This window comes from Telopea speciosissima, chromosome 3, assembly GCF_018873765.1.
Source record: "Telopea speciosissima isolate NSW1024214 ecotype Mountain lineage chromosome 3, Tspe_v1, whole genome shotgun sequence".
Classification (NCBI taxonomy): Eukaryota; Viridiplantae; Streptophyta; class Magnoliopsida; order Proteales; family Proteaceae; genus Telopea; species Telopea speciosissima.
Window position 1 is genome coordinate 61,368,838 of NC_057918.1, and position 65,788 is coordinate 61,434,625.

At 38.4% G+C, this 65,788-nt stretch overlaps 2 protein-coding genes across 2 annotated transcripts; both read right to left on the reverse strand.

Moving 5' to 3' along the window:
- Positions 1–13,966: 13,966 nt before the first annotated feature.
- LOC122653595 lies at positions 13,967–14,796 on the reverse strand. Its single transcript, XM_043847488.1, has one exon. The coding sequence runs from the start codon at positions 14,661–14,663 to the stop codon at positions 14,010–14,012; it is 654 nt and encodes a 217-aa protein (XP_043703423.1). The 5' UTR covers positions 14,664–14,796; the 3' UTR covers positions 13,967–14,009.
- A 24,573-nt stretch (positions 14,797–39,369) lies between these two features.
- On the reverse strand, positions 39,370–49,238 carry LOC122653660 (probable serine/threonine-protein kinase PBL11). The gene is made up of 5 exons (XM_043847577.1): positions 49,147–49,238; positions 47,430–48,103; positions 46,230–46,487; positions 40,346–40,465; positions 39,370–40,031 (listed from the first exon to the last, which is right to left on the reverse strand). The coding sequence occupies exons 2-5, from the start codon at positions 48,072–48,074 to the stop codon at positions 39,402–39,404; spliced, it is 1,653 nt and encodes a 550-aa protein (XP_043703512.1). The 5' UTR covers positions 48,075–48,103; positions 49,147–49,238; the 3' UTR covers positions 39,370–39,401.
- Positions 49,239–65,788: the final 16,550 nt, after the last annotated feature.

Here is a 65,788-nt window from a genome sequence, read left to right on the forward strand (position 1 = left end):
GGCTCCGACCATTGAAGAATTCCGGGCTTGCATGATGTCACCCCCTCGAGAAAAGTCATTCCTCCCAACTATGAAGAAAGAACAGCTCTTCAAAAATTTGGGAGATTTCTTTGCCATGAATAAGAAGGAGTTAAAGCAAGTTCTCAATTATGACAAGGTGGATGCGATGAAAGTTGTGAAGATCTTCAACAACAACGGATTTGAAGAAGAAAGACAGATTCGATGCAGAAAGTGGGCATACTTATTCTATATGATTGGGAGGTACTTGTTAGCATCTCCAGGAAACGGCATGTCGTCAATAATTGCAGAAGTGGTGAGGCAAATTGAAGAAGGATGCGACATTGCTCCTACCATTTTAGCAGAAACATTCAAAGGGTTTGATACCATGAGTCGAGTCTCGAAATACGTGCATGATTTCTTTCATGGATCTCCGTGAGTATTCCAAGTATGGTTGATGGAAAAACTAAAACTGGTCACACCAATTCCGTGTCCTCACCTCCGGCCTATGCATTATCAAATACAAAGGGAAAAGTCAAAATTCCACAAGGTCCAAGACTGGAAGAAATATTTGGAGGAGAGAGATGTCCAAGACATCCAGTGGAACTACCCTTGGATGAAGGCCGAGAGAGAAAAATCAGAAACATCAGGGAACAATTATGTGAGATTCATGGGTTTAACTCACATCAGTTTTTATATCACTTCCTTAGTATCTCCGAGGCAGGAACAACCTAAGATGGAAAATTTCAGAACCTCAGAGATGTGACACAAGAAGTGGTGATGCTATTATCCGAAAAATGTTACAAATAAGTGATATCAATTAGATGTTCCTATCTTTACTTGTTTGTCTTTCTTTTCTCAATTTCTCTGTCCTTGCTCATGTAATGGAACCATTTACCAATGGAATTTGTGCTTCTAAGGAAAGGGATGGAGTCTCATGTGCATTTCAAAGAAAGAAATATCCAATGAATTCATAGACAATTCGTTTGTGTACAAAAAAAAAAAGAGAAGAAAAGTGTACATAAAAATTGCACCAGTATCCATACCAAAGTGTATAAACAAAAAAGAGAAGGGAAGGAAAATAAATGTACATAAGTGTAAAAATATTTCCAAATAAAAAAAAATATAAAAGAAAAAAAAAAAAAGAGGAGCGGTCATGACTCAGGGGAGTAATCGTCAACATCCAAGCCTCCCCCCTCTCCGCTTTGGGACGCTATCAAGGCATCCCTCTCGACCTCAGCCCACGTAAGGTTGAACTGCAGCTGATCATTTGCAAGCCTAAGTCTCTCAATCTCTCTCCGACAATGGTCGAGCTCAACCCTCTAAAAAAGGAGAGAGAAAGAGAGAGAGAGAGAGGAAAATCAAAAGATAAGCAAGAAATAACAATAATAAAAATTGAAATAAAAAAAAAAGAAAGAAAAAAAAGAAAAGAAGAAAGGGGGGGGGGGGGAAGAGACAAAGTATTACCATACTATGGCCTGCGTCCACACGCGAGATGATCATCTCATCCATGCTCGCCATCATGCGCCTCATATCGGCGTATCGGCTCGCATCCACCTAAACATGATAACCACCCAAGATGTCAAGAGTGTGAAAAATAATGGATGAAGTTAGGAAAGTCGGATGTGCTTACCCCGTCATAAGGAAGAGGGAGGCCTAGGTCCGTATCCGCAGCCCGAGGGGGTGGTAAGATGACCTCAACCATCCCAGGCTCGTGGTGGCTAATGAACCACGAATGATACCCTGGAATGTGGTCGTCTGGACCAGTAATCCTCAGGGTTGGAACCTCTCCAAAAGGCCCAACACCTGACTCCACCTCCCCTACTCGGGAGGCGCGAGAAGAACTCCCACCACCATAGACCCCTGGAATCATGGGGCGACCTGGAAACTGTCAAGAGGAGAAACACATCAGAATAAAAGATAGATTAACAATCTAAGAAGAAGAGGGGAAAATGGAGAAGATCTTACCTGAGGACCCTCGCGGGTGAGGGGGACGGAAACTGTCTCTCGAAGAAGGAAGTCGGTGTAGTCCGTCTCGGCTAGCACCAACCCAATCGCGGGCTCACCAACCCTCCAGTGCCTGATCTCATCTCGATCCATCAAGGCTGGCTGATGGACCCGAGCAGGAGGAGGGCAGGGCACCAAGCGAGCCTCAGACCACTGCAGGGACACTCGCTCTCCCAAGTAAAAAGCAAACCCCCATGGGCCCTCAAAAAGGACCCTACGAGTGGAGAGAGCTGAGGCCCTGTCAAACATGTCCGGCTCTAAAATCACCTCCCCCAAATAAGGACGGAGAGAAGCCTGTCAAGAGAGACATCAGATCAATGCAAAAATAAAAAGGAAGAGGAGAAAAGAGAAAATAAGATAAACAATCACTTTAAATTTACCTCGGTCGGCTGTAGCTCGTTCAGGAGGCCACGAATGGACCCAAGGTCCTTATGGCGATCACTCCTAAGCAAGTGGGACTTACGCCATCGCGTAGTCCGAGGAAAGGTGGTTCCGGGGTCATCCCCAGGTCTGAAAGTAGGGACCCGAAACCGAAGGATCTCATAGCTCCACGTCTGCAATAGGCAATCATAAATGAGCTCAAAAAAGTAAGAATAAAATGAAAACAAAAAAAGAGAGGGAAAAGAGAAAAAGGCAAAGTTGAGAGAACTCACCCATAAGACATAGCAACATCCGATCAGGTTCGATGACCCCACAACCAGATAATCTAACATATCCAGGAAGTAGGCGTACGCCGAGCCCCCCCAATCGTAGCCCGCGGCCACGTCAAAATGCTCAAAGAAGTGAACATATGCGGCGTCGGCTGTCACCGTACCCGTCGTATCGCTGAAGATCACCTCCGCCAGCAAGAATAGGAGGAAGCATCGAGCCTGCTGATCCTGAAGGGCGGACGGCGACTGGTCTGTAACAACCCTCTCATCCCAGCTACCCCTCAGGACCGACGCGGGGATCTCTCTCCCTGTAATGGCAATCCCTCACTACTGCCTGTAGTACTCCAGGCGCTCTGATGGCTCTACCGAGGCTATAATCCTCTCCTCCGGAGTCAGTGTCACGGGTAATCCACCAAAGGGGAGTCCCGTGATCATGTAGAAATCTAAGGGGGTGACCGTCGCCTCACCAAAGGGAAGGTGAAATGTATGGGTGCTCGGCCACTACCTCTCTATCAGAGCTCTCATAGTCGGACTGTCCAACTCGAAAGCTAGGGACGAGGCGATGTGCCCCAGCCCAGTCCGAACAACCCGCGACTGTATCGCTGGGCAAAGTGTGCGGTACCACTCTGAAACAGCCTCCAGCCCGTAATATTTCTTGGGCGAAGGAAGGGAGCTGCCCTGCAAAGAAAAATAAGGCAAATGGTTAGCCGAGATAGTGAGGACAACAATTAAACAATTAAATAAATAAAAAAACAAAAAGAAAAAAAGAGAGAAAGAGGGAGAGGCTGTAAAAGAAGGTGTCACCTAGATTTGCATGCCAAAGGACACTTAGGGTAGTGTCTGATGGCCTCGCTTTGATTTGTGTGCCACTAGGTGCCCAGGAGGGTATCTAGAGGCGTTACCTTGATTTGCATGCCAAAGGCCACTTAAGGTGGTGTCTGATGGCCTTACTTTGATTTGCGTGCCACTAGGTGCCTAGGAGGGTATCTAAAGGCATTACCTAGATTTGCATGCTAAAAGACACAGGTGGTTAAGGTGGTGTCTCGACGTGCCTCACTTTGATTTGCTGCGTGACAGTTGGATGCCTTGGAGGGTATCTAGAGGCATTACCTAGATTTGCATGCCAAATGACACTTAAGGTGGTGTTGATGGCCTCGCTTGGATTTGTGTGCCACTAGGTGCCTAGGAGGGTATCAGAGGCGTTACCTAGATTCACGTGCCAAAGGACACTTAGAGTAGTGTCTGATGGCCTCGCTTTGATTTGTGTGCCACTAGGTGCCTAGGAGGTATCAGAGACATTACCTAGATTCGTGTGCCAAAGGATACTTAGGGCAGTGTCTGATGGCCTCGCTTTGATTTGCATGCCACCGGGTGCCTAGGAGGGTATCTAGAGGCATTACCTAGATTTACGTGCCAAAAGACACTTAGGATATTTGTCTGATGGCCTCGCTTAAATTTGTGTGCTGCTAGGTGCCTAAGATGATATCTGGGGGCATTACCTACATTTGCGTGCCATTAGGAGCATTGGGGCAGAATCTAGGGGCATTACCTCTAATCTATGCGATGAAGTATGAAGCTAATATAAATAAATGCATAAATTGAAAGGGAAAGAGTAAGAATACTGACCTGGCCCCATATGGAGCGACAACCATGGCGGGCCATGTCGGCCAAGGTGACCCCTGAAAGATACCATGCAGCCCGTGCATCGCGATCAGTGGTACCGAGTAGTGGCTCCCGGTGAGACTAGCGTCCTCGTCGGCGGAAAGACATGGTGTGAGCAAATAAACAGGGTTTGAAGTCGAAAATAAAAAACAGCAGAGCTTCGCAACAGAAATGGGAGTGAAGGAATGAGGGAGGGAACCCTCTATTTATAAATTCTCTATCGCGCCCACGGCGCCGTGGAATTCTCCACGGTCCCGTGGAACAGCGGCCCACGGGGCCGTGGAGGATTGCCCACAGAGCCGTGAAGTCTGGCATGGTGCCGTGCACACGGGGCCGTGCAAGCACGATGCCGCCCATACACAGGGTCGTGCCGACCCCCACACGGCGCCGTGGACCCAAAAAAATAAATAAATAAATAAATAAATAAAATAAAATAAAATAAAATAAAAAAAATAAAATAAAATAAAAAAAATAAAATATATATATATATATAAAATATCCCCAGTGAAATCCCTCAATACTAACTTTCGGTCGAGTGGTGCCTTATCACCCTCCAGACTTGATGGTTTCGGTCGAGTGGAACCTTATAACCATCCAAGTTTAACTTTTGGTCGAGTGGTGCCTTATCACCCTCAAATTGGATCTTCGGGCCGAGTGGTGCCTTATCTAGATTTTCGGTCGAGTGGTGCCTTATCACCCTCCAGACTTGATGGTTTCGGTCGAGTGAAACCTTATAACCATTCAAGTTTGACTTTTGGTCGAGTGGTGCCTTATCACCCTCAAATTGGATCTTCTGGCCGAGTGGTGCCTTATCTAGATCTTCGGTCGAGTGGTGCCTTATCACCCTCCAGACTTGATGGTTTCGGTCGAGTGGAACGTTATAACTATCCAAGTTTGACTTTTGGTCGAGTGGTGCCTTATCACCCTCAAATTGGATCTTCGGGCCAAGTGGTGCCTTATCTAGATCTTCGGTCGAGTGGTGCCTTATCACCCTCCAGACTTGATGGTTTCGGTCGAGTGGAATCTTATAACCATCCAAGTCTGACTTTTGGTCGAGTGGTGCCTTATCACCCTCAAATTGGATCTTCGGGTCGAGTGGTGCCCTATTTAGATCGTCGGTTAAGTGGTGCCTTATCACCCTCAAAATTCTATCCCAGTGGAGTCCCTCATATTCGATCTGGTAGGCCGAGTGGTGCCTTACCTAGGTCTTTGGTCGAGCGGTGCCTTATCACCCTCAAAAATTGTTTGAGCAATAAAGATTTGGTTCTTTCGAGTTTTTCTTTTGAGGATTATCGAAAGATTTCATCGCGATTGACTGCCTGTTTTTAGCAACTTTGCCGCCTTTGAGCAAAGCGTCAGCAGTACATGCTCTTGGTGACAAAATTAGTTGGTCTTTTGTCTTTACCCTTCGGCTGTTGGCACAGGCCTCGGCCAAAGAGGGGCAAACTGTAGACACTGATTTTTGTCACCCCCTAATTGGCGATGATGACAACGGGACATGGACGATGGACGATGCATCCCCCCCCCCTCTTTTTAGACCCAAAGATACCTGGCCCATAGGACCAAGAACCATGCTGAGCACAAAATGGCCCATTTTAGGCCCAAAAACAAGGAAAAATGGCACTGCGCGCCCACGGCGCCGTGGACGCCTTCCCACGGCACCGTGGGAAGGTGTACCGGATTTCCACGGCGCCGTGGAAAAGCCCCCCACGGTGCCGTGGAGGACTTTTCGGCCAGGAGAGAGAAAAGGTCCCTCCCTATAAATAGGAGGGTCCCCTCCCACATTTCCCAAGGAATTTTGGGTAGAGAGACCCTCCCCAAGTGATTCCTAGTATCTTTTCCCCCTTTTCACCCTCATTTCTCCTCCTCTCATGAGTGTGTGAGTATGTGAGGTTTCCCTGGGGTGGACAGATCCTTCGATTGTCCCTCTGAGTATAGAGCACTTTGGCTCCTTAGCTTTGGTATCCCGTCTGTGCACGGATAACCATCGAAACTCCCTTGTTACAGACGTTATTCTATCTATTTATTCTTTTCCAAATCACTCGAAAGAGCCGTTACTCCGTCGCGAAAGAAGCAGCATCAGTCCATTCGTCCATCTCCCCTGAGCCAGGGGCATACAACCATACAGGTATAATTATTACATTTTTGTCGATCCAATGTAGTCCTTTCATATTTTACCGCTTTAGTCTGCACTTTTCACATATATAATGTAGTTTATTGTACTTTAGTTTAATTCATAGCACCTGAATGTAGTTCATAATATCCCCCATCCCCGTAATAAGAGAGAAACAACATTCGTCCTTACGTAGCATCTAACACAGAGAGTCCGGCTTCGGCCGGGCGAGGTGGGTGCCTAACACCTTCCCACACTCGTAACCTGACCCCTTACCCGAACCTTTGGTTGGACCATATGGAGTCACGTAGCCCGATTCCGCTCACCACGGGTAGGGCTACACTTAATGGGTCCTAGGCCCTAACCCTAGGTGGCGACTTCTCATTAGGTTAACATATTTTAATGCATGATCCCAATCCCCTATTTATCATATATTGACAATGTTATCCACATCCATACACACACACATGTATCTCCCAAAACCCTATGTCACCAATACACTAGCAAGAAGGGCTGAGGAAACCTTCGTCCCGGAGGACCGCGGTACTTACACATTGTCTTTTTGGGGCTGTGTTCTTTTTAACCGTCGACTGAGATTGCTAAGAATCACTTGATACTTAGTCTGACTATCGGTGAGGGACTCACCGAAGGGCTTGTTACTTAGTCTAGTGGTTAGAGAGGAGGTGTTACCTTTCTCTTCCGTGCTGCGTAGGCACGTAGTTGAGTTTCGATAAAGTTATGCACCCACAAACCGATGGATAGAACTTTTCTATCCAAAAACTTAATTGGTATATAGTGTTGTGTCGGGTGTTGGTTTTGTAGTCTTGTGTGGGTAAAAGTATGAAAACTGAAACTGAAGGATTTAACAAAACTTTACTCAACAATGGATATGAGTGGAGTAATGGGTCACTGAATGTCCCCTCCGTTATTGGGAGCGAACAGTAGGGATTCCATCAATGTTCCAATTCATTCTAAAGTTGAGTCAGGTATTGGAGAATCAGAAGTGAAAGTCTTCAGAGTAAAAGCCTTGTAAGAAAAGTAGTACAGATCTATGCCAGTCAACACCAATTGCCTAATTCCTCTACCTTTTCGCAAAATACAACAAAGTCGGGGATTTAATCCTTAAACTACAAAGGGTAAGACTTAGAAAATTTTGTTAAAAATAGAAATATTTATACTATGACCAAATGGAATCATAAATATGAATTTTTAATGTTATTTTGTGTATTGAACATGGTACACTGTTATAACAAGTAAGAAGGGTGTAAACAGAGAGAACAAATGGAACTTGCATGTTTGGATGCTAAAATCCTAGTAAGGCATATAAATAAGACTAATCGCCCCATTTGCAAAATCTCTAAGTCCATCTGAAAAATTAATAGTAAATTTAGAGGTGAAAATCCTTGATTCACAAGTAGAGAACACTTAAAAGTTAAGGAAAATGAGATTTGTTTAGGTGATGGTCAAATGTCACCACTAACCTGAAACTATAATGCTAACATATGTTTAGGACATGGCATGCCATATAAAGGAAATAAAAATCCAACCTAGAGCATGCTAGCAACTTTAACATATGCAATAAAAAAAAAAAATCTAGTTTTGATTGGTGAAACAAGGGAGGTGTAACATATACAACTTGTATCAAGTGGTAGAGACACAATTAAAATCTTACATTAACAATCCAATCCGTATATAATAAAGGAAATTGGGAATTAAACCTTGGGTTGGGTTTTCTTTCTCAAAACCTTGTCTAGATCCTTGGTTTGGAAATTCAAAGTCCATGAAAGTAGTATTATGTAAACCTTATATAGTATTAATAGGTTGATGTTATGTTGCAAACAAATTTCTAATGGAAACAAAACCACAATAGCAGGTTTTGCCGAAGAACTTAGATTTATCAATTTCGACCCCATGCTTAAGAGCATAGCTCTAAAGACTTGGAGTCAAACAAACACTTGGACAAAGAATAATCAATGCAAACTAAAAAAAAAAATTTGCTTGAAACCCTTGGTGAGCATGCCCAAGAACATAGAGTCAATGCTATAACAACCACACATAGGACAAATGGGTCAAGATTCAATCATAAACAATGCACCAATAGGAGATAAAGCACAGCAGCAAAAAAAAATAAATTTTGCAAACTAGTGATTTTAGTTCTCAACCTCAAGTTGAGACCATAGCTTGAAATGCTTTAACATCAAATAGAATGCTCACAATGGCTATAATTGATGAAAGAAATTGAAAAGAAAACACATGACCATGTCTAATTCGGGTAGAGAATGAGAATCCTTGTACGGTTAGGGGTTTCCCAAATTTGACTTAGATTGATGGTTTAGCTTGACTACACTATTTTAAAGCTAATTTCTAATTTTACTGCATTGAAACGTATAACGTTTTAAAGCTGATTTTTTATTTTTACTACATTAAAAACTACTCTGTTTTAAAGTTAATTTCTAACTTTGCTACATTGGAACCCATTCTGTTTTAAAGCTAAAGCTCTGATTTTTCCTTACTTTGAAAACCTATTATGTGTTAGAGTTTTGGAGCTATACTTAGGACCCAAATCCCACAACCCAATGTAGGTCTGATTAGGATGAGATTTTGGGGTTTTAGCAAAAGAAAAAAAAAATCCGTCGGATCTTCAATCGGATCATCTCCCAAGAAGATTCAACCAAGAATCTGATTAGACCAACACCTATGTTTTGGCCCATGTTGTGGAGCCGACTTGTTCTCCTTTTTGTCCCCCACCTTTTATGACTCGTCATGTACATTTGCGGATGAAGTACCCCTCTCTTTTCGAGTTATAAGGTACGCCAAATTTCGGGGACAAAATTTCTTGTAAGGTTGGGAGAATGTTATACCCGCACCTAAACTACACCCTAATTCTTCGGGCCACGTTGAACTTTCATTGGTAGATGTTGCGACGCTGCCAACGGTTAACACCTGTGACCTTAAGCCATAGCAGTCAGGGTGATAACTGAAATAAAAGGGTAGACTTTCGATCTAATGGGCGATGTGACCGCGTGAAGGTGAGCATTTAATCCTTAAATATCATGTGTACGTGCTTCCTTAGTAACCCTCGAAAGGTGGGCCAAGCCCAAGGTCTAATGCCTTGGGTTTACCCTATTTTTGTAGGACTGGACCCTGAGCTGGATTCACAGGGGTGAGTCCACCCTTGCTGTAAGGTTTATTTTGGGTAAAGTGTTGTGGGACCCACTTGTCCCGTGTCTTAGATTTCATCGTGGTGCCCCTGGACATGGTGGGCCCCACCCTCTTTTATATTTTGTGTTGGGCATTAAAAGTGGGCCCTATAGACCCAACTTAACCTAAAAATGGATTTTGAGACTTAAGGACCAAACATCCAGGCTCGGGTTCACGCATGGATTCACATCCAGGCTTGGATCCGACCTTGTATCTGATGCGGGTTGGATACGAAATTTTAAGAATTTTGTGTAATACATTATTATATGTATTTAAATGGATTATATTATAATAATGTTACTCTATAAATTAAGATGCAATATAATATTATTTTAATACAAGTTATGTACAATATAATAATATGGTGTTTATGTTTATATCTATATATATGTTTATATATGCTTTAAATAGCACATGGGTTATGTTGTATTACTTAAATAAATAGTGAAGTAGGAGGTGGCTAGAAAGCATGTGGTGGCTTGTTGGATAAATAACGAAGTAGGAGGTGGCTAAGAATGGAAGTAATGGTTGGTGGAACAAAGCCACCTAGCCCATGCAAGGTGGAGGTGTCATTTAGTGAGGCTTAGCAATGGTTTCCTAACTAATCTAAAAACTCAACGATTGAATTAGTTCTGCAAAATTGAAAGGAAAAAGAGAAGAAGAAAAAGAAAAAGAAGAAGAAGAAGTGGAGGAAGAACTTGAGATCCCATTTTTTATTTTGAAGGTAGGGACTCCACTCTCTCTTCCATTTTTCTATTAAGACTATTGCTGATTTGTCAACCCTATTCTCTTACCCAATTGCCTTAGGATCAAGCTTGAAATCAGTCCTCCCTATTCTTGAGTTCCTTAATGAAATCTAACTAAGCAAAGTCTCACTAAAAACTTGAAATTTAACTGTTTTTCAAATATAGAATTTATAGTAACTATTACCCAATATTAATCTTTGATAGTTCCTTTGGAATCTATGGAAATGGAGTTAAATCACCTCTATGGGGAGCTTGATGGTCATCTCTAAGACCATTATTGACTTTCTATTTAACCCCTCACTTGAATCTAGGGTTTCAAATGGAAAACCTAAGATTTTGGTCATTATGGTGGTTTATTCCATACATCCATCAATTCCTTGATAGAAGTAGGTTATGGTGACCCAAGTAGACCCAAAGACCTCTTCCCCAAGTCCTTGTGACTTAATACCCAAGTGAAATCAAGTTAGGAAGCTCAAACCTTAGGAAATTCGAATTTAGCAGAGGTGGACCCAGGAGTGGACCCAGCCCAGAGTCCGCCCCATAAGTCCGCATGCTTGCTGATTCGCGCTGGACCCAGGACTGGACTCAGACCAGAATCCACCCAAGAGTCCAGTCCTAGTTTTTAGAGCATTCTGCCCCGGTTGGACCCAGACATTGTGCCTCCACTCAAGAGTCCACTTGGACTCTATTATCCTTCCTTAAAGCTTAACCTTTGGAGACCCTCCTACCTTACCTAAGTTACTTTGTCACACTTCTTCAGGTAATATTACTCTTACGGTGAGGCTTATCATTCATTGATAGACAATGAACCCTAGTAAACGAGTCGCAAATTAATAGGTGAGTGGGTGTGGATTTGATTTAATTTGGGAGTATTTTGCATTATGTTATGCTTGTATGCCATGTTTGTGGAAATTGTGAATGTATGCATTATGAATGTGGCTTGTTAATGTCTTCATCATATTTACAATTCGTCTATCATGCGCCGTGTCGTGCTGATATCCGGGTGATAGATGGTATGGGACGTTGATGCACCCGAAATACCTCTCGATATGATAGTATCATTTTGTATCATACGGTTTGTGCTATTGTATGATTTGTCATGCTCCGTGTCGTGCTGGTACCCGGGTACTAGATGGTATGGGAGGTTGATGCACCCGGAATACCTCTCGACACGATAGTTCATATAGTATTCGGTTAGGGTTATGATCCCCTTGCTACGACCCTTACCAACAGGGGTTTAGGTATTGGGTAACCAAGGCTCCCTATGTGCCTGACGAGTGAGACGAGGTCAGGTCAGGGATGACCATTGGTTATCGGGGTTTGCCTCTGGGTGGCGAGTGGCTTCTACCGGCGCGAGCCCCATTGTGACAATTGAGGTCACATTTCAGTGATAAGATAAGTGATCCACGATGTTACCCGAGTTGTTGCAGTAACAAGTACCTAGTGAGTTAGACATGTTTGCTAGGTGGCTAATATTATTAATTAATTCATGCATCATGGACTATGTGTTATTACTTGTATGTTCCCCATCCCCTCACTGGGCTCAGTGGAGCTTACCCCTCTTTGCGCAACCTTTTTAGATGCGTTGCAGGTGATGTTTTGGTAGAAATCTCGGTGGCTCTTTCTTTTGGATATATTTTGCTCGATGTTGCTGACGTGCTGTCGATGACTTCTATCTGTGATGTTGATTAGATGTTGATGACTGTGCCAATGGGGCACTTGGATCGAGACATTTTTTTTTGTTTCTTTTAAGTTTTCCTCATATGTATGGTATAAACTCTTTAATATTACTGTTGTTCTTAGTTTTAGTTAATCTCTTGAGAAAAGATGTAATATATTAATTGTCTATCACTTAGACTTTTGAACACTTTTATTATTGTAAACGTTGTCGCACTTTTGTATATACATTTACTTTTATTGTAAATGTATTTCTTCCTGCACTCTAGCATACATGTGAGTTGTATTGAGTTGACTGTGATTCGAGCCACTGTATCGAGATCTTGGCGGTGTGGGGTGACACGTGTCATCCTAATTATACCCCTTTTTATTGTATTTTATCCCTTTTTGGGATGGGGGCGTGACACATATCACCTCTCTCCTTCATCGGTTGACTACATCGTTTACAATCAGGGCTTAGGCCTCTCAGCTTTTTCCTTGGGATTGAAGTCCCATTGGAATCTTGTTATCTTAGTATTGGTACATCTCTGATCTCCTTCAACAGGTAGGTACGATGGATTGCAAACCGGTGTTAACACCAATGGCTACCACTACCAAATTGTCTACTTCAGGGGGTGAACCCATAACTGACCCTTCCCAGTACAGATCAATTGTTGGTGCCCCGTAGTATGTCACTCTGACACACCCTGACGTTGTTTACTCTGCCAGTCATGCCCGCCAGTTTATGTTCGACCCATAGGCGTTCACTTGTTAGTTGTAAATTCGCATCTTGCGTTATCTACAAGGCACCCGGACCCATGGTTTACTCATTCAAAGATATGCAAATATCAGTCTCCAAGCCTTCAGTGATGCAGACTAGGCTCGGAGCAGTGATGACCGAAAGTCAATGGGTGGCTATGCCCATTTTATGGACCCAATCTAATTTCTTGGGCTTCCAAGAATCAATGGACTGTGGCAAGTTCTTCTACCGAGACCAAGTACAAGGCCCTTGCAGATGTCTGTGCTGAACTTACATGGTTGTGCCCTCTCTTCATTGAAGGTGGCATCGGTGTTACCCCTACTCTAATCCTATGGTGTGACAACATTAGGTCCACATATCTCTCAGTCAATCCCATATTTCACGCCTGCACCAAACATATGGAAATTGATTTCCACTTTGTTCGGGATAAAGTGCCTAAGAAAGAGTTGAATGTCTAGTTCATTTCCACCAAGGACCAGCTAGCTGACATTTTTACGAAGTGTCTGTCGACATCTTGGTTTTCCTTTCTCAAGAACAAGTTGAAGATTCATTGCCTCAAATCTCCTCCTTGACTCCTTGAGGGGGTGTATCAACATCATATTCTCTCACAGCTAGCATGCGATATCACCTTCTTTTTTTGACCACAAGAATATTAAACACTAGTATATTTACTTGTATCAAGTTAACACATGCAAGCGGTGCTTTGGCAGTCAACTACACCTTCATCGTCTTGTGAGTGTTGACACACAGAGAGAGAGAGAGAGAGAGAGAGAGAGAGAGATGGATGGGTGGATGCGGAGCTGGAGCAAGCGAGGACATAGAGATCTGACACTAGTGTGAGACTGAGAGTAGAGGAAGGTCCGGCCATCGTAGGAAAGCATGGTTAATTTGAATAATCGACAGAAGGACTGAAGGAATTGCAATGGAATCGGGTAAAACGGCCGATCCGGATGATCAGTTGCTTGCCCGATCCACCTGTACACTATTCACTAGAATCGGAATCAACCAACCATCGATTCTGGTTCAAATCGGCCAAATCTACTATTCGATTTGATTTTTAAAATCATGGGAAATTGCGATCTCTTCTCACTTGAGAAATCTATTCCTCAGAAATCTTTTCATTTATATCAATAATAAAATGAAAAAAAAAAAAAAAAAAAACCCCAATATTTGATTTGTACAGAATATTAAATTCATTCAATAATGTTGGTTCAAGATCAGAAAAAATAACTATGCTGCTCCATGGGCTGCGGGTGTAATAACCAAGAGTTCTTCATCTGTTGCATGGCAGTCTCACCATAGAACTGAGCCTTCACCAAACAGAAATGTGTACAAAAACCAATCGATGGTGAACCCACACGGCAAGTCTTAAGTATATAACAAACTGGGTTACAATTCAATCCCCTTCCTTGAATCACTACTCCCCAAGCTCTTGTGCTTGATTCATCATCATCATCTCCTCTTCTTCCTCCATTGTCTTCTTCATTCTCATCTTTGAGTTCTTCAACAAGGATGATTCCATCAGGAGTTGAGCATTCCCCTCTCTCCTCCCTTTCTTCCCATCTCTTCTGGATAAATGGCCATTCCTCAGCCGATGCCTTCTCCTTGTTCAACCGTGTCACCTTAATCTTCCCATTCATCTTTGAAGAAAACACATGAACCAAGAACGGAGCTTCTCCTATTTTCTTTACAATCTCACTTACCGATTCTCTCATCCACACATCCAGTGTTTCGGTAGTGATTTCTCCCTTTCCGGTATCACTACTCTTTTCATTGCAGAAGCTAAGATTCTCATAGACTACAGGAGGCATAGAGGGAAGTTTCCAGGCGTTTTCGGTGGTGTTGATCTGCTGAGAATTAGACTTCAGCATCGCTTGAGGGAGTTGCGGACGGCACGAACAGTTCCGCAGTGATTGTCGTTGCTGCAGCTGATCGGTATTAATGTTGAGAGAAGAGAGGAATGGTTTTCCAACGCTATTACCACAACGTAGACCCACAAAATCCATCTTCTTCCGTAGAAGAGATCGATAAGCAAGTGGTTTTAGAAGCGATTCAAGAGAGGAAGAGAAATTCAGAGTTTGAAACAAAGCGGGATTGAATCTAATATTCCTAAGGAGACGCGACGGGAGCAGGGAGGAACGAGCTAGGGAGGGGGATTCCTTTCTCTCCTCCGGCTCTCCTCTAATAATGTGCATGAGGAAGGAATAAGGATAGTGCGTGGGGACCCCACATCTTCTCTGACGTGGTTTTATCATTTTATTTTTTGCTGAGAACGTGGATTTGTCACGTTGGCATGGGCGTTGTAGTAGTAACCGATGAAAACCGGTTACCGTTCTGAAAAAAATCGGATTTGTGAATCGGTAAATTTAAATCAGTATCGGCCAAAATCAATCAAAATTTTAGTCGATTCGAATTGAATTATTCAACGAAAGATTCCATTGAATTGCTAAGTTTTGGGTTTTAACACCCTGGATCTGGAACATGAGTGCATGTTTGTGCTTGACTCAAGATTTTAGTAATCGGTATTGGAATCAGTCTCTGATATTATTCCAGATCAGTCTGTATTGATCAGATTTACCTCTGATTTCTTTAAAAACTAAGATTTTCTTTTTTATATTTTTGCTCTTATTTATACTGATCCATCTCCATTGATACCGATACGAGTCGGTGGATCCAGCCGATACTCAAACCATGGCTTGACTCTATGTCTTTGTCTCACTATTTTTTTCTTCTAAAAGTTAAAAAGGTAAAAGATTTCCTACAATAATTGATGTACGTGGAAACCTGCGACTGGTTGTGCTGGTTTCACAATGCGGAAAAGGTTGTGTTTTAAACGTGTTGAGTGGGTGTGAAAGCGTGGGGGCATGTGGCTTCGGGGACGAAGCTCGTGCGGGATGCTGCCCCTTGCGTGGTGTGCTGCTCTCGGCCCTTCAATTGAGATGTGCTCACCAACTAGATTCTGTTTAGACTTTTTTCGATGAATTTTTACAGTAGTTTAAGCAGAGATTCTCATCCGACAGTCTGGAATGTGCTGGGACTACGCATCCTCTTTGAATCATGTTTTTGACGGACTATAGAAATATATTGCCCGCTTGATAACCTTACGGGTGTTTCTGTTCTGGTTATATGCCGAGAAACAACAAAACAATTTTTTCATTTTCTGTGTTGAGAAACCGTTTTTGACCCGCTTGGTTAAACCTGTTCTTTTTTTTTATGGGAAAACTATTGTATTAAAATTAGAGTGAGCAAAACATATTTACATCATAGAGAAGGGGGGGGGGATAACATTCCTATTGGTGATAGAGAAGGTAGCTAGGGAGCGTAGTCTACTAGTCCATATATTATTTTTATATTTAAACTGTACATTTGTAAAATTTGAGGTTTGTTCAGCTAGATCAAAGAAGCTAGGAACGATTTGCCAAGGAATGGTGATATTCTGCTTGGCATCCAAAAGGTTATGAGGGTTCTTGTTAGTGATCCAAATTTCTTTTAATTGGATTCATATCATCGGTTGAAGTAGTAAATCCTGCAGATGTTAAAACACTCTAGCCGTCTAGCAAAATGCAGTAAGGCCATCCTATTAGGCCTACACTTGGTTCAGAAAGACCTGCAACACATAAAACAGGTAAATTCATATCATGGTTAGTGTTAGTAGATGCAACTAGATCAGTGTGTGTAAGCTCAATGTTTTCAAACATTTGGCTGTGCACCAGTGGTGGTCTTAAATTAAGATCTTTAATCCATTTGGTAACAAGTTTGAGTACAGGGGTAGGGTCGGCTGATTCCGGCTTGTGGATTACTTTGTTCCTTACAGTCCAAATGAAATAACAAGTAATAATGAAAACTGGAAAAAAAAACCAAATAGTTGTTGGTTTGTCCATGGTCTTGGATTGGAAGAGGGTAGCACAAAGGTCTGCCAGAATAGAGCTTCTTAGGTGCTCAGTTCTGAGTCCGAGGGGTCTGCAGGCCCAGATACGCTTAGTCCATTCACAAGATAGAAAGAGGTGTCAGTGGGATTCATCATGAGCACCACAAAAAACACATGTAGGCTCAATCGATGTCCACTTTGAGAGAGTGTCCTTGACAGGTATACTTGCATTCAATACACGCCAAAAAAACATTTTAAATTTCGGATGGATATTTAGTTTCCAGAAAAAAAAGCCACCACTTGGATACAAGGGGCCTAGTTTGAAAAAGTGGATTTAAAAGGTTTGCAGCAAGCCGAGTGGAGAAACTTCCATCTTTTGTTAGAGACCATCTCCAGCAATCCATAGAATCAGAAAAACATAATTTAGATATTTCATGATTCAGACAGTCGGGCAGAACATGTGAGAGGATTTCATAATTCCAGTTTTGGTTGATGGTGAGATCACTTACCAGGCTGTAGGTTCGGTTTTGAAAATTTGGAGGTATACAGTGGCCCGGTATAGTTGGTACCCATGGGTCATACCAACAATTTGTACTCATACCATTCCCAATTCTTCTCCACACGATTTTTTTGAGGTCAGGTAGCACAGAAGCAATGCTATTCCATGTCCATGTTCCTTTCTTCTTTGCCACATTTGGGTTAAAAATGAACGTGTGGGAGAAGTATTTTGCTTTGATTACTCTAGCCCAAAGGGATGTATTTTCATTTATTAGTCTCCAGCCTAATTTAGTTATGAGGGCTTTATTATGGATGTGGGATTTTCGAAGTCCCAACCCTCCCTTAGTTTTGGGGGTGCAGATTTTATCCCAACCAATTAGGTTGGTTTTGTGTTTATTTGGTGGGTTGTTGTTCCAGAAATTTAGATAGATTGAGTCTAGGGAGGAGCATATTTTTTTGTGGGACCATGAAACATGTCATTAAGTAAGAAGGTATAGAGGCCAAGACTGATTGTATTAATACACTCCTTCCAGCAAAAGAAAGGCAATTTGCCTTCCAAAGGTTTAATTTGGATTTGATGCGTTGGAGCAGGGGTTCTAACTCCTTCACCTTGGACTTGTGGTGGAAGAGTTTAGTTCCCAAGTAGAGGGAATCAGGTTTCATCTCCTTCATACCCATCAGGTTGCAAGTTCTTCTCTTTTCTTCAAAACTAGTATTTTTACTAAAGAAAAGCTCACTTTTAGAGAAATTTATTTCCTGGCCAGTCAGGTCTGAGAAGAGTTCAAGTGTAGCCATAATAGTAAGTATATTCTCTTCAGTATTCCTGCAGAAAATGAAAGTGTCGTCAGCAAAAAGGAGATGTGTGATTTCAGGGGCATTTCTTGCAATTTTGATCCTTTGAAAAGTTCCTGTGTCCCTGACAGCTCCTAGCAGACAAGAGAGGATTTCCAGCGTAAGGAGGAAAAGGTAAGGGCTGAGAGGACATCCTTGTCTGAGGCCCCTGGAAGGTTTAAAGTAGCCAAAAGGACTGCCATTTATTTTAAAGGAGAAAGAGGTTGTGCTGATGAGAGATTTGATCAGATTTGTCCATTTATCCGGGAAACCAAGAAACCTGAGAATGTTTGTTATCATGACCCATTCCACTCTGTCATAGGCCTTGGACATGTCTAATTTCATGGCAACAAAGCTAGAGCGACCGGATCTTTTCCTTTTAAGGAAGTAAAAGATCTCATGAGCAATCATTATGTTGTCAGTGATTTGTCGCCCTTGGATGAAGGCCGCCTGGTTGGGAGATGACGCTGGGAAGGTAATGCTTGAGTCTATTTGCCAATATTTTTGCAATGATTTTGTAGCAGACATTGCACAGGCTGATGAGTCTAAAGTCAGGTGCAGTCTGGGCACTGTCAGATTTAGGAATCATACATAAAAGGGTGTGATTACAGCCTTCAGGGAGGGCTTCAGTGGTGAAAAAACCATTGACAAATTTGTAGACATCATCGGCAATGAGATCCCAGAAAGTGTGAAAGAAGCAAGTTTGGTAAACCTGTTCTTGGAAACAAGTAAAACCCTTTTTTTTTAAATTAACAAAAGGATATGTTTGGCACACTTTTCCAGTTTTACAAAAGAGCATAGTGAATGAATATAGGAGTTTTTATCGGGCACACTTTTCCAATTTTCAGCCAAGAAACGACAGAACATGTCCAACATGTTCTGTCAAAAGTCTTCCAGGGAGCATAAATTTTGATTTATGTTTCCAAAAACAGTCACAAAAAACATTTCGTTATTAAGCGCTTTTTAGGTGTTTTTCCGTTTCTCAGAACGGAAAAACACCATAAACTATTTCTTGTAAGGTTATCAAGCGGGCTCATAATATATTAATATGGGAACAGAGAGAGGGATACGCAAGTTAGATTACGTATTCCTCTGCGCTGTCCTAATCTTGCGGTGCACTACAGTACGAGCTTGAGAGCTCGACACGTGGAAGTTGCGATATCCAACGTTACTGAGCTCGAGAAGAAAGCAAAAAAAATGCCTTACATCAAGCTCGCATCTTTGGATGAAGCTTCTTCCACGTGTCGAGCTCTCAAGGTTGCACTGTAATGCACCACAAGATACCCGCACTACAAAAGATTTTAATCCGTTAGATTAGAAGACTTTCTTTTGAGACACTGGTAATCACTTGAGCGGTACTTGAGACTTGCAAATCAAAGTAACCCACTTCCTGTCTCAATAAGGCTTTTAGATATGTGGCTCTCATCCTTGTTGTCTTTCCACTGTCCTTATCCAGTAGTAACTTTTTGTAAAACCCAATTATATTAATTAGATAGCTATAAATAGCCTCAATGTTGTAATCTGTATACGCAAGTTCTTGGTGTGTGTGTGTGTTGTCCTATGTGGATTCTACATTATTAGCCAATCAAGGAAGTTTTCTTTGCTTCACCTTCTTTGGTGTGTCATTGTTGATGAGTGTTTCTGATGGAATTTAACCATCAATCTGGTTACCTGAATACGCAGTAGAATTTGAATTGGGTGTTTCAACTTTGCATTCAAATTTGAGATCCTTTTTCGTAACAAAAATTAATTCGAGAAATTAAGTTACTTAAGAACCGCAAGTGTAGTTCCTCCTCCAGATAATAGTTCTTCCACCCTTGAGCACCGAAGAGATTTGAAGAAAAGCAACTCTTAAATCTCCAAATCAAAGCAAGCAATCAACTCGAACTATCACCAATAACTTGAGATTCAAAACCTCAAAGCACCACACCACAATCAAACTCGACGAGAGGGATAGAGTGGAAAGAGATAAAATTTAGACAGGGAGGGGGAGTAGAAAATTCAGCAGCCAATACTGCTCTCCCCCTCCCTTTGGTACTACTACATATAATCACAACTTCTTAGGGTTGTGTTGAATTCCTTTATTCACTTTCATAAAGTGAATAGGTAACTCTTGGTGAAGCTAAGTTTGACTTGCACTCCAACTTGCTTCTAAAGAGGGAAGAGGTAGAATCTAAAAGGGTTTTTGTGATATTTTAATTATGGTCAATTATATTTATCAAATAAAATTAATAATCATGAATAAAATATCATCAATCTATTTTTTTATTTTTCAATTAAATGTCATACATAATTAAACTATTTAATTTATATATAAGACCCTCCACTAAATAATATTTCATGATGGACTATAGGACATGTAATTAAATACTACAAAACCCTAATCCATTGTACATGTCTTTAATCAGAGATCATGTGATCATAATCGGACAACCAAAAAATGTGATTAAGAATTATTTGAAATAATATACTAATATGTTTAATAAATAGAAAATAAATTTTGTAAATCATTTACAAAAATACCACTGGATCCAGATTTCAATCTGATTAATCACAGGTATTCTCTCTACTTGATATTCCCCAATCAAGGGTAGTTGATTACATGTTGAGCATCTCTTTTGTTCACGATGTGCAATCACTAATTCAATTCATGTGACATCAACCATTGGTGTATCAAAACCCGCAATGTAACATCGCAATGATAAGGATCTCTCAGGTCAAAGGGTCATTGGTGATAAGTATGCATCTCTCCATAATACGACATACGGTAACACATGTGAGAATTTGTACCTGATTCGTTTGAGATACTTGTAATCACTTAAGTGATACTTGAGACTTGCAAATCAAAGTAACCCACTTCCTGTCTCAATAACGCTTTTAGATATGTAGCTCTCATCCTTGTTGCCTTTCCACTGTTCTTATCCAGTAGTAACCTTTTGTAAAACCCAATAATATTAATTAGATAGATATAAATAGCCTCAATGTTGTAATCTGTACACGGAAGTTCTTGGTGTGTTGTCCTATGTGGATTCTACAGTATTTGCCAATCAAGGAAGCTTTCTTTGCTTTACTTTCTTTGGTGTGTCATTCTTGATGAATGTTTCTGTAGGAATTTAACCATCAACCTAGTTACCTGAATACATAGTAGAATTTGGTTTGGGTATTTAATCTTTTTATTCAAGTTTGAGATCTTTTCCCGCAACAAAAATTAATACGAGAAACTAAGTTACCTAAGAACCGTAAGTGTAGTTCCTCCTCCAGATAATAGTTCTTCCACACTTGAGCAACAAAGGGATTTGAAGAAAAGCAACTCTTGAATCTTCAAATCAAAGCAAACAATCAACTCGAACTATCACCAATAACTTGAGATTCAAAACCTCAAAACACCATATCACGATTACACTTGATGAGAGGGAGAGATTGGAAAGAAATAAAATTCATACAAGGAGGGAGAGCAGAAAATTCAGCGGCTAAGACTGCTCTCCCTCTCCCTTTGGTACTATGAAATATAATCATAACTTCTTAGGGTTGTGTTGAATTCTTTTATTCACTTTCCTAAAATGAATAGGTAACTCTTAGTGAAGATAAGTTTTGTTTGCACTCCAACTTTCTTCTAAAGAGCGAAGAGGTAGAATCTAAAAGGGATTTTGTGATATTTTAATTATGGTCAATTATATTTATCAAATAAAATATCATCAACCTATTTTTTAATTTTTCAATTAAATGTCATGCATTATTAAACTCTTTAATTTGCATATAAGATCCTCCACTAAACAATATTTCATGATGGACTATAGGACATGTAATTAAATATTGTCAAACCCTAATCCATTGTACATGTCTTTAATCAGAGATCATATGATCATAATCGGATGACCAAAAAATGTGATTAAGCATTATTTTAAATAATATACTAATATATTTAATATATAGAAAATAAATTTTGTAAACCATTTACAAAAATAACACTGGATCTAGATTTCTATCTGATTAATCACATGTATTCTCTCTACTTGATATTCTCCAATCAAGGGAAGTTGATTACATGTTGAGCATCTCTTTTGTTCACGATACACAATCACGAATTCAGCACACTGATAAATAGTTCATGTGACATCCACCATTGATGTACCAAAACCCGCAACGTAACATTGCAACGATAAGGATATCTCAGGTTAAAGGGTCATTTGTGATGAGTACGCATCTCTCCATAATATGACATATAGTAACACATGTGAGAATTTGTACCTAATTCTTTTCAATACACTCACATTATGTGTACTTACATTTATGCCCCTAAAAATAACTTTTTGTAGTGACATACAATGTTCTAAACTTTTCTAGTCGAGAACTGTTTTAGGTGAAAAATCATGGAACAAACTTATAAGCATGTAAATAAATTTATGTAATAAAATAATATTAAATTTATTTATTCCTAATTAACTAGGCTTGATCACAATTCAAAAGTTTCTAAGGTTGGAGTATAGGGTTCTCTAGTGGTGGTGGGAATTTGTGTCATTGTAGCCTCCCATCTGCTGTTCCTACATCTTCCTTCTAAGAGTTATGGTCTATTGATCGTGAGGAGTTTGAATGAATAAACTAAATGCGAAAGTTTAATCATGGAGATCAATGGGCATACATGAATAAGAACAAAGGAGGGTTAGTGGTATACCTGAATCTATTGTTTGATGTAGAGTAGCTCCACTCTTGTTGTTTTTTCTTCACAACACCTCCATTGCTAGCCTTGTCTACCCTTTTTTCACCAAAACCTTAGGTTCCTTATGCTCAACCCTTAATGGACCAGAGTGAACTAGTTATATGTGTGAGGGTAGGGACCAACCCTGTAATAAAATTGGACTTCCTTTTCCATTGAAGGAATAATGTCTTAGGTTCGCACATAACATAACTATTAACTTGTGCTTAATCTGACCCATTACTACACTAATGATTACTTACAAGTTTTAGATCTAGCTCACTCCAACCTTAGTCAACACCTCTAAACTGGTTTTAGAAGCCAAATCCACCTAAGAGAAAATTTTATAATCTCCCATTTGGGCAGCATATGTCACACGTTTTAGATTTTAAAATTTATTTAAAACGACTCCAGTTTAGACAAATTGAATGTGACCACAAACAAAAGCGTTGCATGGAGTATACTTTAAACCAATTGCCTTGGTCCGTATGAAATTATAAACACCCAACCGTATGGGTCATCACATCTAAGGCGACATGGGACCAAACCCTTCAAAATATTCATAACTACACCGACTTGGACTGAATAATATGATAGTGTGGTATAAAAATTACATGAAATAGTGATCAACATACCATTTTTCAAATTGGTCCAGACCAGAAACCAAATGAGTTCCGTAAGACAAATACTGAAGTTTCATTTACCATGTGCGTCTCCCAAATTCTAATGCTTCATACAAGGAAGTTCATTGGGACTGGGTCTGAGTTACCCAACTCACTAGCACAAGTCCTTGAAACTAAATGAGGCTCCACTAATAAACAAAATGTGCATGTATTTACTTAAGGCGTCAGATACCAAAGAAAATAAATGCACCACACAGCCGCAAATATCCGAAGGAAGCAAATAATCAAATGTATATACAATAGACAATAAATAAATGGCTATATCAAAATGATGCATATATATTCTCGATAATAAAATGTCACAAAAGACTAGAAACTGAAATTAGTTGCAACTAAATACATAAGCAAGACTCCCACTAACAAAATGCATCAAAAGAACTAACTAGGTCTCATATTAGTGGCATGCTCCTAAAAACTTTTGGAGTCAAGCCCTTAGTGAGAGGATCAGCAATCATGTTATTTGTAGTAATATGTTCCAGAGTGATTTGTGACTCACATACATTCTTTTCAACTAGGAAAGTATTTAATATTAGTTGCCCTGAGATAAAATTTCTCAACCATAGAGTCTAAATAGTGGTATTATAATAAGCCACAAACTCTTTTATTATACAGAAAAATAGTAAGTGTTTGTTTGATACTCTACAGACATATAGCACCATCTGTCATCACAAAAAGAGATACTCAGATGTAAACTTTAGGTTATCTTATCAGATACCCAATGTGCTACTTCAAGATTACTCAAATCTCTACTAAGTACACTAATAAAATAAGTAATATCAATTCATATGCATTTTTTAGGTTGCATTAGACTACAAACATTAGATGCATAAAAAATATTATTCATCTGAATTCTAGTAAATATGTCCTCTTTTCATAATAGGTATTTTGAGACAAATCAAGAACACAATAGATTTTATTACAGTAAATGTTAATGTTTAGAACATAATAGGCTTCACCAAGATCTTCATATCAAATTGTTAATTACTATTGTTTTGTGTCATGTAGAAGGGTAATGTTATTACTTGCAACAAAAATATCATCACTATAAATTACAAGAAATATCAACTATCTCATTGATCTTCAGATAAATGTACTGGTTCACAGTATTTTTCTTGTATTATATTCATTTATTCGGTTTGATCTTGCATTTGAAGTTTTGCAAGAAAAATGTAACGTGAATAGTTGTATATATATCAACTATCAAGAATTGAGAAAAACATCTACTAAATTTGGTCCAAGACACATGATAACCAGAGAGATACTTTTCTTGTCAAAAATATAACTATATGATATCCCAAATAAGAAACGTATTGGGTATTTTACCTTTTTTATCCAACTTATTTGATATAATTAGTGATTTATAATATAATCACAAACTCCACTCATACCATCATAACGAGTGGGTGTAAATATCACAAATTCCATGTAAGTGCTCTTTTCAACCTTATCATGAATAATGAATCTCATGTTTATAGGTATATTGAGTGTCTTAGGTCAGAATGACACTTTTCTTGATAATCACATTCATAATGTATTTCATGACATCAGACATAATCGATGTAACTCCTCCCACTTTTCATAAAAAACTTTATCTTTAATGGAGCTATCAGCCAATGGTTTGGGAGGTTCGTCAACTCTAAAATGATAAAATCCATTCTTATTATAGCCAGAGAAACATTAAAGAATTCGTTCCTTTCAAGATTTTGATGGAGGATAATGAAAAAGTCAAAGCTGGCAAGCATAATTACCATTATTTAGCAAAAACATACAATATGCAAGAACTGAAATCATATTAACGTCCCAATAATATGAATAAAACTGATTAATTTGGGCTTATTACTCTAATTTATTTCAGTTTTATTTTCAATAACTATAAGAAAACAACAAGTGGGGAAAGATCCGGCATCATCAGGATCACACCAGTGGTGGCAAGATCGTCCAACACGCAATGGGCACTTTCACATGCAAGGTGAGACGCTTAAACTACACCACTTCAAAGATTTTGTCACCTGTGGTGGCAAAACAAGAACCTCTAAAGTTGCGAAGCCCAAAACGTCACCTCACACCGTCAAGTGAAAATGGTTAAACGATGACTCACCTGTGGTGGGAAGAGCACATCGTTCGTCATATGATTTCTTGACTGCAATCCATCCAAATAGCCAACGGTGATCTCAAAATCTAAGTAACTAACCTACTAAGTGGGAGCATAATCACTTAGGTACCGTTTGATAACGTTACACGTGTTTTTGTTCTGTTTCTCACCAAAAATGTATTTTAGTATTTTTGTTTGCAGAATAACGTTTCTGGGTTGTAAAATGGCATTTGATAAACCTATTCCTGCAATAATTTTGTAATATTTACGATAAATTATAGAAATGTCATTAATGCTATAATTCATATAAAGTCAATGATGTTAGGACATTAAAAATTATTAAAAATCAAGAGGAAACTAGTGAATATCAATAACAAGAACTAATCCATTTCCTACTTTTCTAGTAAATAACATATAATCTCTAAATTCTAATAATGTAAACGAACACTTGGGGTGATCCTTGGCTGCACCTACTACAAAAATTTGCTATAAGACCTCAAACAAAAAGGCTGAGAATTGTCATTTTAAAATTACCTTAACTGACTATGCTTTGAACGGTTGAATAAAAGGGTCTTAGTGGATTTGAACTACTATTCCTTGAAACATGCTTCTGTTCCAAGTGCTCTACCAACTTGAGCTAAAGACCCATCAAATAGAGTTTGGAATTTACAAGTAACTCAATTGAAGGGTGCAATTAAAACATGATGGAAATCCAATGTTACAGGTCATAATCCAAACTCACATTCAGATAGAATGCTAAAAAATGACAGAATTATGTGAAAAAACATATTAGAAATATGAATCACGCAGTTGAAAGTTGAAACAAACCTAAAATGTAAAATATGGAAGTTAATTTAAAACTAAACAAAAGACAAGTATAAACACTTGTCTTCATGGACAGCACAAAGGGTAAATCCTACTTAAGATGATAGTATGTGAAAAGGGAAAATCACATAACATTGGAACCATGGTTGGTCTTCTCAAAGGATTTGTGGGTCTCATGGTGCAATCTTGACACAACTTTATCTTGTAGTCTATGGGGATGGTTCAGGGTCTCTCATAGTTGGAGCATAGCTTGGCTTTCTGCTTTCATATTTGTGCTATTGGCTCCAACTTGTAGGATTATAAAGGCTGTTCAACAACAAAAGAAAGAGCTGAAGCTTTTCTTTGATTTTGTCCACACATCTCACCAAAAAAATATTTGGAAGATTGATATTTTTACTGTGTGGAGCAATAGGACTCCAAGAAAAAAAAAATTGTAAGAAATTTCAATTCTAGAAAATCCACTGGTTTCCTTTGTAGGAAATGGATATAGATTGGTGGATCTATTGGGAAAACTAGAAAGAGGATTCAATTCTAGAAAATTACCTCCAATTAGTATTCCATTAGAAAAGAGTAAGCCCACACAAACAAGGTACTTGAATTGGGTAAAGGCAGTTTCACATCAAGCTTAAAGTATGCAACATGTAAACTCACTTGCACCACACTAATCTCATCCATATTCATGGTTCATAGATTTCATACACCACTGGATGTTTAATTGATAAGACACCTATTGCTAGGTACTGAAAGCTTGAAATCAGTGTGCCCTAGCTCTTCCCTTAAATAGGTTGCCAATAAGTGGTGCAAGTGTACCATGAATCGGAGGTTTGGATCTTAGTCAAACTTAAGATGGTTGAGAATTTCTTCAGACAACCATTTGTTTCACATCTTCAAGTACAAAAATTTATCAAAACAAAGAGAATCAGTAGTGATTTATTTCAACATAGGTCTGATAAAGTGAGAATTTAGACCCTGAATAAAAAAGAAGTTGAAAAGATCCATAAACAATAACAAGGGGAAAATAATCACTCAGATGGAGAGTCAACAAACCCAACCAGGCCATCATGTTGAGACGTTGCTTGAAATCCTTGACAAGCCTCATCCCAAGCAATCTTAAGTACTTTTTTATTTTTGGTAAAGAGCAATCTAAGTACTAGGCTTTTTGAATCTGTAGGAGTTTTCTTTCTTGTTGACAATAATCCCTGTCAACCAATGAATGAACATTGACTCTCTCAACAAGGATCTCCATCGCAATCCTGGAGAAATTCAACCCCTATCTAGTCCTTCAAGGAATGGGTACCCACCTGCAGTACCAACTTCAGAATTGCAGCCCAGCAAAGAATGCAATGTGACCACCCCCACTCTTTCCTCTTTTCTCGTTAGTGTATTTTAAGTCCCTATTCACACCTATAGTGTAAGATTAAGCGCTTGCCAATTCCCCAAAAGACGTCTTGTGAGGGAAGGTGCAACTTTAATTCCTTATTGCACATCAACCAGCGCGCATCACTCCCTCACCCGAGCCAGGATCTGGGCATGGCATTTTGGATCACTCCCAACAATCTCCCCCCAAATGCACGCCCAATAACAGAGCACCCATGACACTGGGGAGACTCGAACTCGCGACCACCTGTTCTGATACCAATTGTAGGATTAAGCGCTTACCAATCCCAAAAAGACGCCTTGTGAGGGAAGGTGCAACTTTAATTCCTTATTGCACACCAGTCAGCGCGCATCGCTCCCTCGCCGGAGCCAGGATCTGGGCAGGGCATTTTGAATTACTCCCAACATATAGGACCTCATTCTGACAAAAACTGCTACATAACCCTCAACAAAGGCATTTCTATATCGCCTCACTCAAATGTAAATATGGATATTTGTTGTTATGTGCCTAATGGTGCCAGCTCTAGTGTATGGGCACTAGATTGGGCCAGCCCAATATGGGATAGATTAAAGGGCTTAATTTAATACGTTCCATCAGTTTTGGAGCTTTTTACGTATCGATCAAATACGTAACATTTGGTATATGTTACGATCACAATTGAATATAATAAAAAAATAATAGAAAAGGGATAGAAGAAACCCACTTTAAGGGAGGAAGACCTCCAAATGTTCTTTCGAGGGAATGGCCTCCAAGGTTTAAGCTAATGCTTAAAGATAAACTTCAAGATAAATTGGTTACAAGATGATCCTATATAAATATCATACGGATAGCATAACGCTAACTCCTACTAACACTCATACTTCCCTACAATTACTCCCCACAAGAAGGAATATGCTACCACTTACTAACTCCCTAAAAGACTTGGACTGCTTCAACGTTCCACTACTCCATTATAGCACTAACTTCCTACAGAGTAGGATTAATAACTTATAAGACTTAATTCAATGCATTCAATTCAAACTAACACCTCCCTATGGACTTACACATGGCAACCACTAATAACACTTGGAGAAAAAATTGAAAAACACAGGTATGTAACATGCTTTTGGTGTATTGGTCAAGTACCTAACATTTGGCATCAGAGCTAACGATCCTACAACCATGGGTATTCCACCGGAGATCATTGGGTCCATTCGTGAAGATTTGTGATTAGGCATTTGTAACATCATTGCGATGTCTAATAAATTATGGAAGATTTTCAACGCATCCAGGAAGACTTGGCCGAATTGAAGATGAAAGTCAAACATCAAATCCGTAGCAGCTTGAATGAAGGGGATGGCAAAAAAAGCAAGCTACCCCATGAGACGCCTTCAAGGATAGAATGAAGAGTGATTGCAGCACCAAACCAAACAAAAAAAATTCAGAAGATTGTGAACCATCCACTTGAAAAGAACCCCGAGCAATTTGGTTAGCTACAAGTTGTTCGCAATCAACAACTTCAAAATCTGAAAAAGCATCTTGAAGAAGATGATGTTAGCCACCGCCATTCAAGGCACAAAATAAACCTTGAGGACAAGGTTCTTTGAAGGGGAAAGGAATGTTACGTACCTGTGTTTTCTATTTTTTTTCTCCAAGTGTTGTTAGTGGTTGCCATGTGTAAGTCCATAGGGAGGTGTTAATTTGAATTGAGTATGTTGAATTAAGTCTTGTAAGTTATTAATCCTACTCTTTAGGAAGTTAGTGCTATAATGGAATAGTGGAACGTTGAAGGAGTCCAAGTTTTTTAGGAAGTTATTAATCCTACTTTTTAGGAAGTTATTAATCCTACTCTTTGGTTGTGTAAATTTCTGGGTGCCTGCATTGATTCAGATGTAACATCAATAGATGAGAGTATCTGTAGATTTGAAATTCTGTCAGAATAACTGTTTGGTTATCCTGAATGTGAAAACTGAATCTACCTAAAAAACTGTTTGGTTACCCTGATTCTAAAATTTGAATCTACCTAAAAAATTGAAGCGGCAATGACGGTTTGCAAGAATGGCGTTCATCAAGGAGCTAAGGCAGATTCGGTGAGGTTTGGAGAAATATCAATTGGGATTGGGTCATGTTTACTACAGAATGCAAATAAAATAAAATAAAAAGAAATAAAAATTACAATATATGCAAGTTTTTTGTTACCAAAATGTAGATAAAAGAAGAAATGGAAAAACTTGAAAAAAAAATATTCAAACCCAGTAAGAACATATTATCAAGAAAAGAGTGAATCCATTATGAAACTATGACCTGAAAATCAATCCCTTCTTGTTTGTCTTTTCCTTTCTTTTTTTTCATTGGTTCCAAATCTACTTTGTCAGCATTGCAGGACAATCGAGGAGGATAGACTGTTTGAAGTAGACCCCCAAAACATCGAACTAAAAAGTTATCCCTTAATCGTCAAGGTGAATGGGGGGAAAGAGGGGCAGATAAATGGAACAGAGAATGCTCACCTGTAAAATTAACGTTTTGGCATGCAACCGCACTTCTGCTTCAGATTTAAACTTTGAAGACTTAAAAACCAACCAAGACGAAGACGGCCTTAAGAGCTTCCTTCGACATACGACATATAGAGAAGCCGCGAGCAAAGAGAACTAAACAAGTGAGGATGGAGCTCCGCGATTCGCAAAGGAGCACCAGTCATATTGCAGGTACTTGATGCAGCAATGGTTGTTTTTCGATGGAGATCTGCGATTTAGCCTCCCCTCTCTAGATAATATGTGAATCTCAAGAAACGGAAAAACATGAATCTTTGGATTTTACCTCATGAGGTAAAATCTTGAGATTCAGCCTTTTAGGCTAAAATATTGAATTTTAAGATTTGGTGAATCTCAGGATGTAAATCTGTTTTTCCAACCAAACGGTTTAAAAAATTGAGATTCATGCGTCCACAGATGTAACACCCACAGATTTACGCAACCAAACGCAATGTAAGGGAGTTAGTAGGTGGTAATATATTCCTTGTTGTGGGGAGTAATTGTAGGGAAGTATGAGTATCAGTAAGAGTTAGTGTTATGCTACCCGTAATGTATTTATATAAGATTATCTTGTAACCAATTTATCTTGAAGTTTATCCTTACGCATTAGCTTAAACCTTGGAAGCCGTTCCCTCAAAAGAACATTTAGAGGTCTTCCCCCCTCGATGTGGGTTTCTTCTATCCCTCTTCTATTGTCTTTTTATTATATCAAATTGTGATCGTAACATTTCCCTCCTCCTATGATACCCATATAAAGGAAATTCAAAACCACCAGATTTCAATCACCACTTAAATGCATTTTAAGTAGTAAATAATATAACAATTTTAACAACGATTATAGATCAAGAGTACTTATTCTGGAGCACACATCTAACACATTTTGAAAACTTATAGAATTTTAGTATGTCAATTTCACTAAAGCAAACCAACTCTCCAGATAAACATTTCAAGTAACTATCACATAAAACACCTTCTAGCTTGTACTGGAGAGTAACTGGCAAATCAGGCAAAAACTATCCAAATCCAGCTCAAAGTATGCAACATGTGAACTCACTTGCACCACACTAATTTTAACTGGTCTACCATTAAAATAGCAAACTAAACATCAAAATAAATAACAAACTAAACATCAAAATTTGATACAATTCATATTCTTAATTGTTCTACCATTAAAACATATAAAGCTCTCTTTTTTTTATTGGCTTCATCTGTTCAGATCTTAAAGATTTGAATAAAGAAGCATTCCACAAAGGCAGCAATTTCAGAGCAGGACCTCTATAGCTCAAGTATGTGGGATATCGATCAATCACATAGGGGCTTCTACTATCGCTAGTTGCAGAAAATCGAAGAGATTGCAAGATGAAAGCAAACAAATAAGTAGATATAAAAAAATAACAAAGAAAGAGAAGAACTAGAAAGGAAAGTGACCCTGGAAAGAAGAGAGAAAACCAAAGTCGCAGAGAAGAAGGGAAAAGGCTACGCACACACCACACAATTATGGGTTTTTTTTATTTCTCCCAAACTAGAGTTCAGATAGCTTCCAAACTCCAGTCGAGTGGAGGTCTTGGGGTGCTGTTATGGTCCTCCAAATATCACCTAAAAGTGACGGATGGTTGCTGAGATCTAGGGTTTTGCTTAGTAACAGGTTTCCTTAGAGAAAACCAGTCTAGTAGTAATCTAGGGTTTTGATTTTAAGGTTTTGATTTCCTGCTCAAACTCTAAAATCAGTACCCTAAAATCAAAACTGATCTCATACATTCCGCCATGAACGAGAGAGAGAGAGAGAGAGAGAGAGAGAGAGAGGTTTACCTGGACGGTGGAGGGACAGCAGCGTTGAGCTTAGCCAGGTACAATGAGAGCTTGGCAGGGTACTTCGCTGTTCTTGAGAGCTTGAGGTGAGAAGTCGAGCAGAAGGTACCGTTGAGAGTTGAGAGATATGTGTTGTTTCCTTTTTTTTATCGGACAACAGTTTTTCAAGTGGTATAAATTTATGGTAGAAACAAGTATTTGTTATTTCTACAAATCTGTTTCTGTTAGCATAACTTACCATAAATTTTGATTTATGGTATCAAAAACACATGAAACAAAACAAGTTTATCAAACGGTTTTTCTGTGCTATTTGTGTGTTGGGAACACAAATAGCACAGAAACACCAAAAACGTAACGTTATCAAACGGTACCTTATATCATGAATCTCACATACTTGGATTGCTATTGAGTGTTCATTTTATTTCAATAATCTCCATCAAGATTGTTTTTATCATAAACACACACATATAGTATATACATTCAAAGGAATGTCACTTAAATTGATCTTTTCGTGACGTTTTGAATTAGCACGTGATGTCAATATCATATATAGGCTGCATGCAATTCCTTGTGATGAAACTGAATGTCACAGACTGTATAGCACTGATGAGCAATTCAAAAATACCCTAGATTGGTTAAAGATTCATGAAAAGGCAAGTGTATTGCATATAAACCAATGTGCAATGCATCTATAACGAGTAGTAGGATAGAATTCTATCTTCCCATGGTGACACCATATGAAAACCTCATAAGATCTAAAATCGGTTCACTTTTGAATTAAACAACCTAATTCTAATCTGTCCTAAACCAAGAAGGACCAAAACCGGCCATAGTCAAAGTCAAACAGGCAATGGATCTTCGGGTCTGAAAATCAAGTCGATAGGTCAGATTATTGGGTCGATGCAATCCAATAGAATATGATGGTTGAAAAAACGTTGCACAATAGCAGGACCCATATTCTTTTAACTAACAAGTTAATAGGTTCAGAATCATAATATTGTAGAGGTTTCAAAATAATGACTTTATACAAACAAATCTATAAATGTTTCTTGATAAACAATTTTCAAGACTAGAAATAATATATAGAACCAATCTTATAGAAGCGATTTCTTGAAATGAACTAAAACACAATTAATTATAAAGGTCATAAGTAAACTAAAACTAAAACTATATGATTTTTGGTTCACTTCGATAAACAATGTATGGTCTATTAATTTATTAAACTTCACAAGTGGGTTACATTAAAACTATGATGAAAGTATTTAATCCGTAATTTTATAAGTTCAATCTCACTACATTAATGATCCAAAACTTCAATTACATGTGTTTACTATTCAATTAATAATTTTCATAAAAAAATGCCTAAACCAAAACCCAAATTTGTGGACATCATCATGTTCAGTTTGTATAGAAGTTCCAAAATATTAATGTCTTTACATATTTATAAGATTACCTAAAATAATTTTATGGAATATAAAATGATGAAATATGTGACAACATTATCCCCTCAATGACAAACTTATAAATACTAGACATAGTAAATACTTAATGTTATAGTTATGGTCGCAATAAATAGAATTAAAAGTTTTCTCTTAACAAAAAAAATTGAATTAAAAGTTTTTCAAGATTTTTATGAATATAATACCTCATGATAATACAAAATGTCATAAATTCCTTAATGTATTATGAATATACATGTGGTTTTATTTACGGCCTATTGACATGGTTAAATGTCACAATCTTAATGGCACTAAATCTACACTTAGAATAGTTCAAAATGTGATGTTGCATATCGTACAAATATGTGACATAGTATAATGGAAAATAAAGCTTAATAATTATATTAAATGATTAAACAATTTAACAACCAATAGGCAGCCAAAAAACACTTTATCTATCCAAACAAAACCTTAAAAGACTAAAGTGATACTTAATGCAGTCAAATGGACCCTTATGCAGGAGTTAATTTAATGTCTTAAATTGAGAGTATACTTTAATATGTTCTTGTCACAATATGAAACGTTAAATTACCCTTTTTTAGGACATTATGATCTAAATTTTTTGTACTCCCACTGGTTCAAGGTATCCTTTAAATTCATGATCAAAATAGTTCAAAAAGCTTAAAATAGCCTTAAATTAATTAATTCAAAAAATCATTTTTTAAATTATTTCCAAAATAAAAATAATTCCCTTAATAAGAATTGTTTCTCTGAAATAGAAATGTTTCTCTAGAACATAAATAATTTTCTATTGTAGAAACATTCCTCTGAAATATTTCCATGAACTATTTCATTCAGAAATTATTTATGTAAGTAGAACGAACCAAATCAATTTCTATGAGTAATCCATAGCCTAAATTGAATCAAATTCTAAATCAAGTTCATAATTAAATTATATCGTCTCACTGGCCAAACCATAGAAAACGGTTCAAAATACATAATTCTATCCTCCCACCGGTTCGACTAGCCAATATGGCAACATGCTAAACATGGCAGTTCATACACATTTATTCATGATAACAAAAAAACATGTATCTTAACTGTAATGCATTAGCAGGGTGTGGGCCTGTGGTCTGCCTTTGAATCTGTTGTTTTCTCTCACACCCTTCGTGAAGGGTATTTTGTGGCAGACAAATTAGCTAATCTTGGTGCATCCTCTCAACAGCTCCATTACTGGTCCTAATCCCCTCCTAGTGTTTCTCTTTGATTTGATGTACTTTAAGCTCTGTGGGACGTCTTAGCCCAGGAGTTTCAGATAATAACCTTTATTAGCTAAAAAAAAAAAAGGAGAGGAATAGGCACACCGCTGCGAAACCGAAATGACTAAAAATTGAAGTTCCTTAACGGTTTGATTTTGGTCTCACTCATTCCCAGATCAAAACGAGGCTGAACCGACCATTTGGCATCACTACCACCGCATGTGATAAACTAGTGGGTGGAAGCAATGGGGGCATGGGATGGGCATCATACAGGTGGGGCAAATAGAGATGTCAATGGATAGTCGAAAATCCGTATTCGATTTGTGTTCATATTCGTTTAGGAGAATCTGTATTCGAAAAATCACTATCCGAAAACTATCCAAATCCTCCAAAAAATAATCTTATACGAATATGATAATCCTAGTTTCTGGGCAATTATTATCTGATTCGTTTAGCTATCCGACGATGATAAAATATCCAAAATATTATATTCGTATCCATTTATCTGATTATAAAATTAATTAAATGTATAAGTTCTTTTTTTTTTTTTTAACCCGAATTTTCTCTAAGACCCAGGCCAGCCCCTGAAATTTTATTAATAATTTTTAAAGAATAATAATTACACAAGGGGGACATGCCCTCCTAACCCCAAACCCATACTATACAAGGGACTCACCTCTGAAGACCCAAGTCGCACCCTACCCAAGACAAACCAATCTACTTTCGTAAAATTGGGAAACCCAGAGCATCTTCTCGTGCTATCCACCGTAGGTCAATAGGCAGGTCATTGTCGCCTATAAAATCTGTGTCACAATGCGTGTTACAAGCGTAGTTTGCAAGCCAATCCGCTGCCCTATTATTGTCTTTATATGTGAAGGACATCACCGGACGAACCTCCTCCACCAACCTCAAAGTCTCCTGGAACCAATACCAAACCTTCCACAACCTACACTGCTTTTTGGAGACACATTGAAGAGTTGAGGCCAAATCTGAATCAACATAAACCTCTCGGAGCCCCAAGTCACGACATAAAAGAAGGCCATCTCTCAAGGCTCTTATCTCTGTCATGGTGTTAGTACTTTCCCCCTAAAACCTGGCACAGGCGGCCGCCACCACTCTGCCCTCCCCATCACGAATGATGCTCCCACCACCACCCACACTCGGATTTCCACTGCAAACCCCATCTATGGCTACATTAAGCTTTACAGAATTGAAGGGGGGCACCAAAATACTGGGATCGGGAGTTTACGAATGGGGGGATGATGCGACAATCCAAAAAATTGAAGGATTAGCGACTCCTGCATTGAAGGGTTCTAAGCAAAAGCATAGCCCATAGGGAGGTATATTTTATAATATCAAACATGTTCATCAAATTTTTTCTTCCTGGGACACTTTATGGATGGATTCATTGGAAGTTTAGCATTTGGATATTTCGACATTTAGGCATTTATGGGATTAAAAATAAAATAACATAACCTCGAGTCAAGAGTGGAGTCGGTGGGCATTTATGGACTCATTGCAAATTCCATCATTCGACATTTGGGCATTTGGGTTTAGTTTTTTTATCATTTCTTATAATTTTATTTTTTTTATGCTTATCTTATGGAGTGTTCACGTAGTAGGTCGCCCCTAAGTCTGTGTTTGGTAACGTTCTTCGTCAAGAACGGGTGTTCTTTCTGAAAAACATTTTTTGCTATTCTTGGCCTGGAACAATGTTCTTTGTTTGTAAATAACTGTTTGGCAAACCCGTTCCACAACTGTTCTCATAACAGTTCTGGAACAACTATGGCGTTTGGTAAAACCTATTCTTAATCATTTACCAGTATTAAGTAATGTCATTACTTTCATTACTAAACCAATTAACACTTGTAAAAGTCATTAACCCCTTAACCAACCTTAACACAAAATTACAAAAATTAATTTTTACAAGAAGCAGAAGGGAGAAGAAACTACTGGAATTATCTTTTGCAATATCTATAAGAAATGGCAACAACCTTCTGTAGCTAAAGGAATTTGGGGCTTTAAATAGCATCAACCGTGAACAAGGAATAAGACCATCCTACAAAATACCACCACCTCAATTACATTGAGCAAAAAAAAGAGGCAATGGGAAGAATTCACTATTCCAATTTCCCACTCCAGACATTGAAGAAAAAAATGTATGAAATATGAGATACTCTCCATTTCAATTCCAAATTTTAAAAATGCCATTAAAATTGGGTTCTTGTATGGATTATTGTCATAACTGACTATGCTATGAATAGTTGAATAAAAAGGGTCTTGGTGGATTTGAACCATCATCCCTTTGGAACATGCTCAAGTTCCAAGTGCTCTATCAATTTGAGCTAAAGACCCATCAAGTAGAGCTTGAAATTCAAGTAACCTCTTCCATGAGACCTTACCACAAACCTTTACATTCATGATATTTTGAAAAGCAGTCCTAAAGTTCTAGAATCCAATATCCTAGTATAGAGTTGAAAATTGTGAAATATGTTCTCACTCAGTTTCAAGTCTTTGAAAATTCAAAAGGGCAAGATCTAAGAGGGGGCAACACAAGCGATTCCATGGAAATGAGTTGTTAGATGTGTTAGTTAATTCCTCTCTGGGGTGTCTTACAGAGAGGCCCTCCAAGCCCTTAAAATGGAAAATAACAGTAGATTTTTTTAAAAAGAAAGAAAAAAGAAAAAAGGTCTTGTGAAGCCCAAGGGCAATGTGAGAATGAAAAATATAAAAGGTTAGATGCTTATATACAACCCCCCCTCCCCCCTCCCCTTAAAGAAAAAGGATAGAAGCTTAAACACCTATAACTTGTGTGTGTATTGTACTTTATACTTTGCAGCTACAACTGATGTTTCGCTTTCCCTCAGTTTGCTTATAATCATCCGTAGCAATCATGTCACTTCTATGTATTTGCGATCCTTAAAGTTTTGAAACTCTCTTTTATTCCTTCTCTTTCTTTCGTCTCTTTTCTCTCTTTTCTGGTTCAGAAATGACCTAAAATGAGTCAGAAATCGCACTTAGGGGCTGTCTCACGATTTGACGGTTGACTGTCACAGTTTGCCAGCTGACCATTAGGCCCCAGACTCCCTTTAAGTTACTCAAACAGATGCTAGTTGGTCGACCGGTGATTGACACCCACGATCCGGTCGACCGTCAGGCTGCTTGAAGTTATGGTGTAGTGCAGGTTTTCTCGATCTGTTGCCACTAAATTGATCATAACTTTCTCATATTAACTCCATTTGATCCGATTCTTTTTCTATATTGTAGATTACTCGACTATCTACATTTTCCATGTTTTGATATTTCCCAAATTCTTGATATTTCCCAAATTCTGACTCAATAGTCCTTTAAAACTCATGTGAAGTCAACACTTCACCTAAAACAATACAATTTCCATTCTTTTCTCTTTGTTGTGGAACACCGGTAGGATCCACACTATACCTAGGTTCACTCTAACTTACTTAATGCTTGTAATTGATGAAAATTCATATTTACCTTTGGAATTATAACTTCTTTGTTGGACTAACGATAACCGGATTTCGCCTCAGCCTTAGTCATATCAGTAGGGGTGTAAATGAATAGCCGAAATCCATTTCCGTATCCGTATCCGTATCCATTTAGCGCGATCCAAATCCGTCTAAAAGCTAAACGGATGCAGATACGGATAGGCTATATGTATCCGAAAAGTTATATTTACATGTAAACGGATAAAATATCCGATCCGTATTCGTGTCCGTATCCATTTAGCACTATCCAAATCCGTCCGAAAGCTAATCGGATGCGGATGCGGATGCGGATATAGCACTATCCGAACCGAATCCAATCCGTTTACATCCGTACATATCAGTTTTATTCTTTTGGATATTCTGGAGCAAAGCAATTCCTTCTAACAGATAAGTTTCACCTCCCACCAGTTTTCATTATTGTCTTTTTACAATAGTATACCCTCTCACTACAACCACCCCCCCCCCCCCCCACCAGCATCTGAACCCCCCACGGTGAATAGATTCCCATTCACCATGGGTGAAGGGAAACTCTTATCATTTAAAAAAAGGCATAATTAGTACCACCATACCTCTAATGTAATAACAAAACTACAAACTTTCACAAACGTAAAGGGCGTAAGTGAGTGTAAACAAATCCCGATTGGATCACATCAAAAACACCTAAAGTTGTCACCTTGTGTATGCTTTCTTAGCATGAACAATAGTGTTGAAGCTTTGAGCAGTGACAAATTAACTGGCACTCACTCCCTTCACCTGAATCCTTTTTTGTTAATAGCCCAGTGGACAGGCCTGCAAATACATGTGAAAGACGGCTCGGTTTTGAACTTCCATATAGAATATCTTCAGTCTATTTCAGGAAAAAAAAATTAAATGAAAAATGGATTACCTTGACATATCAATCTTTTCCTTATTGTAGTCTTTCTGTGATTTTTGGATTGTCAATTTTATGTGAGCCCTTAATCATCCAATGCAATTGATAGAAGAGAAGGTGAGAGTCATTAGTTGGAAATCCGAATCTGACAACATTGATTGAATCCATTCGAAAAACCCATTCTTAAAATATTTCTTTATCTACAAAGGCCCATCACTCACATTTTCATCTTCTGGGGATGGAAGGTAAAAAAAGAACTATATCGTTATCTTTCTATATACAGTATAGAATCCCAAGACAAAGGGCAAAAAAAATGAAGGAAAAAACTATATATGCATTATTGACAATCAAAAACCTTCAACTCCAGCTCTTCGAACCACTGATGATGCCGATTTCCGACCTTCCTGGGCAACAATATCTTCCATAGAGATTATGGGTGAACAAGTTTGAGGACGGGAAAGGGGCATCGAATGATGTACTGAAGGAGAAAAAGATGGTTGAGATCTTGAGGGAGGAGAAGGCAAGAAACTTAATTTGGGAGGCGGGGTAACAATGCGATCGAGACTCGGAGACCTTGACATCAACTTTTTGTGTATCACCTTAGGTTCTTGAAGAGGAAACAAACAGGGATACTTCATGTCTTGGATGTCTTTAAGAGTTTCGACAATGGCTCTCATGGTGGGTCTTTCTGATGGGTCCGTCTGGAGGCATCTAAGAGCAATGTCAGCCACAGTTCGGGCTGCTCGAGGTGGGAAACGCCCTTTCAACTGTGGATCCATGATCAGGGATAATCGGCTATCATCAGCTAGGTAAGGTCGACTCCACTTAACTATGTTCTTTTCTCCTTTGGGGTGGCGGCTATCAAGATTCTTTCGACCAGTTAGTAATTCAAGAAGCACGATCCCAAAACTCCACACATTGCTCTTTGGAGTGAGAAGTCGTCCCTCCAATATCTCCACTGAAACACTAGCCAATGCCTATAGAATAGAAGACAAGAAATCAACAAACTGGCATTCCCATTTTTTAAGAGAAAACACTCTCATGGAAGCAGAACCCTCATATTGTAGTAAACAACCAAGAGATATCACAGGTCAAAACAACTTATCAATTAACCATATAATGTTCCACCTATTACATGATTGCGACAAAATTCCAATCTCTTTCGATATTTGTTACCTTTGATGACAAGAGAAGGAATATTTGATAAACTCTTGTTATTAGAATAATTCCTGAATTCGTTATCGTATAAGAATGGCATCATTGTCAACATCTTCATATAGAGAGCACTTACTGGTGAAGTATCCGATATTTCCACCCCTGGATTATGGCTAACACAACCATAGCCTGAAAGCTTTGAACTAAAATCTTTGTCAACCTGTATATTGGCAGTCGAGAACTCATTGTACATTGCCTGCGAGTTATAACAGCACATATAAGTGAAAATGAAGTGATAGAAGAAAATGGTTTCTATAAACAGAAAACAGGAAAGATGAGGCAGTAGATGTCCAATGTCTTTCTTTCTTCCTAGTCAACCTATCAACACACTGCAGAGGCATGCAAAGGGTTGAAAACTTGCCAAAGCATATGGCCATGCTTGCCCTATGCTTTTTCTCTCCTGCTCTAGGGAAGCAACCAGATTCCCCCAATTTAAAAGCATTATTCAAGAACAGCAAAAGGGGATATGCAGTCATGGGTGAGGATAACAAATCAATCAAAATCATTCAGAAGCCCAGGGCTTCTGCTCTGTTAATTGTATCGAGATTTCTCACAAAAGTTTCGCATTCAAATGCTTTGAAACTTAGCAGTAGCTCATTCATCCAAAAGAACAACTTTATCAGTTGCTCTATGTTGATTATTAAGTAAAACTTGAAGAGAGGATGGATAATGACTGTAATTTAAAGAAGATTTGAAGACATGGTAACCACTGAAGAAGATTAACAACCAATGACCAAATGCAACAGAAAAATAAATCTTACAAAAAAAATTTGAAGGGGAAGGGATGTTGAAGACAAGAGAGATATGGCAGGACATTAGGGGAGCTTTTTCCTTCAACTCGAACTTAATTCAAAGTACCCGAGTGGTTTTACCTCTCCATCTGAGAGAAAAAATCCAACAAAACCTAAAACTAGTTCAGACATTGTATCACCCGGTAAGGGTAAGAGGAATAAATACTACTCGCAGTTCTATGTAACCCAAATACTTCAAATCATGGTTTTAAAGATCATATCGGATTAGTTGGATCATGTGATCTGTATTGGCATTTAACAAGACAGATACGGTCTATTCTATATTAGCATGCTTTTGCTCAGGATAGGCTGATATTTTTGTTTGGATCATCCCAGAGAGAATGATCCACCAGATTGGTATCAGAAGGAAAAGTTCTGACCTCCAATGTGCGATAGGAATCTTTAAATCCTGACTTCAAATGTATGTCATATCGTGACCAGTACTTCCATTTTAATAGTAAATCCATATCTAATACTTCAAATTGTGTTGTCCTTGCCATATTTAGGCAAGGACAGTTCTGCCCAAGGAGATCTTCAAGGGCAAAATTGAGCGAGTCATTAAATGTAAGGAACTTCGGTTTTCGGTTTAGGAATGAGTGAGACAAAAACCAAACTGTTAAGGAACTTCAGTTTTCGGAGTCGCTTTCGGTACGGCACGGTTTCGATTTATTACAGATTTTCATTATCAGGTTAATACCGGCTTTAGATCGAGTTGTGTTTCGACTTGAACCACAATGAAATCTTACATTAGAAACTTCTAGTGATAAAAGATTCAATAAAAACACTGGAAGCATTGTTAGAAATCATTTTTCCTATTCATAACCTCATACTCATTGATAATAATTCCCCTTCCAACAAGAAATCTTCTCACTAATATTGAAATCAATGGATAATCAATTCACCATTCATAACCTCGTACTCAACGATTTTTTATCAGTTTCATCCGATTCGGTCTTCGGTCTAGATATCGGTCGGTTCAGTGCGGTCCGGTTTTCAACTGGTCCCGTCATTCCCCAGCCCAAAACCAGTCCAATAATGTTCGGTTCGGTCCGATCTTAAATACTTTTGTCGGTTTTATTGGTTTGGACTAGGTTTTGACACCCTACCCCCATCCCTTCCATTCCTACTGCCAAACCCAACTATCCCTTCTATCTCCAGCAATAACTCTTCCCCATTCCCCTTCATCACCCTTCAAGGGTTCCAGCATGCGCATGCGCGTGAGAAAGAGAGAGAGAGAAACAAAAAAAAAAAGAAGAATTCCACAGGTCATCGATCGGCATACCTAGTCAATCCTCGTATCGCATCTTAGTTCCTTGCAGTTCTCCTTGTCGAACTCTGAAGTCCAAAGCCCAAGTCCCAGTCGAACTCTTACAACACCATTCTCGAAGTCGAACTCTTCTAGCGTCGTTCTCGCTCTCCTAAGGTCGAATACGACCCAGGCTCCACCAACGAGAGATAAGTTCCCATTTTATAACCAATTATTCCAATATTACCCCCATCATTATGTCCCAATTTTCTTTTCAGTATTACATTTTTTATTTTCCATAATTCCCCCCCCCCCTTTCTATTCTTATTCTACTTAGTCTTTTCTTTTATTTAGCTTCCAAGTTTATCCCTCCCCCACAAATACGTTACGCCACACTTCTTTTTCTTCTCTTTATTTTGCAGTCCAAAAAATTAAAGTCCTGCCATTCTAGTAGGAAGTTCAATTTATTTACTGTTTTGCCATTCAACCTTTGTCTTCGAGTATTATCTTGTCCATCTTAACCATGGTAGCCAACAGTGAAATTCTCCAACAGCTCAACTCCTATAAGGATGAAACTGATGCAAAAATTGATACTCTCACTGCCACTGTCAGCTCCATTCAAACAATGATGGAATCTATGCAAGCTTCTATTGACCGACTGGTGGCTTCTGATAAAGGCAAGAGTCACATGCAATATGGAGATTCTTCCAACTCCGTCCCACAGGACCCGTGTCATGATATGCCACCACCCCCACCTTATGGAGTTGGTCGATATGATGATTATGGAGCTGAAAGAACAACAAAGCTGGATGTCCTCAATTTTTATGGGGATAACAATCCAAAACAATACCTTGACTGGGTAGACAGTTTTGAGACATTTTTCAGATGGTACAGTTTGACTGAGACTAGGAAAATCGTATTTACAAAGGCTAAACTGAAAGGCACAGCTCGAGTCTGGTGGATCAAGCAACAGCAATAGAATCAGACCCGCGGTATTGGGTTAGTCACTACTTGGGCTGAGATGAGTGAAGCAATGAACCGAAGATTCTTGCCTACTGATGTAGTTAGACACATAGACACAGGTTTAATTAGGGATGATAATGTAATTTTCCTTTCTTTACTCTCATCTTGTAGAGTCGTTAGTAGGAATGTAAGAGTCCAATTTATTTAAGTTTGTCTTATGTTTTAAATTAAATAGAGTTAAGAGTCTAGGTTATTTCAGTTTCAAAGTAAGAATAGAATTTCTTTTCTTTAATTCTATAAAAGAGCTTGTACTCCCACGATGGAGAAGATGGTTTTGAATGAATGAAAATCCAATTAGTTGGAGTTGCTTACCATAGCGTGGCTACTTGGCTTTCCTCTATTCCCCTCTTCGAATTCTTCCTCCCTAAATTTCTCTCTCTTTCCCAATCTCAGACCCATTCCTGGGTTTCGTGTTTCCCCATTATAATATAGGTTTCTGAGTTCTTCTTTCTGGGCAGTACTTCAGATTCAGTGAGAGCCTCATCAGATCATTAACACAGGTTGATTGGTCCTAAGATTCAAGTTACAGGTTCCTTTCCCTAGGGCGATTCATACCCTGTATCTCTGCTCCCAATCGGTTTATCTGTTGTGAGTTACAACTCAGTTTCAGATCTGGCTTTCCTTCCATCGTCAAGTTCAGGTTGCAGAAATCTTCCAGCTTGCTGGTTGTCAAAGTAAATTGCTTATGATGGTCGATCTTCAGAGGCTTGTGGGATAGCTACCTCCTGAAATTTCAGGCCAAAGGGAGGCCTATTGGTCTATTGAGGGAGTTTGTCCAGCTGAAAGCAAACCTGCTTCCATATTATTTGCTCCAAATCGAGAAGGAGAAGAAGGCAAGTTTTTCAATTTGCAAGTAAGGTCCTAATATTTTTATTCCCAAAAAACCCCTTATTTCTGATGTTATTTTGTTTAACCCCATTTAAGTGTTCAATTCCAAGAATACCCCTCCCATTAACACATTATACCCAATCACTTGTTTCTCTTTTTACAGTTGATTCCATTAAATTACAGTTCTGCCACTCAACCATTAAAACCTTCCATTAATTACCATTCTGCCATTGCTCTTGTGAGACTTCAAATATTTACAATTTTGCCATCTACTTTGAATTTTAGTGCCCCTTTGCTAGGGTGGGTCCACAAGCAACCCAATAAGAGTTATTTCAACCTGGGTTTGCATCACCTACCGACTACAAGCAACGCATACATCTCAAGTTTGCACAGATGAAACAGGAAAACTTAACAATTGAGGAGTTTGCTGTCAAATTCTATTTTTACGCCACTCGATCTGATTTTGAGTGGGATGAAGAGGTAATGGTAGCACAATTCCAGATTCCACAATGGTTTGCAGCCTCAGATCAGTGCTGCACTCGCATTCAGTCAACTGCCTACAATGGAGGATGTTGTACATGTGGCATATCAGGTAGAAGAATGTCTGGGATGACCTCACACTCGAACGAATTTTCCAGATACTTTTCCTAAGGGTAATATTTACAATCAGGAGCAGTCATCCTCCCAAGAAAAGTCATTCAGCAAACCACAAGCTGCTGGTTCATGTGGCATCTTCACGGCCTAACCAGTCATATTCTCCACCTCGGCGTGATTCTAACATTGTATCTTCATGCCTTAGCCAACCATATTCTCCGCCTCGGCATGGTTCTGACAGACCTCGCATGATGCCAAAGGCTGCCCATCAGTGTTTCACATGCAATGGATACGGATATTTCAGTGCTTAGTGTCCCAACCGCTTGGTAGCTTATACTAATAAGGACTCTTTTATTCCTTATGTTCCAGAAGCGCACCTTGATTTTGAGACAGTTAATTAAGAGGCAGCGCGTGAATCAGGTGAAATCAACAGTAATGACAGTGATATAGAGCAATACCCTTGTTATGTTCTTCGTCTTGTTTGGCCACTCACAAAGTCACTAAGGATGAAGATTGGCGCCCTAACAGTATCTTTAAATCTGTGTAAAGTGCAATGGCCAAATATGTAGCCTGGTAATCGATGGAGGTTGTTGCACTACTGTTGTCTCTAACAACGCTATTCATAAGCTGGGATTACAGACAGAACCACATCCAACTCCCTACAACGTCGCATGGGTGAACAACACTAATCTTAAGGTTACACATAACTGTTTACTCACCTACTCTAGTAGTGGATTCATGGATACAGTACAGTGTGACGTTCTCCCTCTGAAGGTGTCATTCTTCTTGGTCGATCGTAGTTGTTTGATAAGAAAGCACAATATTGTGGGGTATGCAAATATCTACTCTTTCAAGCACGGCAACAAAACCATGAAGTTTCTTCCCGCTAAGGATCTCCCTGACATAAAACTCAAGAAAGTAGCGGGATCGTTCCTCCTCTAGCATATTGCCTCAGACAGCCACCTTGGTCCTCTTCCAAATTCGACAGAGAATTCTTTCCAGAGGAGGAGAATTGACGTAGTATAACTCGACTGGTTAGACCAGCATGATAGGCTTTGGAGACCCAAAGACGAAACCGGTCCAACCCAGGTTTTTGGTCCACTAAAGGTTGGAAGTAATTTATTTATTTAGTAGTTTATTTATTTAAATCTTTTATTTGTTTTGGGTTGAATACGTAGGAGTTAGAGTTTGAATTGCAAGTTGCAAGTCATTTCAATTTTAAAGTATAACTAGGAGTCTTTGGTTTTGTCTATGGTTTTTCTCTTTAAATACTTGCATTGTAACCAACATAGAACACAGATTGAATAGTGAATATTGACATTGTTGGTGCTCAACTGTGTGTGAGTTTGTGCGTGAGATCCCTTCCCCTTCCCTTGCAACTATTTCTTCCCAGATTTCCCCTTCTCCTTAACCGGCCCTTCACCACAAAAAGATTGAATTAATCTCTAGATCATTATCTGACAGAATGTTGGAAGTACCTGAAATGGTCCTTCTTCGTGCAAAAATGCAAGACCTTCTGCAGCACATAAAGCCACTTTCATCCTGGCATTCCAGTCAATTGGTGGGCCATCAGATCTCCCATAAAGCAGCCTGTCCAAACTTCCATGGAATAGTCTCTCATAAACCAACATTCGTTGTTCTGAACCCTCACGAGAATGAAAACCGATCAATTTACAGAGCTGGGGATGTTGCAAAGAAGAAAGAGTATTGACCTCATGTACAAATTCTTTGAAACCCTGGAAAATCACAAATAGGACCAGATTACATTAGAATCCTTCAAGAATCTCATTATACAGCAGAGACAATGCAAATCTTTCCCTGAAAATGCAATGTTAACATTAGTGATTCACTGATGGAATCCGCACTTTTGGTCTCTCTACCCAATGTAGTTACAAAAATAATAGATAAGTTTCACTAGCATGCTAAAGAAGTGAGGAAGTTTCAGAGAAGCAAACACTGAATTCAAGGAAACTGCAAGCTGGTCTAGTAGCTGAGTGTTTGACCTTACAGCCTGACAGTCATTTCCACTATGACCCTAACACCTCATCCACCAAAAAGAAGTTCTAAATTTGTGCCATTTTACTTATTAGATTCCGGTTACGAAATTTTCAAGCCTTAAAACAATTTCAGAAAATTTGGCATTGATGGTTGCCTCAAAAAAGAAGGTTTCTGAGGTATATGTACAAGCTTCCGAAAAATTAACTTACCAAACTTGTTTTGCTAAGATACAATGAATCACAGGATTCTCATGACTGTTGCCCAAAACAATCAATCAATTCAATTCAATCCAATCCTTTGATGAACTCTCAATTATTGACCACAACCTGCGATGAACAGCCTGTCTGCCATTTCTACTATAATAACTATCACAATACAGTTATTAGACCATCCAGGTCTCCTATTAGCTAATTTTCACACATTAGCTCAATGCCTTAAAGGTCGGCAATGATAATGGTCTCAGAAACAAGGTTTCTGGGAATATACATTGATAGCAACATAAGCAACACAAGCTTCAGAAAAATAAAATTACTAAGCTGCCAGCAATGCAAAATAACTGAATGGAGCACGAAGCACAGGATTATCAAAACTATTAACCCAAAAACAATAAATTGATTCATTTCATCCCTTTATCAATTAAAAACCCTTTTCTTTCAGAAAGAGAAAGAATTATAAGATACCTGACTGGATGGAAGGAGGAGGACAACAGTGGCTTCAAGCTTCTTGGAACTTGAAGAATCTTCTCCAAAAGAAGCCCTGTAAATTTTGGAAGAAAAGCCTTCTGACATGCATCGAACTGGTGAGAAATACTGGCATGCAGATGCAATCTCTTCATATGAGAAGTTGCGGAGTGCCAAAGGAGGTAGAGGTAAAGGACCAGAAGCAGCGAGAGGTCCACTGATAGCGAGAAGTCCACTGATGTTCCCTGATTTGAAGCTTTCCATAGTCTTCAACAAAGCGGAACTTTGAGGCGACGGAAGAGGCAGAGGCTGTGGGCTTGGAGCCCTTTGTTCCTTTGGCAACCCAACTCGGCCTTTCAATTCTTCTTCTTCATCATTTTCAATAGATGAGAGTGCATCTCTTTCTGCCACAATTAAGCTCAAAGGAGCAGAAAATACACGGGTTTTACTATTGGAGACACTGTTTGCAGGTTGGACAGCTGTGGGTCTTGTTTTTAAGCTTGGAGGAGCAGACTGAAGCATCCGACTTTGCATTTGTGGTTCAGGGAGTGCAGTAGGAATAACCTCCTGAGGGTTCACACGTTTAATGCAAATCGAATTCTTAGATTTCTTCTTCTTACCCTTTAAGACTGTGAAACACCCCATTTTGGGGCCCGAAGCTTCAACAGATTTTTCTGCAAGAAGGAACGAAAAAGTAAAAGTTACTCAAAGCACCACTAAATGAGCTTTGAAGAACATCATCAACCTGGCCAAATTTTAGATTTTAGATTCACTGTTCACTGGGGAAAAAAACAAAAGAAAGGAACCTCTAATTTTTCGAGTGAAGGAACTAAGTTCGTTGAATAGATAAGAATCCACGTAAAAACTAAACCTTGCAAATAGAAAGCTTATGGGAAACACGCCAGAGGACAGGGGACCAATCCTTTATGTTTCTTCCAGTTAAGTAATTAAAAAAAATGCTTGAATTGCAATATAATTGGCCCGTAATTACTTATTTTTCCTTGAGGTTGCAAAACTTGAAATTATGAAGCTCCTTCTCGTTTACATTATCAAAAAAAAAAACATTTCTCAGATTAGCACAATGAGAAACATATATTCCATATTCGTTTCAAGCAATTTAATATAACAGAAATAGAATCAAATACAACTAGCAATACCTACAATTCCCATTCATTGAGCAATCTCATGGATCATTGAACCCCCTTGAAAATAGACAAAGAAAACCATGAATCTACAACTACAACGAATGTTTATTTATGAAAAGCTTATATTTACGAAAATAGAAAAAACAAAAACGCCACAGAACAGTGAACACATGAAAATACAACAATCGAAACCCAATAAAGTCGCACAAAATACAAGAAAAAAACCGCCCAATTTTATGCCTTCCAGTCCCAATTCCGACAAGAAGATACAAATAATACGAAGACTGTCCCCACCCCTTCCTCCAAAATACAAGAAAAAAAAACCGCTAATTAGAAACCAAAAGGTCAAATAACTCATGCCATCGGTTAAACTTTTTCAGTTCGAAACATTAAATGATTCAAAGAAACCTGCGAATTAATTCAGAGGCAAAACTTACGAATAAAAAGAAAAAAACAAATGGAAAAACAATTTGAAGTTCCCGGAATCCATCGAATTGCATTGAAATCAACGGAAAATTCGATTCTGATATTCCACAGCACCTTTTTTCGCCTGAGAAGCACATCAATCCAACCTGAAAACAGCTATTGAAACCCCTCAACGTTTGAAGCAAAAGACGATTGATTGCCGCTGCTATGAACCGATCAACCAACCAGAAATCCAAACACACAATTCTTTGGTATCGTCAAAACAGTCTGTGCTAATGCAGAATTGAATAGAAGCTCTTCCAGAGAAAAGCAAAACCCTAAGCAGTCAAAATGAAAGTAATTGCGAAAGCGAGAAAGTGCAACAAAAGTACCAGACGGATTTGAGAGAGAGAGAAAGATAGAGAACGCGATTGAGACCGACGAGCCGCAGTCAAAGCTGATAAAATAAATACAGAAAGTCTATGCGAATAGAGGCTAAAGAAAAGAATATATTTTGTTATTTTTTCTTTTAAAAATAAATTTAAAAAATGGAACACCGGAACGCGTGAAAATACCACCCCGTTCCATATGAAATGAAAATATGATTCTTTCTAGGCGTCATTACTATTTAAATATCATCAAATGAATATAAATATAAAATACAAAATGGCATCTTTTATAATTTTGGTTATTTCTTCTATTTATTTTAAGCTGAAATTATACAAATGAGATGCTTTACTAGTCTATCACATGGAATAACTTATGTATTACCATGTGACAAATAGTAAAGCTAGGGCTACAACAGGGTCAGGTTGGATAGGGCTTTTTAAAATCTCAGTCCAACCCTGAGTTCCTTTAGTTGGTCCCAAGGCCTGGCTTGACTCTAACTCAGGGCTTGAAAAATCCAACTCTAACTCGTCCTCAGGGTTGGGCCAGGATGACTTTGATTGACTCTGGTCATGGAGTAGGGGAACGGGAGAGATGCATGAACTAGACTGAGTTGGGCTAGGTCGGGGGAGAAAATTATCAATTTTACATAAAATAACACCATAATAACTATATTATCACATATTATCTTCATATATAATATATTATATAACAAAATATGTGTGACATTTAAAATTTATGATATATATAATATATCAATATATATTTTATGGGAAAAAGTTCTCTGTCCGGAAGTGTGGCCTATGCCAGTACTCCCATGAGACTATCTCTCTCCTCCCCATGTGAAAAGACACCTCTGCTCCCTTGTTTTGAGGAGAGAGATAGACACATGGAAGTGCTGGCGTAGGCCACACTCCCGTACAAAAAACTGCTTCTCATATTTTATAGTATAACTTAAAACAAGGTCGGGCTGGGCCGAGCGGGCTCAGGCCGAGGCCTCAACCCTAGCCCAACCTGACCCTGACTCAAGGCTAGAAATTTCCAGCTCTTATTGAAATCGAATCTAAACCATACTATGCCCTATAATATTCTAGCTTGTTTAGTTATGTGAAATTACCTACTATGGATTTCTTTGTTGAGTTTGTTGGGTTTGTTAGCTTTTATTAAATCGGTTGAATGTTCGGTTCAATCGTATAAATGGGTTAGTGGAGCAGTTGGAGTCTTTCAAAAGAGTGGAAGAGGTGGAGTTTTCCAAAAAGGTGAAGTCTTCAACAAGTTTGGGTCTTCGAAGGGAATGGAATTGATCGATAGTTAAAGACATTAAACAATGTGGAGTCTTTCAAGAGACATATTAGAAGAAGTGTGTGGTGAGTTTTCTACAAGGAGAGAAAAAGTGAAACCGTGACCAACAAGGTAGAGGAGGAGAGAGAATTACTGGGTTTTCTATAAGGAGAGAGAAAGTAAAACCTTGGCCAACAAGGTAAAGGAGGACAGAGAGAGTAAGTGGGTTTTCTTTAAGGAAAGAGAAAACAACAAGGTAGAGAAAATACCTATAATAGGATAGAGATGTCTATCAAAGAGGGTAGTGTTGATCCAAGTGAGAGTCCAAGAGGTACAATGTGAATGCAATGTGTATACAAGGACTAAACAAGGAGTCAAGGTGAAGATATTGAGTGAATGAGAGATGAGAGAATGGCGTACATGGGGCTTGGGTTTGGGTGTCAAATCACAAGAGTTTGTACTCTTTTCTCTTTTCTTGATTCATAGTAGAAGTTAGATCTCACTTTGTGGACATATACGGTTTTGCCGAACCACATAAATCTCCCACCTCTTCTTTTGTGTATATCCTTGTTTTCTTTTGTGTTTGTTGATCTTGCACATACCGATGTTATGCATTGCTCATATCGCAAAGAGAAAATTGAATCAACCCCTAACAAAATCATGTTAAAAAGATTAAAAGGTAACCAGATTTGACATTGTGGGACTCTATCTTCAGGAGGTTATAGTTTATTCCCACCATTCACTTAACCTGGATTTAAACCGAAGTCCTGAAACCATATACAAACCTAATGAAACTGAATAAATTGGTTTGAGGTTATGAAGATTATTCAGTTTTAGTTCCATTTTAATTTGTATATATTCCCGGAACATAAGAAATTAAAGTTTCAATAGTGCTGATCAACTTGGGATAATCTTGACCAAATTTAAAAAAAAAAGAAGGAGAAAACCTTAGGTTAATGGGAATTAAGTTTGAAAATTCAAAGTCAACAGAAACAAAGTATTAAATTTTGGTGTTGACTACTCATGTTAAATGTTCTATAAATCATGGAAGTCTAAGGAATTGAAGAAAGCAATTACGTGTTAAATGTTCACATGTTGATCACTTGCAAAACTGGCTATGTCTCTCGGGGGTGGAACATGCTTTTTGACTTTTGAAGACCCCATTAATGTTGAAGATGGTAATGATATAGGGCATGGAATCAAAAGAGCATGGAGCACTTATTGTAATAATGGAGGCATCATTGTGTTTGAAAACCATATCTAACAATGATTATTTAGAATTATCATTGGAATGTAAGTAACTTGGGAGAATAAAAAAAACTTTTGAATGTAAGTAAATTAAAAAAAAAAAATTAGGTTTATCGTTGGATGATCTGCATTGCAGATATTGATAAAAATAAAATAAAAAAAACAGTAGATACAGCCAATTCGTGAACAGCTAACCATCGCACTGTAAAAATTAAATAGGCTCGATCTATGGTCATTGAGGCCTCCTAAAAGGATCTACTAAATTCATCAAGTTGTGCCAAAGGATCAAAAAAAAAAATTAAGATTATTTTCTTTCATTAATATATGGGGAAGGTTTTCATGCACGGCCTCATGTAAAAGGGACAAAAGACTTTGCACAGTGCACGAATGTGCACGAAACCTATTGCCTTAATATTTTTATGAGGAAAGATTCTTTCTTCTATAGTAGAAGCTCTACTTTTAAATTTAATAACTGCGTCCAATTTCAAGTGAGAGAACAGAAGGGAAGTGAAATCAGTTTTGAGAAGAAAGAGAAAAGAAAAGTATGTACTTATGAATTTATAATTTAACTAAAACTCTTGCAATATTTAATAATATATTTTTTTAGAAACAATATTTAAGGAAAGAGATCATTGTCTAGGCCTCTAGAACCTTCATGTGCTGGCCAATGGAAGTGTGCATGCAATCATCTCGCCTTGGAGGCGATTTCTGCTTTTTTATGGTGGTAACATGGTACTTTCATGTGTTTCTGTGTCTAGGCGTAAGAGCCACGCGATCATGTAGCATTCTTTTTTCCCTAATATTTATTCTACTTTTCAAAACAAAGGAATTTGATTATACAAATAAAATTTGAATATGAAAAAAGATCACATGCTTATAGTGTGGGGATGTTTTCCCACTTGTACTTTTACATTCTAATCTTGTGGGCTCCGCATTGACACATTCTCTCCTCTATGACTATGTGAGCACTTATGACAAAACTATTTCTTGCATCGTGATTGGTGTGGTATAGGAGATTTCCTCTACATGAGTAGTATGGAAAACTCTTGTGAATGTTTTGGAGTTAGTTATATAATCATGTGAGATAATATTTATATTGATTTGAGTGTGGAATACCCTTGTGAATTTGATTATTGATTTGATTTCACTTTCCCTTATGTTAATTTCCATTGCAACGAAGATGGCGCTAATGCGAAACTGTAAGAGATGTGTTAGTTTCTACCTAGAATGAAATCAATACAGTCGTACCCATCTTCATTAAATTTTTGGGAGTAAATTACATTTAGGTTTCTACGCAAAAAAAAAAACAATTAGGGTACCTAATGTTTAGGAAAACTATTCCCAAAATACCTCATGTTTGATTTATTATGTTTAGGATACCTCATGTTTCATAAATGTTATGTTTGAGGTATCTTCTTTTTTCATATTTTTTATTTTGCACATGGATATTATGTTTGATGTTTATCTCTCCGTCTTCGGCATATGCATTGTAGCACCCACTAGAAAGGGTGGGGAAAGGAGGAAAAGTGTGGGGAGAAATATGCAAACACTCCTGAACTTAGTCATTGCAATTGGACCACAAATTGAATCTCCATCGTATAGGAACTCAAATTAGATTTCCTTATCATCCAAAATGGATATAATGGAACCTCACACTTTGGGAATGGAATGCAAGTTGTCCGGAACATGGTCGCTATAGCTGAAACTTTGAATGTATGGTTAGTTGGTTGTTCTTTTGGCTCTGTCATGGCAATGATCATTGTAGACACTAGATTTTGTAACTTCATTCCATACCCTCAATTGTTATTAGTGATTTGAGCTTAAGATAGCCTTCAGGGATTTCCTTCTAGGGCTGCAACAGGGTTGGGTTTGGACCGGGTTTTTAAAAATCCTAGCCCAACCCTAAGTGCCCTTTGCTGGGCCCAGGCCCGACCCGACCCAACCCAAACTCAGGGCCTAAAAAATCCAACCCTAACCTGCCCTCAGGGTCGGGCCAGGCTGATCATGATCTTCATGTAAAATATTTTAAGGGGAATTATTAACATAACAAGGGTCTGTTATTTATCCAAGCATAACAAGACACCAATTACCCTCTTGGAACTACATTAGAGGTGTAATTGAAAATAAATTTTTGTGGATAATTGAGTAAAATCATATTCACTGCTGAAAATTAAAAAAAATCATAGAAAACCAATAACTTTAACTAGATTTTATAATTAAGGGTTAAAATGTAATTGAGCATAACCCATCTTCCCCAAAATCTATCCATCGTCTCTCTCATCTCCAACCTCACCTCCCTCTCTTGTTTCCGGCAGAGCTAAAGGTTCCCTTCAATTGACCGACGAATACTACGAGGAACGTCTAAGTTGTTGGCCGGAGAATCATCTCCTTGCTTAAGATTTGAAAGTTTGAGTATGAGTCACTGAAAACACACTGAGCACAAAGAGACCGGGACTGAAAGAGAGACGGAGAAGTAAAGGACACGACTTAATAACACCTCTCTCTCTCTCTCTCTCTCTCTCTCGCTTGTTTTCCTACCCCACACAAGACCAGCAGGGGCGTTCTTCGTGAGCAGCAAGCAACTAAGACCCATTCCTCGAGTGTCTTCCTCTATTTCTTGTCTAATAATCTGAAATCTAATTGCCCTCTGTGATGTCCTAATCGTCTACTATGCTAGTGCGAATTTGAGTATGAATTGGTTTTATTCCTACAGCACCTGGCTTGTAATTGTTTTGGATAAAGGGCATGCCTCCATTAAGGTATATCATTGGGCTTGTACTTACAGTTTTCTCCATATATTAGACTTTTGTATTTTTTTATATGTTCTTTCTTGGTGGAATTTGAAGTTTTGAGGATTTTTATTGTTCAAATGGGTACTTGCAGGAACTAAGAAGAAGGGCATAAGAAATTGAACCCATTTAGAGCTCTGCGATTAAGGCATCACAAAGGGAGATTAAGTTTCAATTTAGAGAATAAATAGAGACAAAGGCACTGAGAGAAAGGGCTTAACTGATGCTTTCATGTGGGATTGTGTGGGGATGGGCAACAAGAGGAAGAAGAAGACGACGGCCAATGGTTACAGCGGCAAGGAAAGGAGTTTGTTGTTAAAAGACAGAAATGCCATTTAAATGTCAATTTAGAATATAATCATGAGCTTTTAATAAAAGAAATTAAAATGTCTAAGTTACCCCTATTAAATGGATCCTTGTGGATCCCATTACTCATTGCATATTGATCTTTTCACCATTTTGTTAGTTTTCCAAATGTAACCCACCATTGTTACATGAATAACAACCCATTATATTAACAAAATGTGTGTGATTTTTAAAGTTTATATATATATATATATGTTGTATCAATATATATTTTATTTTATAGAATAATTTAAAACATGCTCGGGCTCAGTCTGAGGCCTTAACCCTAACCCGGCCTAACCCTAACTTAGGGCCAGAAAGTTCCAACCCTAACCCACCCTTAGGGCCAAGATATCTCAGTCCAAGCCCTGTTCGAGCTCAAGGCCGGTTTGGGCCAACAAGGCTAAACTTGTACCCCTATTTCCTTCGAACAAAGGTGTTTCCTTCTCCTACTAACATAAGAATATTTTATTATATTTTCTCTTTTAAAAATAAATATAAAATGGGAAAAATAACTCTGCCTGATCGTGTAGCTGATAGCTCCTGCACCCAAACACGGAAACACGTGAAAATACTGCTCCAATCCATATAAAATTTAAAATATGAGTCTTTCTAGGTGTCACTATACCTAGCAAAACATGACATTTCACTATTTGCTGTTTGGCATACATGGATTATTCCATGTGATAGAAGATCCCTCGTACATTTCAATGGCTAAATTTTAGCCTAAAGTAAGAAATGAAAATTGCTCAGATTCAAAGATTTATTAAAATTATCTAAATATCATCAAATGGAGATGAATATAAAATACAAAATGACAACTTTTGTAACTTTAGTTACTTCATCTATGCATTTTAAGCTGAAATTGTACCAACAAGGTACTTGCCTGGTTCTCTATCACATGGACTAACCGATATACTATCATGTGACAAATAATGAAGCTTTATACTTCACTAGACATAGTGACGGGAAAGAAAATCCAAAAATATAATTATATGAATAAATGTAAAAAATTCCATATGTATATATAAAGATATAGTTAATTTGGTGTACAATATGATCATTATAGTATTCCACGATATCTCTGTGTAAGGGAAGGGGGTACGATACTTTAGATAGTTACTGTTTACCAAAAATAATAATAATGATAGTTACCCATTCAGTTGGATCTAAACTAGGGCTGTAAACGGATCGGATTTGGCTTGGATAGTGCTATCCGCATCCGATTAGCTATCGGATGGATTCAGATAGTGCTAAACGGATACGAACACGGATACGGATCGGATATTTTATCCGTTTACAAGTAAATATAGCTTTTTGGATAGCTATAGCATATCCATATCCGCATCCGTTTAGTTTTCGGACGGATTCGGATAGTGATAAACAGATACGGACACGAATTCGGACGGATTCGGATAGTGTCTTTGTTGAGTTATGTGAAATAGAAACCAATGTTAAAAAGCCAATAAATGAAATTTAGTTTGGTTATAATTTTGAAAAATACAATTTTATTCGATTAGATTCGGGTTTGCTTTTGATTTTAGATTAAAACGATCAATTTGAACCGAATTGAATGAAGTGACATGTATAATCCAAACTCAAATTGGACCTAAACCATACTAAATCCTATAATATTGTGTCTTTGTTGAGTTATGTGAAATTACCTACTATAGATTTCTTTGTTGAGTTATGTTAAAAAAATCGAAGATAACTAGATTTGATATTGTGGGATTCTATTTTCATAAGGGTGTAGTTCATTCCAACCTTTCACTTAAATTGAATTATTGAGACCAGATAAGAATCGAATAAAATCAAATATAAAAACTAAGGGAAAGAAAATGGTACTTGCTCGCGTGCGTGGTCCCAGTGCCTAGATATAGGGCCGTGCAAAATGATTGCCACACCCTCAGGAATTTCCACCTTTCCATGGGGTGTGACGACTATTTTGCGCAGCCCTATATCTGGGTGCAGGGGCCACGCATTGCACACAAGCAAGTAGTGTTCTTTCTCCCAAAAACTAAATAAAAACCAAATAAAATAAAAATCAATCCCACTTTGGTTTTGGTTCTATTTCAATTTATACATGTTGTATCTTGAACAAAATCAAAACAAGTACCAAAAACAAAAACAAAAAAACACTAAACAACAATACTCGGAACAGAACCAATTAACACCCTTCAATTTGTGCTGACCAACTTGGGATAATCTTAACAAGATTATTGGTATGTACATCGCTTGGGTACGTTTCCCTATCTTGAAGATGAGGTAGAAAATGAAACGAAGAGAAAGAACGATAGGTTATACTGAGGTAACCTTGCCTCTATCTCAAGAGAGATCAGTTGGGATAAATTCTTCATACCATTCCCTTAATGACCTACTAATAAATAAGACAGCATATTCGTGACTCATAGGCCACGTACAACACCAACATAGGAGTTATAGTAACTTCCCAACACTTAACCCATAATTAAATAACTAAACCCAACAATGACTCTTAAGTACAGCACTACACCCAACATGTGCAACTACTATAAACCATTACTACTCAACCAGTTACGTAACCATCTCAATAACTAAATCCACTACCCATGCATGTGTGTAACAACTCCCTTCCCCTTAATTTTCGACCTTGTCCTCAAGGTCTAAAACTTTCCACGGTCTGGTGGTAGGGCCTCTACGTCATCATCTCCCTCTTCATCACAACCTTCGATCAAGAATAACTTCTTACAGCGATGGCTTGGGACGAATTTTTCGTTACAATTATAGCATAGTCCTTTCGCTCGTCGTTCTTGCATCTCAAAAGGAGTTAGTCGATTGATAGGAAGAGGGGACCTCCCTTTTTCAATTCCGCTGTTGTTTGGAAATTGGCTGGAATCTCGAGCTTCGTATAATCTGGGTAAGCCGATGGCGGCAAACAAGGTGGTGGGGCAGCCGGCAAGTACATCGGCCTTGATCTGATCTGTTAACCCACTAATGAAAAAACTCACCTGTCTTGGTGGTGGCAAGGGACCCACCTTAGAGAGCAACTTTTTGAATCGAGATTGGTAGTCACGTACCGTATCAATTTGTTGCAGCTTGGCTAGTTTCCCAAAGAAGTCTTGAAAGAGAGTTGGCCCGAACTGAGAATGCAGCCCATCGCAAAATAACCGCCAATTCACTGCTTCCTGGTCTTGTTTGAATATTTGAAACCATTATTGTGCGTCCTCTTCCAAATGAAATGAGGCTAGTGCCACCCTCTCCTCTGGTGGTGTCTGATGAAACTCAAAAAACTGCTTAGCTCGACAAGTCCAACTGGTCGTGTCTTCGTCCCCGTTGTAACGTGGGAAGTCCAATTTGACCAATTTGAGAGTAAACGTTTTTTGGGAGTTGGAGAAGCATGTTGCTGTTGGACTACTGAATGGTTGCGTCTGTGGTGGCGAGGCGGTAGTTTTTGAATTCTCCCCCACCTCGTATTGCATGCGAATGAGGTTGAGAGGGACTGAATTTTTCAAAGAGCTCATTGAGTCGAGACAAAACCTGGCGTTGCTCTTGAAGAATTTGTTGTTGTCCCTCCTTGAGAGAACTTACTTCTTCCTCTAGTCGCTCCACCCGTTCGTCCATGTTCTGGCTTTGATACCAAGCTGGCACGTACGTTGCTTGGGTACGTTTCCCTATCTTGAAGATGAGGTAGAAAATGGAAAGAAGAGCAAGAACGATAGGTTATACTGAGGTAACCTTGCCTCTATCTCAAGAGAGATCAGTTGGGACAAATTCTTCATATCATTCCCTTAATGACCTACTAATAAATAGGACAGCATATTCGTGATTCATAGGTCATGTACAACACCAACATAGGAGTTATAGTAACTTCTCAACACTTAACCCATAATTAAATAACTAACCCAACAATGACTCTTAAGTACAGCACTACACCCAATATGTGCAACTACTATAAACCACTACTACTCATCCAGTTACGTAACCATCTCAATAACTAAACCCACTACCCATGCATGCGTGTAACAATTATAAAAAAAAAACTTGGGTTAATCGGAATTAAGTTTGACATTTCAAGTAAATCGAAACAAAGTATTAAATTTTGGTGTTGAGTACTCGTGATAAATGTTGTCTAAATCATGAAAGTTTAAAGAATTGAAAAAAGCAATTTGTAATCCTTTCTTATGAGACCTGATCACATGTTGACCACTTGCAAAACTTTCTATTACCTTAACATCTTTTCAAACAATAGAAGCATGCTCTATGTCCTTCTTCGGGGGTCAAATTAAGGTTGGAGCATGCTCTTTGACTTTTGAATCTCCCATTAATGTTGAACATGGTAATGATATAGGGCATGGGATCAAATGAGCATAGAGCGCTTATTATGATCATGGAGGCATTATTGGAAATCATATCTATCTAACATTGACTATCACTAGACTGTAAATAGGGGGGAAAAAGTTTTTGAATGTAAGGCTCTCTTTGGTAAGTTTAAATTTATGTTTCAGACACATAACACATAAATAGTTGTGTTTACCAAAAAAAAAAAAAAATGGTTGTGTTTGGTATGATTTATTTCTTATTAAAATAAATCAATATAAGCACAAATTCATAAACAGCTCGAGAGTTGTTTATGATTTATCACCATAAACTGTTATTGTTTGTTTATGCAGGTACCATTAATGAACATGTGTAGAATTGCTATTTAAGTGGGGTAAAATGGTAAAATTAACAAAAAATTGAACAAAACCTCTCTTTCCAACCCCCACTGCACCCCACCCTCTCTCTTAACATATATTAGGGGTGTCGAAACTTAGCCTGAACCGATAAACCGGCCAAAACTTAACAAAACCGAAACTGTTTATGAGCTTATTGGATCATGTTTCGGATTGGGGTTTTTTGACATGCACTGAAACCAAAACGGACCACACCGAATCAGATAAGACATCAAATCGAACTTAAAAAATTGGACCGAGGCCGATATAACCCGGTAAAAAATCGATACCAACCCAAAATTTGTCGATTTTAAATATATACAATGCAACCCGAAAACCAAACCGATAGTAAACCAAACTGAACCAAAATTGGTGCACCCTTATTGGATCATGTTATCGAAACTAGTGAAATCGAACCAAAACTGGTCCAAACCGACCAATTGATACCCCTAACATATATCTATATATACTACTATATATTATAATAATATATAATATAATATAAAAGAAGCCTTTTGTTATATGTATAATAATATAATACATAATATATTCTTCACTTAAACATACCAAACTTATTTTTCATTATATAATCTATTATGTCTATTAGTAACCAAACGATTATTGTTTGTAGCCCATAACTTATTATCATAATTGATTACTCATAAATAGGTCATAAATATACATATAAACTATGCCAAAGAGAGACTAGGTAGTCTTACAAGAAGGCTGATACTGTTTAGGGGTAAATGTTATGACTGTTTTTTTAGCATTTCCATGAGGGAAAGAAAGAATGACCCATATACCCATCTTATTTATAGTTATTCTCCAAATTCATTCATCCATTGACCCATTTCGTCAAGTCTACCCAACACTCATTCAATCTTGGCGCACTAGAGTCTACTTGCGTAATGGGAATATGAATTATATACCTATGAGGAATTCTGCATTACCAAAATTTGAACAAACATAGATTTTCAAAATAAAATGTTTTTATGAATAAATTCTTTTTCAAGAATAACAAAGATGAGTCACAATCACAAAAAGAATTAAACGACTTCTAGATCGTCTCAGTGGTAAATGTCATTTTATTTGCAACTAATAGCACCATGAGTGAATATATAATTGTGTCATCGTATTTGCAACTAATAGCATCTTAAGTGAGTACATAATTGTGCACTGATCATTTGTGAGGATCATGTGTTGTGCAGTACAAATGAAGAATATTCGGTAAGCATCATCAATTGTCTATAATTGTGTAGGATTGTGTTCCTTTTGCATTTCAAATTATGTTTGCATAGGATTATGTTTCCCTTTGTATCTAAAAATTATCATTTGCAAAGAATTGTGTTTTTCTTTTGTATTTCATAATATAGTTTGCATAGAACTATGTTTTCCTTGCAAAATATAAAAATGATTTGCAAAGGATTGTGTTTCCTTTTACGTTTGATAATATAGGATTGTGTTCCCCTTTGCATCTAAAAGAAATTATTTTGCATAGGATTGTGTTCCTTTTGCATTTCAGATTATGTTTGCATTAGATTGTATTTCTCTTTGCTCTAAAAAAAAATCATTTGCATAGGATTGTGTTCTTTTTGCATTTTAGATTATGTTCCTTTTGCATTTTAGATTATGTTTGCATAGAATTGTGTTTCCCTTTTCTCTCTAAAAAAAAACATCATTTGCATAAGATTGTGTTCTTTTTTCATTTCAGATTATGTTTGCATAAGATTGTGTTCCTTTTGTAATTCAGATAATGTCTGCATATGATTGTGTTTCCCTTTACTCTTTAAAAAAAAATCATTTGCATAAGATTGTGTTTTCTTTTGCATTCTCATCTATCTTGCAATCATTTGCACAAGATTATGTTTTCTTTGATCTCCGTCACCATAGTATTCGTGTACTACATGGCTTCTAATGAAATACATTTCAGATCATTTTTTCAGTTTTCATTATGGACTTATGTGGATAGGATTACATTTTTCTCTATACTTTCCAATACTCTGACTATGGCAGCATTCGTATGTAGTACTCGCATACTACCAGACTTCCAATGGTATACATATTGGATTGCTTTTTTATTTTCATTATGGATTTTTGTTCATGGGATTGCATCTTTCTCTGTACTCCTATAAAGTTTGAAAGATCAGATTAGTCACAAGTCGGCCAGATCGGCCAAAATCATATCATTTTCTCGGATCGACCGAAGGGTGTTGCTCCAAACTTCAAGTTTCTAGGATCGACCAAGGGTGTCTTTCCACATATCATTTTCTCAGATCAATCGAAGGGTGTCCCTCTTCCATTTTCTAGGATCAACCAAGGGTGTCTTTTCACATATCATTTTCTCAAATCGACCAAAGGGTGTCGCTCCATAATACCGACATTCGTGATCAGCCAAATGGTGTCAAATCACTCCCATATCTCTCGTGACCGGCCGAAGGGTGCTGAATTACTCCCATATCCCCCGTGATCGGTCGAAGGGTGCCAAATCAATCCCATATTCCTATGATTGGTCGAATGGTGCCATATCACCCTTATACATTTGTAATGATCGAGTTGGTGTCATATCACCCTCATACATCTGTAATTGGCCAAGCAGCACCAACTCACGCCTATTATCCATCCTTCCCCAGTGAAGCCAATACATCTATAATCAGTTAAGTGGTGCCATGTCACCCTTGTGCATTTGTGCTCGACCGAAGGGTTCCTAAATCACTAATGTTTCAATCATTACCAAAAGACATCATTCCTTCCCCCTCAGTTTGTAACCAAAGTTCGGCTGGTGAGGAGTACTAATGTCATTTGACCACTAGTATTACCTTTGATCCTCAATCATATAAAATCTTTAGGTCTATAGCCGTGGGGCTACCAATAGGGAGTACCATCTAAAACCCTAAAGGTTTGTAGCTAGTCAGACTACTAATAGGGACTGTCATTCAAAAAAGAAATCTTAGGTTTATAGCCGTAGGGATGCCAATAGGGAATATCCTCTGAATCCCTTAGGCTTATAGCCGTGGGGCTGCCAATAGGGAATATCCTCTGAAACCCTTAGGTTTATAGTCATTAAGTCTGCCAATAAGGAGCGTGATCTGAAACCCTTAGGTTTATAACCGTGGGGCTTCCAATAGGGAATATCCTCTAAACCCCCTAGCTTAATAGTTGTGGGGCTGCCAATAGGGAATATCTTCCAAACCCACCATAAGTAAATAACCGTATGAATGCTTTTTGTGGTGGATCATATGAAAATTACCAATCTACATATTTTCGGCCTTATGGAAGGTAACCTACATATTTTTGACCTTTTAATGGGCCATGATTTAACCGATTGATTTTTTTCGAGTTTGGTTTTATTGTTCGTAATTTTGCATTGCACCTCTGACCCCTGAGCAGGATGCCAATAGTACATGATCTAGCTAACAAAATCAGACACTCTTTTGTCTTTGACTCGTTGCCCTTTGACTGGCGCACAGGCCTCAGCCAAAGAGGGGCATTTTATAGATATTGGAATTTGTCACCCTCCTCGGACGATGATGACAACAAGACGTGGATTGAAGTAATACCTCTAGCAAGAAGGAGTCACCCCACAACCACCTAGACTACCCTACAATGAACCCGATAAGGTTTGAATAAATGACAGTGCAAAATATGCTCAAAAGGATCTGAGAATCCATTTATGGATTCACGGATCTGTGGAACCTTTCATGTATCCATGGAAGCAAAAGTGGATCCATTTATGCCAAAATATCTCCAAAATATCCTATTTTGAACCCTATAAAAATCCCCTCATATTGAATTGTAATCCAAATCTCTCTGCCCTATAGCTATTTTTAAGTGCCTTTCACTTGTTTTAGTGTTAATTCGACGCCCTGATGTCCCTTTCCCTTGCGGATAGTCCCTTGATGTCCTAAATCTACAAGAGTGGAAACTTACCTGATTTGGCCGTGAAGTGTGTGTGTGATCCATTTCTAAGCCCAGCCGTTTTTAGGAGGTATAGTCCTTCAAAAGAGAGAGAAATAGTAAATCCTCCTCCACTTGAGCCGAGATTTTGCCCAAATTTTGTCAACAAAGTGCGCCCAATAAGTCGGAGTTCTACTAGAATTTCTTTAACAAAGTTTGTCCGATAAGTTAGGGTTCTGCCTAAATTTTGTTGACAAAAGTTTGTTTGATAAGTTGGGGTTCTGTCAAAATTTCATTAATAAAGTTCATCCAATAAAGCTGAAGTTCCATTGAAATTTCTTTGCGAAAGTTCACCCAAGAAGCAAGGGAACCTTCCCTTTTCAATCCTCATTGAGGGTCATACTCATGTATGTTCATCTCTCATTTCATTTCAAATTTGGAATAATGTAGGTATTTAAAGTAACGTATTTTAGTGTAAATATTAGTGTGTTTACATATGATTAATATAAGACTTGTATCATACTCGCATATATAAATATTAGCCTCGCATGTTGGTATAGGACATTTGACGGGAGAATATATGAACCTTAGCATCTAGCAGAAAGACTGGCTCATCCGGGCTGAGTGGGTGCATAAAGCCTTCCCATCTCCGTAACCTGACTTCTCTTACCTATAATCTAGCTAGACCCTATGAAATCATTCATAGCCCTATCTTTTAATCGGAATTTGGGCTACCTATACAGGGTTCTAGGCCCATAAAAACCTGGGTGGCGGCTCCTTTTACTTTTAAATTGTGCATCTCGCTCCTCCCATGTTTCATTTGAGTCACTAATAATAGGGATCAACCTCGAAGGAGGCGCTCCCGACACCCACAAAGTTTCTACTCCCACTTGAACCTTACACTCTATTTTGCTCAAGTCATGGACAAGGTTTCAAGTTCATGGATCGACTTTATGTTGAAGGACGATTGTGAAGCCTTGGGAAGAGTGCATCTTTAACATTTGATGGAGATGAATGCTATGGTTTTATCCTAGGATTTGACTCATGGAGCTTCATGCTTTTGGAATACGGAATTACATATGTTTCGATTCAGCATTGCTGAGGTATGTCCTACCTATGAAGAATTTCGTGTCTACTTTCTTTCTCCTCGTCATGGAGCTATGATTTGTCCAAGCTTGAAGGATAACTATTCAAAGGACATTATGTCCTTCTTTGGGTTGGAAAAGAACCGTTTGCCCCACTTTGTGAATGGTTCTCATATTGATGTTTTGGCGGTAATTCGCCTCTTTGTGGGTCAACGTAGGGGTGACCATGCTTTCATGGAATGTCGGAAGAAAGCTTTCTTATTCTGTGTGATCTCTTAATTCCTTATCCTTCAGGTGCTTGTGGAGCCTAACTTTTACTAGTGGAGGTAGTCAAATGACTCTAACGGGGTTGTGACATTATTCACACTGTCCTTGCTGAAATGTTGAGGGGATTAGACACTTCGTGTGAGAATCATACTCCATATAGTGAGAATTTTTTTGGCAGCCTTCATCTTTTGCAGATATATCTTTTTCTCTCTTCTTTGTTGATTTTTGAGCCATGTGTTAAAAGTTACCCTTACTCTGTTCTATGGCAGGTGTGGCTTTGTGAAAAGCTAGGGGAGATTTCAAAATGAAGCATTATTATCTCCGCTCGGTGGTTATGAAGTATCATCATTGGGACACTGAGGAACATGATATTTCCTGCATTTCTTCTAATGATATTCGTTGGAGGTGTTTTTGGTGGCCTATGGATGCCTCAGTGTTGAACTCCGCTGGATGTAACTATGTTCGCTTGATGGGATTGTCTCATATTTCTTTCTATACACCCAACCAATTGCATCGACAACGTGTGCTGATTCAAGATGTACTTGGAGAGTTGGTGAACTTTTTCCCACTTGAACAACTGGATGAAGAGTTGGTGAAAAGGATCGCGAGTTTATGGCGATTGAAGACAATCTTGAAGAATGTGGATCCTTTGGAAGAACATGGAATGACGACTGAATATGCATCGTGGATAAAGTCTCATGGTGTAAAGAATGACAAAAGGATTAGAAGGGAGCTGACATAGGAGAAAAGAGAGGCTTCAAGTTTTTCAATTTCTAAGCATTCTAGAGAAGCCGATGAGGACAATGGTAAAGACATCGATGA

Excerpts from the sequence above, each read along its gene's own strand:
- LOC122653595 (XM_043847488.1), bottom strand. The coding sequence starts at position 14,663 with ATGCTGAAGTCTAATTCTCAGCAGATCAACACCACCGAAAACGCCTGG.
- LOC122653660 (XM_043847577.1), bottom strand. The coding sequence starts at position 48,074 with ATGGGGTGTTTCACAGTCTTAAAGGGTAAGAAGAAGAAATCTAAGAAT. Across the intron at positions 46,488-47,429 it reads TCCTCCTTCCATCCAGTCAG|GGTTTCAAAGAATTTGTACA; the intron begins GTATCTTATAAT and ends GTGATTTTCCAG. Across the intron at positions 40,032-40,345 it reads AAATATCGGATACTTCACCA|GCATTGGCTAGTGTTTCAGT; the intron begins GTAAGTGCTCTC and ends TCTATTCTATAG.